The following is a 72,089-nucleotide window of genomic DNA, read 5'->3' on the forward strand; positions in this document are numbered from 1 at the left end:
ATTGTCTATGAGGTGGTATGTAGGTTTGGTAGTTTCTTACTTGGTTAGGTTGTTGATTTGGAGGGTTTTGTGAGTAGCGGTTTTGTGGATTGTTAGTGTTCCATCTTTGGTTGCGTCCATTGTCCATTCCTCCTTGTTGATAATTGTCCCGCCAACCTTGGTTGGAGCTATCCCTCCAACCTTGATTAGAGTTGTTACTCCCTTGGTTATAGTTGCCTTCTTGTTGGGGGTACCCTTGGTTGTAATTACTCCTTTGTGAATGGTATCCTTGATTAGTGCGTTCATAGTAGGAGCGATCATAAAAGTTGTGGGTAGCCGCTAGAGTGTTATCTTCTTGGAGACTTGGACATTCATCCGTGTAGTGGGAGTAGCATGAGCAAATACCACATACTTTTTGGGAGACCAATTGTTGGCTTTGTTGGTGTTGAGGAGGGGGTGGAGGTTGTGGTTGATTCACTTGGAGTTGCTTTAGAAGGCTTGTCATCTCACACAAGGTCTTGGTAAGGGTGGCGGTTTCACCACTAAAAGAGACTTCATTCATGGCCTTTGGGCGGTTGACTCTCCGCCTAGCATGTTGAGTGGATTCGGCTAAGTCGGTAATGAGTTGCCATGCCTCCTCCGCCGTCCTATACTTTGACAAAGAACCGTTGCTTGAGGCATCCAATAGATTCTTATCTTGCTCCCTCATGCCTTGGCACACATAGCTAAGCAATACTTGAGTGTCAATTATGTGGTTGAGACATGAGTCAAGAAGTTTGCGAAACCGTTCCCAATATTCATATAGAGTTTCCATCTCGCCTTGTACAATACATGAGATTTCCTTCTTTAGCTTGTCCGTCATTTCTATGGGCATGAATTTATCAAGGAATTCTCTCCTAAGCAAGTCCCAATCGGAGACAACATCACTAGGTAAGGTATAAAACCACTCCTTGGCTCTTTCCTCAAGAGAGAAAGGAAAGGCAAACAACCATATGGCCACTTCATCGGATCCTTCCCGCCTAGTGGTTGAGTATACACCATGAAAGTCCTTGAGGTGTCTAATTGGATCTTGTGCGGGAAGTCCATGGAACTTTGGTAGAAGATTGATGAGAGCGGTCTTGAGTTCAAAGTTTGCATTCAAGTTTGGATGAAGCACATGAAGAGGTTGGAGAACCAAGTCCAGTGCACCCGCTTCCTTGAGAGTAACTCTCCTTGGAGCGGCCATATTATCAACACCTAGATCAAAAGAAGAACTATTAGTAGTATCAACGGAAGAGTAGTTAGTGCCTTCATTGGATGACGGTGATATGGTTGGTGAATTGGTAAAAACCTTTTCACCTTCTTCAAAGTCTAACTGCCTCCGAGCTTGTCTAATATGAAGCAAAGTTCTTTCAATTTCCGAATCAAATGGTGCTAAGCTCGGATTTGGTTATGAACGCGTCATACAATGAAGGAGATAAGAAGCTCATGACATCAAGTGATAGTTAAGCAAAGATTAATCCTAACTAGCAATCAAATAAATAAACAATCAAAAGAGAAATACAAGTATCCACATATTAACATATTCACAATAACCAATAGAATAGCACACATAAGCGAATCCCTGGCAACGGCACTATTTTGATGAACGGATCTTTGACGGTCTAGAATTTCACTAATGCAAGCTCGTTGCAAGTATAGTTTCTAAACCAATCAATAATCCTTTCATACAAAAATTTGTTTGTCACAAGTACAAACCCCTAAATTTATAAACCGAAGTATTGGAACCTCGGGTCGTTCTCCCTAGGAATTGCAATAAAGTGTCTTGTTATTGGTTATGAAGTATGTTTGGGGTTTTTGAGATTTTAGACAAGAAATATAAATGGCAATGAAAATAAACTAACAACTAGAAAAGCTCTTGGAAAGGTTGCGAGAATTGGAAGTCCTATCCTTGTTATCCTCCTCAATTGTGACCATAAATTGTCCATTGCTACCACTTAGTTAACCTCTAATCATGGAAGAAAGTCAAGTGGATGAATTAACTTGATTCCACAAGTCCTAGCCAACTCCCAAGGGAAAGACTAGCTTTAGTGGTATCCAAATCAATTAGCAACTTCTAATTATCAATCAACAAGGGAATTAGAAAACTCAAGCGTCACTAATTACTCTACCTAGGCCAAGAGGAACAAAATCTACACTAAAATCCAACCAAGCATTTCATCAAACACTTGGAAGGCATAAAAGGAAAGCAAAGTAAATTGGCAACAACAATGAAATCTAACAACAATTATTGCAAGGAATTAATAACAACAAACAAAAGAAACACAATTATCATGAATTACCTCAAATTGAATCGAAAGAAAATAGAATGAACAAGAGTAGATCTACAAACAAAGTAGAAGAAATTATAACAAACAATAGAAGAATGATGAATGTAACAACAAGGAATTAAGAAGAAGAAGTAGAAGAGAGCATGAATTAAAACCTAGATCTAAGATTTAAACCTAATCCTAATCCTAATCTTAGAGAGAAATGAGAGCTTCTCCCTCTAAAACTCAAACTAAACTAGCCTAAAAAGTGTATGTATGTCTACATTGATGCCTTTCCATTCATTCATTGGTCTTTTTTAGCCTTTTCCCGCCAAAAACTCAGCTCAAAATAGGGCCAGAAACCCTCCAAAATCGCCAGGCACATGTTTGACTAAAGGAATCACGTGCGGCCTTCGGCGCGTACGCGCACCTGGGGTTTTTCGCAACCTACGCGCAGGCGTGCAGTGCGCGTGCGCGTCAAAAGAATTATGGCCCAGCCATGCAGACGCGCCGGCTTCTCGTCTCAGCTCCATCTAGCCGGCTCAGGGGGTACACATCCGCGCGTACACGTACGGTGCGCGTGTGCGCCCATGCCCAAATTTTAAAATTCTACTTTATTCCATGCTCCTTCCATTCATGCATGCTTCCTTCACTCCTCTTAGCCATTTTTGCCCTATAATTTCTGAAACCACTTAACAAACGGATCACGGCATGGAATGGTAATAGAGGAGGATTACAATATATCAATTTTGATGCAAAAGAAGTATGTTTTCATCTATGAAGCAAAGTTGGGAAAGGAACACAAAATCATGCAGTTTTATATGAATAAGTGTGGAAGATCATTGATAAAACCTTTAAAGTCTATACATGATAAACCCTGAAAATGGGGTTTATCAGAGAGATCGCGTTTACAAACCCTAACGACTCCAAGAAATTCAATCGTCCATAACTTTAAATCTGGAGCTCCGATTGACAAGCCATCAGTGGCCACGTGTTCATCTTAAAATTTTCTTCAGTTCTATTTGAACAAAGTGATATAAAATTAGCATTTCTCTCCCAGTTCTCCCTCTCCTCAATTTCGTGATTTTAGAGTTTGGGTTTTGAGGAATTGAATGATTTTGGTGGTTTAGGTGAACTCTAGCAACGGATAATCATTGGGTTTTGTCCAATAGATCTATAGGTAAGGTAAGAAACTGTTAAAACCTTGTGAAACATTGAATTAGTGAACTCTATGATGATTATAGTGATATTGTGTGAATTAGATTGTGTTCTTGTTGATTTGGAGTTCAATTGGGCAGTTTGAAATAAAATCTGGGTGATTAAGTTTGAGAAATCGACGTTTGGAAGCTTGGAGCTTGTGAAAAGAGAGGTTTTTGAGGTGTTGTGAGTTTAGGGAGGAATCAGCCAAGGTATGAATTTGGTTTCTCGTAGTTAATGTTTAATGTCACGTGAAAACTTAGGCTAGAAGACCTTAAGATAAGAATGAACTGAATGAATTATTGATGGATTATGTATATGGTATATGATATGTGGTTCGATTTTTGTAAATGATTTTCTAATGGAGTTGGTTGATTTTAGAGAAAGATTTAATATTAGAATTGGTTTGATTTGAAGTAATTTGATACTAGAAATGATTTGAATGACTGAGAGATGTTTGGTTTGGTGGTTGGAACCCTTGAAAGGTGGCAGAAGTTTGAGTTTTAGAGGAGATACTTGATAAACCACTATTTTATGGTTTATCTTGTGCTAATTTGAGTGATTTTTATCAAGTATTTGCACACTTATTCATACAATTTGCATGATTTTACAATTCCTTTCCAATTTTGTTCTATGGTTGAAAACTTGCTTTCTAAGCCTTTAAATTGTGTATTTTAATTCCCCTTTATACCATTCGATGCCGTAATCTGTGTGCTAAGTGTTTTCAGGCTATATAGGGCAGGAATGGCTTAGAGGATGGAGAGGAAGCTTGCAATAATGGAAGGAGCATAAAAAATAAAGGAGATAACCAGCGAGGATCGACACGCACGCATGGCTCACGCGTGCGCGTGATTTGGAGATTTTTCACAGCGACGCGTGCGCGTACCTGACGCGTACGCGTGATAAGCGAGATTGCACAGGGACGCGTGCACGTAACTGACGCGTCCGCGTGACATGCGAAGAGGACCATCGACGCGTACGCGTGACTGATGCGTACGCGTAACGTGCGCTACGTGCAGAAATCACAGAAGACACTGGGGACAATTTTGGGCTGAGTTTAGACCCAGTTTTTGACCCAGAAACACAGACTAGAGCCAGGAGACAAGCAAAGACTCAAGACACATTCACTTTTACACAGTTTTTAGTTTTAGTTTTGAATCTTAGAGAGAAAATACTACTTCCTCTAGGGTTCTTCACATTCATAATTTTAGAGTTTTATGGCTTTGATTTGGATATTGAGAAGAGTTACTACCTCTGTTGACGTTTCTATCATTCTAGTTTGTTTCCTTATTTTCTTACTCTTTTATCACCCATTTACCCTGTTCAGATTTACATATGGATATCTTTGATTTTTGAATTTATTAATGCAAGAATTATTTTTACATTTAATTTCATTATTGGATTGAGTATCATCTTTCCTTAATTTATTACTCCAAAATTAGCTTTTATTAATTTAATTTTAGTTACCATGTCTCTTCTCTTTTCCCTTTACATGTCTGCGACATTGACATCCATGTCAATGGAGTAGGCTCTTAACTTGACCTTGGAGTTGATTAATAGGAGACCCTTGAGTTGGAATACTCAAGTGTTAATTTGCAATTGGAAGTTGTTAGCTAACTCTCTGGTGACTAACGCTAATCCTTCCATAGAGAGGATTAGGACTTGTGAATTAGAGTTGGCTCAATTACTTGACTTTCCTTTATTCGGTAAATGTTAACTAAGTAAAAACAACAACCTTTTACTATTACACTTGGGAGAATTCAACAAGGATAGAACTTCCGATTAATCTTTTCCTGGTCAAGGCTTCTTTATTTCAATTACACAAAACCTCTTGTTAATTTTCATTGCTTTAATTTATAATCATTTATTTTTCTGTTCTCCAACTCTAAAATTTCTCGAAAAAATTCCTGACCAATAAAATAGCACTCTTTTGTCAACTCGTTGGGAGACGACCTGGGAATTCTACTCCCAGTATTTTATTCTTAAATTGTGACAACTCTTTCTAAATTGATAAGCGGAATTTTCGTCGGTTAAGAACTGTACTTGCAACGCTGTTCTTATTTTAAATTCTTAATTGGCAATTTTCTGCACGTCAATTTTTGGTGCTGTTGTCAGGGAGTTGCAACAGTGTGCTAAATTATTGGTTGGTGTAAATATTTTTAAATTTACATATTTGCATATTTTATTTTATTTTATTACCATGAGCTGTATGTTTCTTTCATTGAATGACGCGTTCACTACCTGATCCGAGCGTAGCCACATTTGATCCTGAAATTGAAAGAACTGTTTCACATATTTGGCGAGCTCGGCGTCGGTTAGCCTCTGAGGGTGGTAAAGTGGTTACTACCAATTCACCAGTCTTATCTGAGGGCGAATCTGAAGCGCCATTTGAGGAAGGAACAAGCTCCTTTTCTACTGATTCTATTGAATTACGCGCAGGTAATATGGCAGAGCCCAGAAGAATTACTCTCCAGGAAGCAGGAGATCCAGACTTTACACTGCAACCGTATCAAGCGCGTCATCCAAATTTGTCTGTAGATTTTGAACTGAAGACTGCGGTAATCAACCTAATACCCAAGTTTCATGGCTTACCTGCTCAAGAGCCTTGAAGCACCTTAGAGATTTTCAGACAGCCTGCTCAACTACTAGGCGTCATGGCGCAGATGAGACTACTATTTGGCTATATGCCTTCCCATTTTCTCTTGAGGGGAAGGCAAGGGAGTGGTTCTACACTCAACCTGAAGAAGTTGTTACTAATTGGGATCTGCTTAGAAGGGAATTCCTGGACAAATACTTTCCGGCTGAAGTTACAGATAGATTGAGGAAAGAAATTTCCTGCATTATCCAAGGTGAATCAGAGACTCTTTATGAGTATTGGAAATGCTTCAGGAATCTCTTAGACTTATGTCCCCACCACAGGATTGGCTAGTTGGTGTTGATTAGCTATTTCACAAAAGGCATGAAGCCTCAAGACAAGACTGTATTAGATGCTGCGAGTAATGGCTCTCTGACTAAGTACAAGACGGCGACAGAAGCATGGCAACTGATCGCCGATCTAGCTGAGTCTACTCGGAATGCCAAGAATAGGAACAACCATCCCAAGGCTATTGCGGAGGTTTCCTCTAGAAGTGAGACTGCTGCTCTCACATAGACTCTGGGAGAGATGACCAACATACTGAAGCAGCTACAGCTGAATCAACAACAACCTCTGTCTCCCCCACAACAACAGTGTCAATAGTTGGTTCCTCAGAGAGTGTGCGAAATATGTGCCTGCTATACCCATTACACTGATGAATGTCCCCAACTCCAAAAAGAAGACAACACCTTGGCAGCTACTAGCAAATATTACAACTGTCCAGATCAAGGATACTATCAACAAGGCGGTAATTATAACCAAGGTGGGAACTACAATCAAGGTTGGCAAGACAACTCCAACCAAGGATGGAGGGACAACTACAACCGAGGAGGCAGAGACAACGAAAGAAATCAGAGGTGGAACAATAACAACAGATAGCAGAACCAAAATCAACCTTACCGAGCACCTCACCAAAGGCAGTCCCAAGCGACTCAGAACAACCAACAGCATGCCCCTCAAATCACTTACCCCCTTTCTTCCTCTAATGATGAGATGCTTTGCTCTATTGCGCAAGGACAACAAGACATTCAGAATACTATTAACTCTTTCATAAATGGTCTTAGCTCCACCATACAAGCTCTCATCTCCCGGATGGAATCATTAACTACCCCCAACAATCAATCTTCAAGCTCCAGTGCACTTCCTTCTCAACCCTTACCTAACCCAAAGGGTGGAATCAATGCCATTACTTTGAGGTCTGGAACCACACTGTAAGAAAGGAGTCATGAAGAGCCAAGCTCAAAGGAAGACATTCAAGTTGTAGACATTGTTGAGGTGGAGGATGTTGAAGAGGAGGATGAAGTACAAGACATAGTTGAAGAAAAAGTATCTCAACCAAGGAATGGAGTACCAAAAGAAGATAAAATTACAAGAGAAGCCATTCCCATTCCATTTCTACACCTTGCTAGGAAATCCAGGAAGTAGATGGAGCTAGACCCCAAGATGGTGGAGTCTTCAAAAAGGTTGAGGTAACGATTTCCCTTTTTGATGCCATTCATCAGGTACCTAAGTATGCTAAGTTTCTAAAAGATTTATGCATGAATAAAGATAAAATACATGATTTTGAAACTATCCCTCTAGGTAGCTCTATTTCTGCTTTAATGGGTGCTGTACCAGAAAAATGTAGTGATCCGGGTCCATGCATGGTTACTATTACTATTGAGGGTGTACAACTTTTTTACTGCATGTGTGATCTAGGTGCATGTGTGAGTATTATGCCATTATCTGTATATGATGCTTTAAGGCTCCTGGTGCGCAGAAATCGTGATGGTTCCATTCCTTGGTAACGGTGCTGAAAACTTTATACGCACGTTCATAATCTTAATTCTTTGTCACAACTTCGCACAACTGACCAGCAAGTGCACTGGGTCGTCCAAGTAATACCTTACGTGAGTAAGGGTCGATCCCACGGAGATTGTCGGCTTGAAGCAAGCTATGGTCACCTTGTAAATCTCAGTCAGGCAGATTCAAATGGTTATAGAGTTTTAATAATTAAATAGATAACTATAATGTGAACTAGGATAGAGATACTTATGTAATACATTGGTGAGAATTTCAGATAAGAGTATAGAGATGCTTTCGTTCCTCTGAACCTCTGCTTTCCTGCTGTCTTCATCCAACCATTCCTACTCATTTCCATGGCAAGCTTTATGTTGGGCATCACCGTTGTCAATGGCTACTTCCTGTCCTCTCAGTGAAAATGGTCCAAGATGCTCTGTCACAGCACGGCTATTCATCTGTCGATTCTCGATCATACTGGAATAGGATCCATTGATCCTTTTGCGTCTGTCACTACGCCCAGCACTCGCGAGTTTGAAGCTTGTCACAGCCATCCCTTCCCATGTCCTACTCGGAATACCACAGACAAGGTTTAGACTTTCCAGATCTCAGGAATGGCCATCCATGGGTTCTAACTTATACCACGAAGATTCTAATATCTCGAACTCGGTCCCCTATATTAGATATCCAAGAGATACCCATTCAATCTAAGGTAGAACGGAAGTGGTTATCAGGCACGCATTCATAAGTTGGGAATGATGATGATTGTCACGATCATCACATTCACATTGAAGTACGAATGAATATCTTAGAAGCAGAATAAGTTTGTATTGCATAGAAAAACAGTGGTACTTTGCATTAATCCATGAGGAACAGAAGAGCTCCACACCTTAATCTATGGTGTGTGGAAACTCTACCATTGAAAATACATAAGTGATGAAGGTTCAGGCATGGCCGAGAGGCCAGCCCCCAAACGTGATCTAAAGATGAAACTAAAGATGTAAATACAATAGTAAAAAGTCCTATTTATACTAAACTAGTTACTAGGGTTTACAAAAATGAGTAAATGATGCAGAAATCCACTTCTGGGGCCCATTTGGTGTGTGCTTGGGCTGAGCATTGAGCTTTACACGTGTAGAGGCTTCTCTTGGAGTTGAACGCCAGTTTGTAACCTGTTTCTGGCGTTTAACTCCACTTTGCAACCTGTTTCTGGCGTTTAACTCTAGAATGCAGCATGGAACTGGCGTTGAACGCCAATTTTCGTCATCTAAACTCGGGCAAAGTATGGACTATTATATATTTCTGGAAAGCCCTGGATGTCTACTTTCCAACGCAATTGAAAGCGCGCCATTTGAAGTTTTGTAGCTCCATAAAATCCACTTTGAGTGTAGAGAGGTTAGAATCCAACAGCATCTGCAGTCCATTTTCAGCCTAAATCAGATTTTTGCTCAGGTCCCTCAATTTCAGCCAGAAATTACCTGAAATCACAGAAAAATACACAAACTCATAGTAATGTCCAGAAATGTGAATTTTATTTAAAAACTAATAAAAATATATTAAAAATAACTAAATTATACTGAAAACTATGTAAAAACAATGCCAAAAAGCGTATAAATTATCCGCTCATCACAACACCAAACTGAAATTGTTGCTTGTCCCCAAGCAACTGAAAATCAAATAGGATAAAAAGAAGAGAATATACTATAAATTCTAAAATATCAATGAAACTTAGCTCCAATCAGATGAGCGGGACTTGTAGCTTTTTGCCTCTTGAATAGTTTTGGCATCTCACTTTATCCATTGAAGTTCAGAATGATTGGCATCTATAGGAACTCAGAATTCAGATAGTGTTATTGATTCTCCTAGTTCAGTATGTTGATTCTTGAACACAACTACTTTATGAGTCTTGGCCGTGGCCCTAAGCACTTTGCTTTCCAGTATTACCACCGGATACATAAATGCCACAGACACATAACTGGGTGAACCTTTTCAGATTGTGACTCAGCTTTGCTAAAGTCCCCAATTAGAGGTGTCCAGGGTTCTTAAGCACACTCTGTTTTTGCTTTGGACCTCGACTTTAACCGCTCAGTCTTAAGTTTTCACTTGACACCTTCACGCCACAAGCACATGGTTAGGGACAACTTGGTTTAGTCGCTTAGGCCAGGATTTTATTCCTTTAGGCCCTCCTATCCACTGATGCTCAAAGCCTTGGATCCTTTTTATTACCCTTGCCTTTTGGTTTTAAGGGCTATTGGCTTTTTGCTCTTGCCTTTTGGTTTAAAGAGCTTTTGGCTTTTTCTGCTTGCTTTTTCTTTTTCTTTCTCTTTTTTTTTCGCTATTTTTTTTTCTTCTTTTTTTTTTCTGCAAGCTTTTGTATTCACTACTTTTTCTTGCTTCAAGAATCATTTTTATGATTTTTCAGATTATCAAATAACATTTCTCCTTTTTTCCTTATTCTTCAAGAGCCAACATATTTAACATTCATGAATAACAACTTCAAAAGACATATGCACTGTTCAAGCATTCATTCAGAAAACAAAAAGTATTGTCACCACATCAAAATAATTAAACTAGTTTCAAGGATGAATTCGAAACCATGTACTTCTTGTTATTTTGTAATTAAAATATTTTTCATTCAAGAGAGGTGATGGATTCATATTCATAACTTTAAGGCATAGACACTTAGACACTAGTGATTATGTAATAAGACACAAATATAAATAAACATAAAGCTCAAAAATCAAAAAACAGAAAAATAAATAAACAAGGAGATTAAGGAATGAGTCCACCTTAGTGAGGGTGGCGTCTTCCTCTTCTTGAAGAACCAATGGTGCTTTTGAGCTCCTCTATGTCTCTTCCTTGTCTTTGTTTCTCCTCCCTCATAGCTCTTTGATCTTCTCTAATTTCATGGAGGATGATAGAATGCTCTTGGTGCTCCACCCTTAGTTGTCCCATATTGGAACTTAATTCTCCTAGGGAAGTGTTGATTTGTTCCCAATAATTCTGTGGAGGAAAGTGCATCCCTGAGGCATCTCAGGGATTTCATGGTGAGGAATCTCCTCATGCTCATGTTGAGGTCCATGATCTCTTGTTTGCTCCATCCTTTTCCTAGTGATGGGCTTATCCTCTTCAATGAGGATATCTCCCTCTATGTTAATTCCAGCTGAATTGCAGCGGTGGCATATGAGGTGAGAAAAGGCTAACCTTGCCCAAGTGGAGGACTTGTCAGCCACCTTGTAAAGTTCTTGAGGTATAATCTCATGAACTTCCACCTCCTCTCCAATCATGATACTATGGATCATGATGGCCCGGTCTATAGTAACTTCAGACCGGTTACTAGTAGGAATGATTGAGCGTTGAATGAACTCTAGCCATCCCCTTGCCACTGGTTTGAGGTCCTGCCTTCTTAGTTGAACCGGCTTGCCTCTTGAGTCAATTTTCTATTGAGCTCCTTCCTCACATATGTCTATGAGGACTTGGTCCAACCTTTGATCAAAGTTGACCCTTCTTGTGTAGAGGTGTGCGTTCTCTTCCATCATTGGCAAGTTAAACGCCAGCCTTACATTTTTCGGACTGAAATCTAAGTATTTTCCCCAAACCATAGTAAGCCAATGCTTTGGATTTGGGTTCACACTTTGATCATGGTTCCTTGTGATCCATGCATTTGCATAGAACTCTTGAACCATTAGGATCCCGACTTGTTGAATAGGGTTGGTGAGAACTTCCCAACCTCTTCTTTGAATTTCAAGTCGGATCTCCGAATACTCATTCTTCTTGAGCTTGAAAGGAACCTCAGGGATCACTTTCTTCTTGGCCACAACTTCATAGAAGTGGTCTTGATGGACTTTTAAGATGAATCTCTCCATCTCTCATGACTCAGAGGTGGAAGCAATTGCCTTCCCTTTCCTCTTTCTAGAGGTTTCTCTGGCCTTAGGTGCCATAAATGGTTATGGAAAAACAAAAAGCAATGCTTTTACCACACCAAACTTAAAGTGTTTACTCGTCCCCGAGCAAAAGAAGAAAGAAAGAAGTAGAAGAAGAAGAGAAATGGAGGAGAGGGAGAGAGAGTAGGTTTCGGCCAAGTGGAAGAAGAGAGGCTTGTGTTGTGTGAAATAGAAGAAGGAATGGGGGGTTTATATAGAAGTGGGGAGGGTTTAGGGTTCGGCCATTTAGGGTTGGGTTTGGGAGGGAAAATATTTTGAATTTGAAGGTAGGTGGGGTTCATGGGGAAGAGAAGATGGATGTGAGTGGTGAGGGGGTGATGGGAAAGAGTGATTGAAGTGATTGGTGAAGGACATTTGGGGAAGAGAGTTATGAAAAGGTGTGAAGAGGAGAGAATAGGGTTAGGTGGAGATCCTGTGGGTCCACAGATCCAGAGGTGTCAAGGATTTTTGATCCCTGTACCCTTTAGACGTGTAAAACGCCCTATACATGCAATCCTGGCGTTTAACGCCAGATTACTGCCTGTTTCTGGCGTTAAACGCCACTTCCATGCTCTGTTCTGGCGTTTAATGCCAGGTAGATGCTTGTTTCTGGCGTTAAATGCCAGCTTGGTGCCTGATTCTGGCGTTAAACGCCAGACAGATGCTTGTTTCTGGCGTTTAAACGCCAGACTGCTCTCCTTCAGGGTGTGCTGTTTCTTCTGTTATTTTTCATTTTGTTTTTGATTTTTCAGTAGTTTTTGTGACTTCACATGATCATCAACCTAAAGAAAACAGAAAATAACAATAGAAAATAAATAAATATAATTAGATAACATTGGGTTGCCTCCCAACAAGCGCTTCTTTAATGTCAATAGCTTGACAGTGAGCTCTCATGGAGCCTCACAGATGTTCAGAGCATTGTTGAAACCTCCCAACACCAAACTTAGAGTTTGAATGTGGGGGTTCAACACCAAACTTAGAGTTTGGTTGTGGCCTCCCAACACCAAACTTAGAGTTTGACTGTGGGGGCTTTGGTTGACTCTGCAGTGAGAGAAGCTTTTCATGCTTCCTCTCCATGGTTACAGAAGGAGATCCTTGAGTTTTATACACAAGGTTATCCTTATTCAGTTGAAGGATCAATTCTCCTCTATCCACATCAATCACAGCCCTTGCTGTGGCTAGGAAAGGTCTTCCAAGGATGATGGATTCATCCTCATCCTTCTTAGTATCCAGGATTATGAAATCAGCAGGGATGTAAAGGCCTTCAACCTTTACTAGCACGTCCTCTACTTGTCCATAAGCCTGTTTTCTGGAGTTGTCTGCCATCTCTAATGAGATTCTGGCAGCTTGCACCTCAAAGATTCCCAGTTTCTCCATTACAGAGAGTGGCATGAGGTTTATCCCTGATCCAAGGTCACATAGAGCCTTCTCAAAGGTCATGGTGCCTATGGTACAAGGTATTAAGAACTTTCCAGGATCTTGTTTCTTCTGAGGCAATCTCAGTTGATCCAGATCACTTAGTTTATTGATGAGCAAGAGAGGTTCATCTTCCCAAGTCTCTTTACCAAATAATTTGGCATTCAGCTTCATGATTGCACCAAGGTACTTGGCAACTTGCTCTTCAGTAACATCTTTATTCTCTTCAGAAGAAGAATACTCATCAGAGCTCATGAATGGCATAAGGAGGTTCAAAAGAAATCTCTATGGTCTCTAGATGAGCCTCAGATTCCTTTAGTTCCTCAGAGGAAAACTCCTTATTGATCACTGGACGTCCCAGGAGGTCTTCCTCACTGGGATTCACATCCTCTCCCTCCCTTGTAGGTTCGGCCATGATGGTTAATTCAATGACCTTGCACTCTCTTTTTGGATTCTCTTCTGTATTGCTTGGGAGAGTACTAGGAGGGGTTTCAGTGACCCTTTTACTCAGTTGGCCCACTTGTGCCTCCAAATTTCTAATGGAGGACCTTGTTTCATTCATGAAACTTAAAGTGGCCTTAGATAGATCAGAGACTATATTTGCTAAGCTAGATGGATTCTGCTCAGAATTCTCTGTCTGTTGCTGAGTGGATGATGGAAAAGGCTTGCTGTTGCTAAACCTGTTTCTTCCACTATTATTAAAGCCTTGTTGAGGCTTTTGTTGATCCTTCCATGAGAAATTTGGATGATTTCTCCATGAGGGATTATTGGTGTTTCCATAGGGTTCACCCATGTAATTCACCTCTGCTATTGCAGGGTTCTCAGGATCATAAGCTTCTTCTTCAGAAGATGCCTCTTTAGTACTGTTGGATGATTCCTTCAATCCATTCAGACTCTGAGAGATCATATTGACTTGCTGAGTCAATATTTTATTCTGAGTCAATATGGCATTCAGAGTATCAATTTCAAGAACTCCCTTCCTCATAGGCATCCCATTATTCACAGGATTCCTTTCAGAAGTGTACATGAACTGGTTATTTGCAACCATGTCAATGAGTTCTTGAGCTTCTGCAGGCATTTTCTTTAGGTGAATGGATCCACCTGCAGAATGGTCCAATGACATCTTAGATAGTTCAGACAGATCATCATAGAAGATATCCAGGATGGTCCATTCTGAAAGCATGTCAGAAGGACACTTTTTGGTCAGTTCCTTGTATCTCTCCCAAGCTTCATAGAGGGATTCACCTTCCATTTGTCTGAAGGTTTGAACATCCACTCTAAGCTTGCTAAGCTTTTGAGGAGGAAAGAACTTGGCTAAGAAAGCCGTGACCAACTTATCCTAAGAGTTCAGGCTGTCTTTAGGTTGAGAGTCCAACTAAATTCTAGCTCTGTCTCTTACAGCAAATGGGAAAATCATAAGCCTGTAGACCTCAGGATCAACCCCATTGGTCTTAACAGTATCACAGATTTGCAAGAATTCAGTTAAGAACTGAAAAGGATCTTCTGATGGAAGTCCATGAAACTTGCAATTCTGTTGCATCAGAGAAACTAATTGAGGTTTAAGCTCAAAGTTGTTTGCTTCAATGGCAGGAATTGAGATTCTTCTTCCATGTAAATTGGAATTTGGTGCAGTAAAGTCACCAAGCATCTTCCTTGCATTGTTATTATTTTCGGCCATGTTTTCTTCTTTTTCAAAAATTTCTGTCAGATTTTCTCCTGAGAGTTGTGCTTTGGCTTCCCTTAGCTTCCTCTTCAGAGTCCTTTCAGGTTCAGGATCAGCTTCAACAAGAATGTTCTTATCCTTGTTCCTGCTCATATGAAAAAGAAGAGAACACAAAAGAAAATATGGAATCCTCTATGTCACAGTATAGAAATTCCTTTATGTGAGTCTAAGAAGAGAAGAATGTAAGAAGGAGAAGAGAAAAACTCGAACAAAGAAAGGAAGATGGTGTTCGAATTTTGGGTGGAAGAGAAGTGTTAGTAGATGAATAAATAAATAGAAGGAGATGAAGGAGAAGAATTCGAAAATAATTGAAAAGAAAAGAAAAATAGTTTTGGTTTTAATTTAAAATTAAAATTGAAATTCAAAAATTTAGAAAAAGAAAATTGAAATTAAATTAAAATTTAATTCAATTAGTTAATTAAAAAGGAATTTTGAAAAAGAGGAAGGTGATTTTCGAAAATTAGAGAGAGTTAGTTAGGTAGTTTTGAAAAAGATATGATTGAAACAAAAAGATAAGATTGATTGAAAAAGATTTGAAAATCAAATTAAAAAGATAAGAGGTTAGAAAAGAAGTTAGAAAAGATTTTGAAATTGATTTTGAAAAAGATGTGATTGAAACTTATTTTGAAAAAGATTTGAAAAAGAAATTTAAAAATATTTGATTTTGAAAATTAAAGTTGATTACTTGACTAACAAGAAACTAAAAAGATATGATTTAAAAATTAAAGATTGAACATTTCTTAAGAGGCAAGTAACAAACTTTTGAAATTTTTGAATCAATCACATTAATTGTTAGCATTAACTTTGAAAATATGAAATAGAAATAAGAAAAAGATTTTGAAAATCAAATTGAAATTTTCGAAATTATGAAAGAAAAAGTGAAAAAAGATTTGATTTTTGAAAAAGATTTGAAAAAAGATAGAATTTTTAAATTAAAAATTTGATTTGACTCATAAGAAACAACTAAATTTTAAAAATTTTTGAAAAAGTCAACTCAAATTTTCAAATTTTATGAGTGAAAAAGGGTAAGATATTTTTTTTATTTTTGAATTTTTAATGATGAAAGAGAAAAACATCAAAAAGACTCAATGCATGAAAATTTTGGATCAAAACATGTGATGCATGCAAGAGCACTATGAATGTCAAGATGAACACCAAGAACACTTTGAAGATCAAGATGAACATCAAGACTTATTTTTGAAAAATTTTTAATAAAAGAAAACATGCACGACACCAAACTTAGAAATTTTTAATATTTGGACACTAAGAATTCAAGAATGCATATGAAAAACAAGAAAAGACACAAAACAAGAAAATATGAAGATCAAACAAGAAGACTGGCCAAGAACAACTTGAAGATCATGAAGAATGCAATGCATGAAATTTTCAAAAATAATTTTTAGAAAATTAAAAAGATGCAATTGACACCAAACTTAAAACTTGACTCTAGACTCAAACAAGAAACACAAAATATTTTTAGTTTTATGATTTTGTTAATTTTTTTGGTTTTTTCGAAAATTATTTTGGGAAAAACGAAAAAGAAGAAATATTTTTTTCTTTTTTTTTGAAAAGATTTCGAAAATAAAAAGAATAAAAACAAAGACTTAAAATTAAAATAAAATTACCTAATCTGAGCAACAAGATGAACCGTCAGTTGTCCAAACTCGAACAATCCCCGGCAACGGCGCCAAAAACTTGGTGCGCAGAAATCGTGACGGTTCCATTCCTTGGTAACGGCACTGAAAACTTTATACGCACGTTCATAATCTTAATTCTTTGTCACAACTTCACACAACTGACCAGCAAGTGTACTGGGTCGTCCAAGTAATACCTTACGTGAGTAAGGGTCGATCCCACGGAGATTGTCAGCTTGAAGCAAGCTATGGTCACCTTGTAAATCTCAGTCAGGCGGATTCAAATGGTTATAGAGTTTTAATAATTAAATAGATAATTAAAATATGAACTAGGATAGAGATACTTATGTAATTCATTGGTGAGAATTTCAGATAAGAGTATAGAGATGCTTTCGTTCCTCTGAACCTCTGCTTTCCTGCTGTCTTCATCCAACCATTCCTACTCCTTTCCATGGCAAGCTTTATGTTGGGCATCACCGTTGTCAATGGCTACTTTCCGTTCTCTCAGTGAAAATGGTCCAAGATGCTCTGTCACAGCACGACTATTCATCTGTCGGTTCTCGATCATAATGGAATAGGATCCATTGATCCTTTTGCGTCTGTCACTACGCCCAGCACTCGCGAGTTTGAAGCTCGTCACAGCCATCCCTTCCCAGATCCTACTCGGAATACCACAGACAAGGTTTAGACTTTCCGGATCTCAGGAATGGCCATCCATGGGTTCTAACTTATACCACGAAGATTCTAATATCTCGGACTCGGTCCCCTGTATTAGATATCCAAGAGATACCCATTCAATCTAAGGTAGAACGGAAGTGGTTATCAGGCACGCATTCATAAGTTGGGAATGATGATGATTGTCACGATCATCACATTCACATTGAAGTGCGAATGAATATCTTAGAAGCGGAATAAGTTTGTATTGAATAGAAAAACAGTGGTACTTTACATTAATCCATGAGGAACAGCAGAGCTCCACACCTTAATCTATGGTGTGTAGAAAATCTACCATTAAAAATACATAAGTGATGAAGGTTCAGGCATGGCTGAGAGGCCAGCCCCCAAACATGATCTAAAGATGAAACTAAAGATGTAAATACAATAGTAAAAAGTCCTATTTATACTAAACTAGTTACTAGGGTTTACAGAAATGAGTAAATGATGCAGAAATCCACTTCTGGGGCCCATTTGATGTGTGCTTGGGCTGAGCATTGAGCTTTACACGTGTAGAGGCTTCTCTTGGAGTTGAACGCCAGTTTGTAACCTGTTTCTGGCGTTTAACTCCACTTTGCAACCTGTTTCTGGCGTTTAACTCCAGAATGCAGCATGAAACTGGCGTTGAACGCCAGTTTTTGTCATCTAAACTCAGGCAAAGTATGGACTATTATATATTGCTGGAAAGCCATGGATGTCTACTTTCCAACTCAATTGAGAGCGCGCCATTTGGAGTTCTGTAGCTCCAAAAAATTCACTTTGAGTGCAGAGTGGTCAGAATCCAACAGCATCTGCAGTCCATTTTCAGCTTAAATCAGATTTTTGCTCAAGTCCCTCAATTTCAGACAGAAATTACCTGAAATCAAAGAAAAACACACAAACTCATAGTAAAGTCCAGAAATGTGAATTTTATTTAAAAACTAATAAAAATATATTAAAAACTAACTAAATTATACTGAAAACTATGTAAAAACAATGCCAAAAAGCATATAAATTATCTGCTCATCAGCTCCCTCCCTTAAAAAGGTCGGCAGCACGTTTTATTTTGGCAGATAAGAGCATAATCTCGGTGGTTGGAGTTGCTGAAGATGTGCTAATGAGCATTAAGGGGCTAACATTCCCTATTGACTTCTACATTTTGGAGATGCCCCCTAATGACTCAGGAAGACCATTATCCATCCTGTTTGGAAGGCCATTTCTGAAGACATCAAGGTTCAAATTGGATGCCTTCTCAGGAACTTACTCTTTTGAGATAGATGACAGAGCAGTGAGCTTCAACCTGGATGAAGCTATGAAGCACCCTCCGGAAGATCACTCCATCTTCCAGTGCGACATCATTGATGAAACTGTAGCTGCAGTTCACCAAGAGGAGGTAGAAGAGATGCACATAGAGCAAGGTGCAAGTGTGGGGAAACCCTCTGAACAAGATGAAGACACCTTGCCACCATCACCAGCTCCAGATGATCAAGTGCCTAGCCATGAGTAGAAAATGGAATTGAAGCCCCTTCCAATCCAGCTCAAGTATGCTTATCTTGAGGATAATTAGAAGCTCCCAGTTATTATTGCGAGGGAACTCACTTCCCAACAGGAGGAGCAGCTGCTTAGTGTGCTGAGAAGACACAAGAAAGAAATTGGGTGGAGCTTGGCGGATATAGTAGGCATCAACCCTCAAGTTTGTGAGCACCGGATATTTTTAGAAGAGGGAGCAAGGTCTGTTCATCAACCTCAAAGGCAGCTGAATCCCACCATTCTAGAGGTTGTCAAGAAGGAAGTGACCAGGTTGCTTGAAGCTGACATCATCTACCCCATCTCAGATCGTGAATGGGTTAGCCCAGTACAGGTGGTGCCCAAGAAGTCTGGAGTCACAACAGTGAAAAATGAGCATGGAGAGCTCTTGACAACTAGAGTGTAGAACTCCTGGAGGGTGTGCATTGATTACAGGTGCCTTAACCAGGCTACTCGCAAGGATCACTACCCCCTGCCATTCATTGATCAAATGCTTGATCGCCTTTCAGGTTTCTACCGGAGATTTATTAAGGACTTCAGTAAGATAGCATTGCCTTTATCCCAACTGCTGTAGAAGGATGTCGAGTTTGAGCTGAGTGAGGACTGCATCGAAGCATTTGATAAGCTGAAGATCGCCTTGACTCAAGCTCCGATTGTGAGAGGACCCTACTGGAGCCAGCCATTTGAGATTATGTGTGACGCCTCCAACCATGCAGTAGGAGCGGCGCTGGCTCAGCGTGAAGGTAAGCCTTTATAATTGCTTATGCTTCTAAGACCTTAGACACTGCTCAATCTAATTATACTACCACTGAAAAAGAGCTTCTAGCTATTGTTTTTGCTCTGGATAAATTCCGAGCCTACTTACTTGGTACTAAGGTGGTAGTATACTCGGACCATGCAGATCTAAAATATTTGTTAGCTAAAAAAGAGTCCAAACCAAGGTTAATACGTTGGATATTGTTGCTACAAGAATTCGATTTAGAAATCAGAGATAGGAGTGGTTCCCAGAATATAGTGGCGGACCACTTGAGTTTCCTAGAGCACATTAAGAGTGGCTCCACTCCTATCAATGATGCTTTTCCATTTGATAGCTTGCATGCAATATCTGAGGTAGTTCCTTGGTATGCACCTATAGCTAATTATTTAGGTAGTCATACATTGCCTCCCAATTTTACTAAGCATCAAAAGGACAAGCTGAAAAGTGAGTCCAAATATTATATATGGGATGACCCATATTTTTGGAGGTATGGTACTGACCAGATAATTAGAAGGTGTGTGCTGATGCGTGGCAGAAATTAAACCAATTAAGGGATTATAATATAAGAACAGCGTTGCGAGTATAGCTCTTAACCAGCAAAAATCTGCCTCATCAATTTAGAAAGGTTGTCACAAAAGTTTAGAATAAAAAATACTGGGAGTATGAGTCCCAGGTCGTCTCCCAACGAGTTGCTAGAAAGGGTGCTAAGTTATTAATCAGGAGTTTTCCGAGGATTTTGAGAGTTGAATGACAGAAAATAAATAATTGTAATTTAAAAGAGAAATATATATATATATATATATATATATATATATATATATATATATATATATATATATTCTAATTAAAAAGCCTTGACTAGGGGAATGATTAATTGGAAGTTCTATCCTTGTTGAAATTTTCTCAAGTGTAGTATAAAGAGGTTGTTGTTTTCACTTAGTTAACCCTTACTAAATAATGGAAAGTCAAGTGATTGAGCTAACTCTTATTCGCAAATCCCAGTCCTTTCCCTTGGGAAGGTCTAGCGTTAGTAAATACAGAATTAGCCAACAACTTCCAATTTAACTAATCACTTGAGCATTCCAACTCAAGTGTCTCCTTTTAATCAACCCCCATGTCAAGTTGGGAATCTACTCCATTGACATGAAAATTACTTGCATAGAATTAAAAAGGGAATAAAAGAAAGACATGATAGATAATAACTACAATTTAATTAAAACTAAAAGTAATCCTTTTCATTAATAATCCATGAAAATAATCCAATTGTAACTTTAAACAAGAATTAAGAATATGGAATAAATAAAAGAGTAAGGAAACAAACTAGAATAGTATCTTCAACGGAGGTGATGACTCTTCAATATCCAAAAGCAAAAGCATAAAACTAATAAACTATGAATGTAAAGAAAACCTAGAGGAACAGTAATTTTCTGTCTAGATTTAGATCTAAAAACCTAAAATTATGCTAATGTGAATGTTTGTTGAGTCTCTGCATGTTCCATGGCTCTATTCTGTGTTTCTGGGCCGAAAACTGGGTCAAAACTTGGCCCGAAATTGCCCCCAGCATTTTCTGTTATTTCTGCAAATCGCGCATGTCACACGTACGCATCAGTCATGCGTGCGCGCCATTTGGCGAATTTCCTTGTCACGCGTACGCGTCAAGTACGCACACGCATCATCTTGCAGAACTCCAATCCACGCGTACGCGTTAGGCACGCGCACGCGTTGCTGCCAATTTCTCCATTCCGCGCGCTCGCGTGAGCCATGCGTGCACGTCGATGCTCGCTAGTTATCTCCTTGGTTTCTTGTGTTCCTTCCATTTTTGCAAGCTTCCTCTCTATTCTCTAAGCCATTCCTGCCCTATAAAGCCTGAAACACTTAAAACACGGATCACAGCATCGAATGGTACAAAGGATAATTTAAATTATACTAATTAAAGATCTCTAAGAAGCAAGTTTTCAACCATAAAACAAAACTATGAAGGGATTGTAAAATCATGTAAATCATATGAATAAGTAGGTAAAGACCTGATGAAACCACTCAATTAAACACAAGATAAACCATAAAATGGTGGTTTATCAACCTCCCCACACTTAAACATTAGCATGTCCTCATGCTTAGCTCAAGGAGATTAAAAGACTAAATAAGGGAAAGTAAGACTCATGCAATGCAATGCAACCTATGAATGCAACTATATGCTAAAATGATTTTTGCCTACTTGGTTTAAAAGTAGATAAGTTCTTCAAGATAAATATAAATCAAATATCACTAATTAAAATCATACAGTAAAAACAAGTAAACTTGTAAGAAGACAGCTCATGAAAGCAGGGAACATAGAATCAAGCATTGAACCCCTACTGATAGTATATGTGCACTCTAATCACTCAAGTGTATAGGGTAATCACTCTACTCTTTTCTAGTCATGCTTTCTGACTTTTGTTCTTCACCTAACCAATCAACAAATTTTTAATGTACCAATGCAAACATCATGAGGTCTTCTCAAGGTTGTAATGGGGCCAAGGTAAAGGTAAGGGTATATATATGGCTAAGTGAGCTATAAATTGAGTCCTTGATCAACCTAAGCTTTCACCTATACATACTCTATATACTTTTAAATTCATGCCTAGCTACCCAAAATTCCCACTTTTGCATTACATACTCATGCATCAACACTTCTTTTAATTTGTATCACATATGCATTGATCTTTTCATTAACTTAACATTGCATTGGGGTAATTTTGTCCCCTTATTTATTTACTTATTTATTGAATAATTTTTTTTGAAAGCATAAAAATAAACATAACGTTATCAATGCATATGGATTTTTAATTTTTCTGGTTTTACATGAGTAGGTACCCAAATTCCTAATATTTTATCAATTGTAAAAACATAACATATTCCCTTCTTAACCCATGTTTCTATAGTTTTCCCACACTTAGTTAACACACAATCTCTATCTTAAGCTTACCAAAGATTCAATTTGGGGTATTTAATTTGTTTTTCTGCTTAAGGCTAGGGATGTGATAGAATATAGAACAAATGGAGATGAAAAGGCTCAAAGTGGCTAACAAAGGTGACATAAAAGGGTAGGCTATTTGGGATAAGTGAGCTAATAATCAAATAATGGCCTCAATCATATGCATGCATGTAACACATTAAACATTGGACATATAGGGTGGAACAAAATATAGATTACAATCATAGAGAAGCAAACACACAAGAATAAAATATTATGGTTAAATATTGTAACCATGTAATTAAGCTCAAATCTCACAGGTTGTGTGTTCTTAGCTATCATTTATGTTCCAACTTATAGTCTTCAAATAGGTTTTAACACAAAGGTTTTGATTTAAATTAGTGAAATTTTCAAAATAGAGTCTTGAAAAGAAACATTATTTTTCAACCAAATAGAACATGCATGCAAATACCTATTACTGTGCACTCTATACTATCCTAAACAAAAGAAAAATAAATAATTTATTGGTGTTAAGAAAGAGAAATTACCTCCGGAAGTCCGGTACTGACCGACCTCCCCACACTTAAAGCTTGGCACCGTCCTCGGTGCCATCAGTCAGGAACAAAGGGGGGCTGGTAGCAGGATTTCCACAATCGGGACCGTCATGGGTCCCTGTACTGGTAAATAAAGTAGAGTCCGGGGTGTCTGGGTCTTTGTCAGGTGGGTGGTTACCAACAAGCAGATCCTTGAGGTAGGTAAATCTGCGCTTGTTACGGCGTTCTCTTCGCTTTTCCTGCCGGTCAAGCCGGTCTAACCTCTGAATTATCTGTAGGAGTAGCTGATTTGTTGAAAGTTCTTGTGATGTGGAAGGAGGAGTGACATCTTCGGCTGGTTCTACAGTCCTGCTGGTAGTGGTTGCTGTTGGTCTGATGTACTTCCCGTTAGGGACGATCTGATCATCCCGTGGAATCATGGTCTTGGTGTCCCCAGCTCTGTAGGAGACTCCGGCTGCTGAGATTAGATCTGAAACCAAGGCGGGAAAAGGTAGGTTACCCGTAATCTGTACGTGTCCCATAGCATTCCGGATGTGTCTTGGTAAATTGAGAGGCTGGTCTGTAAGGATACACCAGAGTAGAACAACCATGTCTGCAGTGAAGGAGGACTCGTGAGTGCTCGGAAAAACGTAATGGGACATAATCTGTCCCATACTCGAGCCTCCAAGGTGAGTGCTGAAGCCAATATTCCCTTAGGTCGGGATCGATGGTATCCATAGATCCATCTGCTGCCAGGTTGTACTATAATTCTGAGAACGGTATCCCAGTCAAATTTTTATGTCTGGCGCTTGAAAGAGGCTTTTTGATGCGTCCAATCCTTCTGGAGCAGGGGGAAGATCTAAAGCTTGCTGAATAGCTTCTTCAGTTATGGGGACTTGCTTCTGACGGACATAGACAGACTGCAGGGTTGGCATGTGAAAGTTTGAGTAGAATTCAACTACCCATGAAAGATTGACCTGCCGTGGCTGTCTCCGTAGGAATCCCTATTGTCTTCGTTCAATTCGGGACTCAACAAATTCAACAATGTTTGTTGGGAGGATGAGAAGGTACTCGTTATTATAGTTTTGCTCAGCCAGGATGGGGAACATCTGCTCACAGTAGCGGTTAGTGAACCGCGCAGTGTCCTTTGCTGGAAAGGCTTTCTCTTTTTCATCAACCTTGATGATCTTCTTGATTCGCTTTGTTGAGGGCTTTACTGCTGTTGAAGATGGCTCCGCAACTAGTGCACTTTTTGTTCCTTTCCTTGCCGATGGTTTGGGAGTAGCTTTCACTTTACCTTTTTTGGTGGCCATCCTGAAAAGGGAAAAAGAAAGTAACTTTTAAAGCTAAAGGTTAGAGCAAGGAAGAGGATGGTACAAGTGATAATCAATGCACGGTAAAGAAGGATGTCGTTAACACATGGTCGTGACTACATGTGAAAAGTTCATCAATGGAAATATAGCAAGTGCATGTTATGGAAAGTAGATGCAAGATGTTTATTGGCATGCTGACAAAGGCATGAGTAGCATAGATCAAGCATTAAATGTCCAATTTGATTATCAAGTATTTCAAACTAACAATCTATTTGTATTGACAATTATATTCAATGAATAATATATAAAAAGGGGTTTTGTGAAAAACAGGCATTAGAGTAGAAGAATAGAATAATTTACAAATGCACAATGCCATACGGGCTTTTTCACAAACACTTAGTATGCATGGTAAATATGTTATTGAAAGTATTAGATTTGAATATGCAAACAACCCTTAAGAAGTAATATTAATTGTCAAACAATTCCTTAATAATCCACAAGTAATTATAAAAGTAAACAATCACCCAAATAAATTTCTAACACCAATTAAAAGGATGAAAAAAGAAAAAGAAAGAAAAAGAAATCATAGATAATGAAAGTAAAAAGAAAAACAAGAAGAAAACATGTATAAAAATAATAATGGAAAAGTAAAAAGGGAAGAAGAAAAGAAAAGAACCTGGATGATGATGATAAAGAAGGAGGAAGAAGGTAAAAAGTGAGAAGGAATAAAGAAGAAAGAAGGAGGAAGAAAGAATTAAGAAAGGAAAAGAAAAAATTAGGATTAGGGAAGAAAAGATAGGAATTCTGGCGCAGGTCTAGTTAAACTGTGCGTCGCATGCGACGTGGACGCATGGAGCACGCGTTCACGTGGTTGGCGCTAGTTTCAAGTGACGCGTACGCGTGACCTGATTTATGCTATTGGCGCAAGTGCAGCCTCGCCACGCACAACTCTTTGTTTTATACATACATTGCCAAAATTTAGGGTGACGTGTGCGCGTGAGTGGCCTTACTTTTAAAAATGACGCGTACGCGTGAGGGACGTGTACGCGTGATAGGGCTTGTGCTTCCAGCACCATTCCAGCCCTACTCTATCATAACTCTCTGCCATATACCCCTTTACGTCGATTTTGCAGGGTCACGCGTGCGCGTGGGTGACGCGTACGCTGATGACAAGTCATCTTAGCCTAGTTTCACTAGCCTTTTTCTTTAATTTTAGTAGGTTTTATGCACTTTCTTGCATTCTAAGTAAGTAATTTGGAGTAAAAATGCATGACTTCTTTGAATCAAACAACCACTAATTATTTGATGCTAAATCATGAGGTTGAAGCCAAATTTAATTGAATTTGAATGATTTATAAACCTTGTGAATTTAGTGATACTTTGATTGGTTGATTTGGTTAATTGTAGGTGAAGAAAGAAGAAAAGAAGAAAAGCGTGGCACAAGAAGTGTACCCAAAGGAAAGAAAACGTGCCCAAGGAAGCAAGAAGCGTGCCAAAAGGAAAGAAAAAGCATGATCACATTGAGGAAGAATGGGAAGCTAAGTTGAAAAAGCTAACTGAGCTTCATAAGGAATGGAAGGAGAAGGAAGCTACAAAGCTAAGTTAAAATAGTTAACTTAGCACTAAAGAAAGCAAGGAATGGGTGCAAAGCTAAGTTAACTAAGTTAACTTTATCGGGGACCTCTTCAAATTAATTCAAGATGAAATTCCATGAGTGAAGCCACCAAGATTCGAACCAAGGACCAAGGAGAAGGCAAGGAACGTTCCTCACAAAAGAATTCAAGAAGAAATAGCCAAAATGCATCCTCCATGGTTCGAACTTGGAACCACACGCTACTCCTTGTAAGGGAATTTGAGAATAAATAGCTAGAATGCTTCCTCCAGGACTTGAACTTGGGTATTCTTTGAAACATAAGGAAGGAGTGCCACCAAGCTTGCAAGGAAATACAAGGAAAATAGCTTTATTGCTTCCTCCAAGTTTCGAACTTGGGTATTCTTGGAAACATAAGGAGGAGTGCCCACTCATCCAAGGAAATTAGCTCCAAAGGTGTCCTCCACTTGCTCCCACCAGGATTTGAACCTGGGACCTTGAGGCCAAAAGCAAAGGCGCTACAAGGGAAGCTAAGTTGGAAATTCCAACTGAGCATTGCTTCTCCCATTCTTCCCCACACTTTGGCGCACAAGTTTGCACACCAAGGGGGCTGTCATGCGCATCATGACACGGGCAGCACCAAATTGGCGCAACAAAGCTCAACACAAGGAAAGCTCAGTTGGTTTTTCCAACTGAGCATTGAACTTCCACACTTTGGCGCACCAAGGCTGGGACGCACGCGCACCTTGACACGGCCAGATGCCATGAAGCGCACCAAGGAAGGCTTGCACACCACACTTGACACGGATGGAGCATGCTTGAAAGCTAAGTTGGATTTTCCAACTGAGCTTTCCCCTGGAGGTGTAATTTGGGCTAGGAATTGGATTAAAAATCCAATTTAATTCATTTCTTCACCAAATCAAAAGCCCATCCAAATTCCAAAATCCAAGAATAGAAAGTGTATAAATAGGAGTTAGTTTGATGTAATTGGAGAGCTAGATTTTACTTTGAATTTTTCCTTTTGAATGATTTTTCATTTTTGAGCTTTTGAACTTTTGAATTTAGATTTCTGAGAACTTGGAAGGAGAATTGCTCTCTCTTCTTCTTGGTTCTTGCTTGAGCACTCTTTTATTTTCTTGCTTTGGATCTTGGGTGAAGAATTGAAGAACTTCTGTTTCAATCTCACCTTGAGATCTCTTGTTTACTTTCTCTGCATAATTGAATTTCACTTTCTGTTTACTGCTTCATCTTCTCTTTAATTCTGCAATTTACTCTTCTTCACTTCTTTTGCAATTGTTCTTGTTCGATCAAGGAAGGATTTAAGATCTAGACTTGTTATCTAGTCTCTTCCACCCTGAGATCTTCAACCTCTTTTACTTTGCTGCAAATTAAGCACTGCTTTCACTGTCTTTTAAATTCTCAAAGCACTTTTACTCTTCTGTTTGAGATCCATTCCAATTTAATTCATCTTTTACCTTGCTGTTTGATGCAATTTAATTCTGCTTGTTTAATTTCTGTAATTCCAACTCCCAATCCCTTTTACAATTCAAGCAATTTACATTTCTTGCACTTTAAGATTCAGTCAATTACATTTATTGCAATCTAAGTTTCTGTAATTTACTTTACTTGTTCTTTAAGATTCAACACATTTACTTTCCTGCTCTTTCATTTACTGCAATTCACCCTTCCCCTTTTACAATTCATGCAATTTAGTTTCTGCAAAGCACAAACCACTCAACCAATACTTGATTCGCTTGACTAAATCAACCACTAAACTAAAATTGCTCAATCCTTCAATCCCTGTGGGATCGACCTCACTCATGTGACTTATTATTACTTGATGCGACCCGGTACACTTGCCGGTGAGTTTTGTGTTGGATCGTTTTCCACACATCATACGCGTGGGAAGCTGATTTTTTAGGTGACGCGGATGCGTCAGGGACGCGTTCGCGTGGGCGTGTTTGTGCCTAAGGCATGCTTCCAGCCACGCTCCCGCATAACTCTCTTCTTCTTTTCTTCTTTGTTTCGAATGCACATATGACGCGTACGCGTCAGCGACATTCGCGCGTCGCGTGCATTTTTTTATGCAGAATGCAAATACAAATGCAGACTATATGCAGAGATTATGAGAAGAATCACTAAGAGAAATAAAGTAGAATAAAATAAAACAAAACTAAGACTGAAACGGAGCGATCATACCATGGTGGGTTGTCTCCCACCTAGCACTTTGCTTTTACGTCCTTAAGTTGGACGTTCTTCAAGCTCATTCTGCTTTTGTTGGTGGGTCTTCCAAGAGGAAGACCTCTAGCTCTTTGTGTTCCTTCATCTTCTCACCATGATAAAGCTTTAAGCGATGTCCATTGACCTTGATGAATTTGGAGCTAGAAGGATGATGCAGGTGAAAAACTCCGTATGACTCTTCCATTTCTACTCTGTAGGGACCTTCCCATCTTGATCTCAGTTTGCCTGGCATGAGCATCAATCTGGAGTTATAAAGAAGAACTAACTCCCCTGGTCTGAACTCTCTCCTTTTTATGTGCTTGTCATGGACAACCTTCATCTTCTCTTTGTATCGGTTGGAGTTGTCATATGCTTCTAGGCGAAGGTTCTCCAATTCTGCCAGTTGCAGCTTCCTTTCAGTACCAGCTTCCTCAAATTCATGTTGCACTCCCTCACAGCCCAGAAAGCCTTGTGTTCCACCTCTACTGGAAGGTGGCAAGCCTTTCCGTATACTAAGCGGAAAGGGCTCATCCCAATGGGTGTCTTATATGCTGTTCGATATGCCCAGAGTGCATCTTGTAGCCTGGCACTTCAGTCCTTCCTATGAGGCTTTATTATCTTCTCCAGAATGCACTTTATTTCTCTATGAGATACTTCTGCTTGCCCATTAGTCTGGGGATGATAAGATGTTGCTACTTTGTGAACAATTCCATGCTTCTTCAGTAATCCTGTTAATCTCCAGTTACAAAAGTGAGTGCCTTGATCACTCACGATTGCTCGTGGTGATCTAAAGCGACAAATAATATGATTTCTAACAAAGGAAACAACAGTGTTAGCATCATCAGTGCAGGTAGGAATCGCTTCCACCCATTTAGAGACATAATCTATAGCTAACAGTATATAAAGGTAACCACTAGAGTTTGGAAATGGACCCATGAAGTCAATGCCCCATACATAAAAAATTTTACAGAAAAGCATAATCTGTTAAGGCATCTCATCCCTCTTAGATATATTACCAAATCTTTGGCATGGAGAACAAGATTTACAAAAAGCAGCAGCATCTTTAAAAAGAGTAGGCCACCAGAATCCACAGTCTAAGATTTTTCTAGCTGTTCTTTGAGGGCCAAAATGTCCTCCACTCTCAGAAGAGTGGCAGGCCTCTAAAATGGACTGGAATTCTGATTGGGACACACACCTTCTAATTACCTGGTCAGCACCACACCTCCATAAATATGGGTCATCCCATATATAATATTTAGACTCGCTTTTCAGCTTGTCTCTCTGATACTTAGTAAAATTGGGAGGGAAAGTATGGCTAACTAGATAATTAGCTACAGGTGAATACCAAGGAATTACTTCAGATACTGCATGCAAGCTATCAAATGGAAAAGTATCATTGATAGGAGTGGAGTCATCCTTAATGTGCTCAAGGCGACTCTAGTGGTCTGCCACTAAATTCTGGTTACCACTCCTATTCTTAATTTCTAAATCAAATTCTTGCAGCAGCAGTATCCAACGTATCAGCCTTGGTTTGGACTCTTTTTAGCTAATAAATATTTTAGAGCTGTATGGTCTGAGTACACTACTACCTTAGTACCAAGTAAATAGGCTCGGAATTTATCCAAAGCTAAAATAATAGCCAGAAGCTCTTTTTCAGTAGTAGTATAGTTAGACTGAGCAGCGTCTAAGGTCTTAGACGCATAAGCAATTACGAAAGGATCCTTACCTTCGCGCTGGGCCAGCGCCGCTCCTACTGCATGGTTGGAGGCGTCAGACATAATCTCAAATGGCTGGCTCCAGTCTGGTCCTCTCACGATTGAAGCTTGAGTCAGGGCGATCTTTATCTTATCAAATGCTTGCATGCAATCCTCACTGAACTCGAACTCAATATCTTTCTGCAGCAGTCTGGATAAAGGTAATGCTACCTTACTGAAGTCCTTAATGAATCTCCTGTAGAAACCTGCATGGCCAAGGAACGAACGGACTTCCCTCACAGAGGAGGGGTAAGGTAAACTAGAAATGACATCTACCTTTGCTGGATCTACAGAAATACCAGTATTAGAAACAACATGTCTTAGAACAATCCCTTGTTTTACCATAAAGTGACATTTTTTAAAATTCAATACATGATTTGAACTAACACACCTGTCTAATACTCTAGCTAAACTATCCAAGCAAAGGTTAAAGGAATCACCATAAATGCTAAAATCATCCATGAATACTTCCATACAGTTCTCAGTAAGATCTGAAAAGATACTCATCATGCATCTTTGGAAAGTAGCCGGTGCATTACATAAGCCAAAAGGCATCCTCTTATATGCATACGTTCCAAAGGGACATGTAAAAGTAGTCTTCTCCTGATCTTCAGGAGCTATATGAATTTGAAAGTAGCCTATATAACCATCTAAAAAGCAGTAATGGAATTTACCTGACAGGCGATCAAGCATCTGATCAATAAATGGCAACGGGTAGTGATCCTTGCGAGTAGCTTGGTTGAGATGCCTATAGTCAATGCAAACTCTCCATGAATTCTGCACTCTAGTTGTCAGGAGCTCTCCATACTCATTCTTGACTGTTGTGACTCCAGACTTCTTGGGCACCACTTATACCGGACTTACCCATTCACTGTCTGAGATGGGGGTAAATGATATCTGCTTTAAGTAGCCTGGTCACTTCTTTCTTGACAACTTCTAAGATGGTGGGATTCAAACTTCTTTGGGGTTGACGGACAGGCTTTGCTCCCTCTTCTAAGTATATTCTGTGCTCACAAACTTGAGGGCTGATGCCTTCTATATCCGCCAAGCTCCACCCAATTACTTTCTTATGTTTTCTCAGCACACTAAGCAACTGCTCCTCTTGTTGGGAAGTGAGTTCCCTTACAATGATAACTGGAAATTTCTGATTATCCTCAAGGTAAGCATACTTGAGGTGGGGAGGAAGTGGCTTTAATTCCAATTTCTGCTCATGGCTAGGTTCTGGATTATCTGGAACTAGTGATAATGGCAAGGTGTCTTCATTATGTTCAGAGGGTGTCCCCACACTTGGACCTTGTTCTATGTGCTTCTCTTCTACTTCTTCCTGGTGAACTTCAGCTACAGTTTCATCAATGATGTCGCACTGGAAGATAGAATGATCTTCCAGAGGGTGCTTTATAGCTTCATTTAAACTGAAACTCACTGCTCAGCTATCTATCTCAAAGGAGTAAGTTCCTGAGAATGCATCCAGCTTGAACTTCGAAGTCTTCAGGAATGGTCTTCCAAGCAGGATTGATGATGGTCTTCCTGAGTCATTAGGGGGCATTTCCAGGATATAGAAGTCAATGGAAAATGTGAGCCCCTTAATGCTCACTAATACATCTTCAGCAATTCTAACTACTGTAATAATGCTCTTATCTGCTAACACAAAATGAGCTGCCGACCTTTTTAAGGGAGGGAGCATCAAAGCATCATATATAGACAATGGCATTATACTAACATACACTCCTAAATCACACATGCAGTCAGAAAATATTACACTTCCAATGGTACAGTTAACCATGCATGGACCTGGGTTACTACATTTTTCAAGTATACCCCTAATTAAAGTAGATATAGAACAACCTAAATGAATAGTTTCTAGTTCATTAATTTTGTCTTTATGTATGCATAAATCTTTCAGAAACTTTGCATATTTAGGTACTTGTTGAATAACATCAAAAAGGGGAACAGTTACCTCAACCTTTTTGAACATTTCTACCATTTTGGGATCAAGTTCCATCTGCTTCCTGGGTTTCCGTGCAAGGTGTGGAAATGGAATAGGGATGGCGGCACTTGCAGCCTCTGCATCCTTTGGTGCTCTATTCCCTTGCTGAGCTACTTCTTCTTCAACCTTGTCTTGTACTTCTTCTTCCTCTTCAGCATCTTCCACTTCAACTATATCTTCAACTGGGGCGTGTTCTAGCGGTCTTGGCTCCTCCTGATTCCTCTCTGGAAGTGTGGTTTCGGATCTCAGAGTGATGGCATTGATGCCACCCTTGGGGTTAGGTAAGGGTTGAGAAGGAATTTCACTAGAGCTTGAAGGCTGGTTGGTGGGAGCAGGTAATGAATCTATTCGGGAGACGAGAGCTTGTAAAGTGGCATTCAGACCATTTAGAGTAGAGTTCAGTGTAGTCTGCATGTCTTGTTGTCCTTGTGCAAGAGAACGAAGCATCTCATCATTTGATGAGGAAGTAGGATAAGTAATCTGAAGGGGCCTGTTGTTGATTGTGCTGGGGTCCTTGGGATTGCCTAAGGTGAGGTGCTCTGTAAGGCTGGTTCTGATTTGCTGTCTGTTATTGTTATTCCACCTCTGATTTCCATTGTTGTCTCTGCCTCCTCTGTTATAGTTGTCCCTCCAGCCATGGTTGGAATTATCTCTCCAACCCTGGTTGGAGTTGTCCTGCCATTCTTGGTTATAGTTCCCACCTTGGTTGTAGTTGCTGCCTTGTTGATCGTATCCTTGATTCGGGCGATCATAGAAGTTATGAGTGGCTGCCACAGTGTTGTGTTCTTGTTTGAGCTGCGGGCACTCATCAGTGTAATGACTATAATCAGTACAGATTCTGCATACTCTTTGGGGGACTAATTTTTGGCTTTGTTGTGGTGGGGAAGGCTAAGTGTGTTGTTGATTTAACTGCATCTGCTACAATAGGTTGGTCATTTCACATATACTCTGTGTAAGAGTAATAGTATCACTGCTAGAGGGAACCTCTGTAACAGTCTTTGAGTGGCTGTTCCTATGCCTGTGATTCCTAGTGGACTCAGCTAAGTCGCTGATCAGTTGTCATGCTTCATCTGCGGTCTTGTACTTTTTCAGAGAACTATTACTAGCACCATCCAGTGTAGTTTTATCCCGAGACTTCATGCCTTGAGTGAAGTAGCTGATCAATACTAACCTGTCAATCATGTGATGGGGGCATGCGTCCAGAAGGTTCTTAAAACGCTCCCAGTACTCATAAAGAGTCTCTGATTCTCCTTGAACAATGCAGGAGATCTCTTTTCTCAATCTATCTATAACTTCAGCTGGAAAGTATTTTTTTCAAGAATTCTCTCCTAAGCGTATCCTAGTTAGTGACAGTTGCTTCAGGTTGGGAGTAGTACCACTCCCTCTCCTTTCCCTCAAGAGAAAACGGGAAGGCAGTTAACCGAATAGAAGTTTCATTTGCACCATGACGCCTTACAGTAGAACAGGCTGTCTGAAAATCCCTTAGGTGCTTGATAGGCTCCTGAGCAGGTAAGCCATGAAACTTGGGCATCAAGTTGATTAGTGCAGTCTTCAGCTCAAATCTGTAGCCAGAGTTGGATGATGCACTTGATACGGCTGCAGTGTAAAATCTGGAGTTCCAGCTTCCTGGAGAGTAATCCTTCTAGGTGCTGCCATTCTATCTGCACGTGAATCAACTGAATCAGTAGTAAAAGAGCTTGTTTCCTCCTCAGATGGCAGTTCAGATTCGCCCTCAGATGAGACTGGTGAATCGATAACAATCACTTCACCACCTTCTGAGGCTAACCTGTGCCGAGCTCGCCTAATACGTGAAAGAGTTCTTTCAATTTCAGGATCAAATACAGCTAAGCTCGGATCAGGCAGTGAACGCGTCATTCAATGAAAGAAACATACAGCTCATGGTAATAAAATAAAATACGCAAATAAAATAAAAATATGTACACTAATTAATAATTCAGTACACAATTACAACTCCCCGGCAACGGTGCCAAAAATTGATGCGTGGCAGAAATTAGATCAATTAAGAGATTATAATATAAGAACAGCGTTGCGAGTATAGCTCTTAACCAGCAAAAATCCGCCTCATCAATTTAGAAAGGTTGTCACAAAAGTTTAAAATAAAAAAATACTGGGAGTATGAGTCCCAGGTCGTCTCCCAACGAGTTGCTAGAAAGGGTGCTAAGTTATTAATTAGGAGTTTTCCGAGGATTTTGAGAGTTGAATGACAGAAAATAAATAATTGTAATTTAAAAGAGAAATATATATATATTCTAATTAAAAAGCCTTGACTGGGGGGAATGATTAATTGGAAGTTCTATCCTTATTGGAATTTTCTCAAGTGTAGTATAAAGAGGTTGTTGTTTTCACTTACTTAACCCTTACTAAATAAAGGAAAGTCAAGTGATTGAGCTAACTCTTATTCGTAAATCCTAGTCCTCTCCCTTGGGAAGGTCTAGCGTTAGTAAATACAGAATTAGCCAACAACTTCCAATTTAACTAATCACTTGATCATTCCAACTCAAGTGTCTCCTTTTAATCAACCCCCATGTCAAGTTGGGAATCTACTCCATTGACATGAAAATTACTTGCATAGAATTAAAAAGGGAATAAAAGAAAGACATGATAGACAATAACTGCAATTTAATTAAAACTAAAAGTAATCCTTTTCATTAACAATCCATGAAAATAATCCAATTATAACTTTAAACAAGAATTAAGAATATGGAATAAATAAAAGAGTAAGGAAACAAACTAGAATAGTATCTTCAACGGAGGTGATGACTCTTGAATATCCAAAAGCAAAAGCATAAAACTAATAAATTATGAATGTAAAGAAAACCTAGAGGAAGAGTAATTTTCTGTCTAGATTTAGATCTAAAAACCTAAAACTATGCTAATGTGAATGTCTGTTGAGTCTCTGCATGTTCCCTGGCTCTATTCTGTGTTTCTGGGCCGAAAACTGGGTCAAAACTCGGCCTGAAATTGCCCACAGCATTTTCTATTATTTCTGCAGATTGCGCATGTCACGCGTACACGTCAGTCACGCGTGCGCGTCATTTGGCAAATTTCCTTGTCACGCGTACGCGTCAGGTACGCGCACGCGTCATCTTGCAGAACTCCAATACACGCGTACGCGTTAGGCACGCGCACACGTCGCTGCCAAATTCCCCATTCCGCGAGCTCGTGTGAGCCATGCGTGCGCGTCGATGCTCGCTGGTTATCTCCTTGGTTTCTTGTGTTTCTTCAATTTTTGCAAGCTTCCTCTCCATTCTCTAAGCCGTTCCTGCCCTATAAAGTCTGAAACACTTAAAACACGGATCACGGCATCGAATGATATAAAGGAGAATTTAAAATATACTAATTAAAGATCTTTAGGAAGCAAGTTTTCAACCATAAAACAAAACTAGGTAGGGATTGTAAAATCATGCAAATCATATGAATAAGTAGGTAAAGACCTGATGAAACCACTCAATTAAACACAAGATAAACCATAAAATAGTGGTTTATCATGTGCCTCAATCAGAATTCCAGTCAATTTTAGAGGCCTGCCACTCCTCTGAGAGTGGTGGACATTTTGGTCCTAAACGAACGGCTAGATAAATTTTAGACTATGGATTCTGGTGGTCCACTCTTTTTAAGGATGCTACTGCCTTCTGTAAATCTTGCCCCCCATGCCAAAGGTTTGGGAATATATCCAAGAGGGATGAGATGCCCCAACAACTTATGTTGTTATGTGAAATTTGTTATGTTTGGGGCATTGACTTCATGGGTCCATTTCCAAACTCTAGTGGTTTCTTATACATATTGTTAGCTGTTGGTTATATTTCTAAATGGGTGGAATCAATTTCTACCCGTATTGATGATGCTAACGTTGTTGTCTCCTTTGTTAGAAATCATATTATCTGTCGCTTTAGATCACCACGAGCAATCGTGAGTGATCAAGGCACTCATTTTTGTAACAGGAGATTGACAGGTCTACTGAAGAAACATGGCATTGTGCACAAGGTAGCAACAGCTTACCACCTTCAGACCAATGGGCAAGCCGAGGTGTCTAACAGAGAGATAAAGCACATATTGGAGAAGATTGTCAAGCCTCATAGGAAGGACTGGTGCACCAGACTTGTAGATGCACTCTGGGCTTATCGGACAGCATACAAGACACCCATCAGAATGAGTCCCTTCCACCTAGTATACGGAAAGGCTTGTCACCTCCCAGTGGAGGTGGAACATAAAGCTTTCTGGGCTGTAAGGGAATATAACATGGGATTTGAGATAGTCGGTGCTGAAAGGAAGCTACAACTAGCAGAACTGGAGAACCTTCGACTCGAAGCATATGACAACTCCAGACTATACAAAGAGAGGGTGAAGGCTGTGCATGACAAGCATATCAAGTGAAGAGAGTTCAGACCTGGGGAACTAGTTCTCTTTTACAACTCCAGGTTGAGGCTCATGTCAGGCAAGCTAAGATCAAGGTGAGAAGGCCCCTATAGAGTAGAGAAGGCAGAGCCATACAGAGTCTTCCACCTGAGTCATCCTGCAAGCTCCAAATTCATCAAAGTCAATGGCCACCGCTTGAAGCTATATCATCGTGAGAAAATGAAGGACAATAAAGATCTAGAGGTCTTCCTCTTGGAGGATCCACCAACAGAAGAAGATTGAGCTTGTGGACCGTCCAACTTAAGGACGTAAAAGCAAAGTTCTAGGTGGGAGACAACCCACCATGGTATGATCGTCCCTTTTCATTTCTAGTTTTATTTTATTTTATTTTTATCAGTGTTCATTCATAATTTCTGCATAATCACCTGCATTCTGCATAAAAAAAATGCATTTGACACGCAAGTGTCTAGGACGCGCACGCATCGCTTGTGAATCCGAAAAGAATAGGAATTGAATAGAGAGTTACGCGGGATTGGTGCTGGAACCATGTTCTGCGTGCAAACAAGCCCACGCATACGCGTACTTCACGCATGTGCGTCGCTTGCGTTGTTAGCCACCCACGCGTAAGCGTCCATGATGCGTACGCGTAACCCTAGAATTCGGTGTAAATGAGTGTTTGAATAGAGAGTTGTGATGACCTCGCGCTGGAACTGTGCTATAGGCACAAATTTACCCACGCGTACGCGCCACTGACGCGTCCGCGTCAGTTTCACTATGTGGCTATCCACGCGTGCGCGTACCTCACGCGCACGCGTCATATGTCTTTTTGGCTCCAGTGCAGTTCAACCCGAGAGTTGTGCGTGCGCGGGGCTGCTCTCGCGCGATTCGCACGACCAAGGGCACGCGTACGCGTGCCGAACGCTTACGCGTCACTATCCATTCTGCGCAACGCACGCGTACGTGTGCTGTACGCATACGCGTCGCATGCGCCGTCTCACCTACACAGTATGCCGCCCAGATTTTATCTTTCCCCCTCCCAAATCCTACTTCTTTTGCATTCCTAATTCTTTCTTCTTTCTTCTTTCTTCTTCCTTCTTTCTTCATTATTCCTTCTTACTATCTACTACTTTCTTCCTCCCTTTTTCATCTTCTACCTCAGGTTCTTTTCTTCCTCCCATATACTCTTTCATTCATCTTTCAATTACTGCATTTAATTATTTTTCTTTCTTCTCAAATTACCTTGGTTATTTATGGTTTCTTTTTCATATATTTTTATGTTGGTGTTAGAGCTTTATTTGGGTATTACCTTATTATGATTGAGCTTGTGGATATTATGAGGAGTGATTTGACAATTGACATTTAATTTTGGTTCTCATATACACTTGGATTCATTATTCTACTCCCTATTTTAACTTGCACACCAAGTGTTTGTGAAAAAGATTTTATGGCATTTTGAATTCTATTTTGTTTTACTCTCACACTTTCGTGCCTTTCTTTTTCATAACACTTGCAATCCACATGTATTGAGATTATCATCTACAATTGTCATCATACAAATGCTCTTTAATTTGGCTCATTTAATAATTCATGCTTGAGTTATGTTTCTCATGCCTATTACTTGCATGCTTTTACCCTTTTGCATCTAATTCTTATGAATTGCCTTTTTGCTCCTAATTGATGTCTTACCTACATGTTGTAGCTACCATGTATTTAAGCTATTATCTTTTCTTTGGAATTCATTATCACTTGGAATTTTCTCCCTCCGGTTTTTAGTTATATATATTTCACATCCTTCCTCTTTCTTTCTTCCTTAGGAATGGGTACCAAGAAAGGAAAAGAGAAGGCCACTGACAAGACACCAGCAAGGAGAGGAACCAAGAGAGCTCCGGCTAAGGCACCACCATCTACCAGTGTCAAGCCGCCAACAAAGCGGGTTAGAGGATCATTAACATTGATAAAGCAGAGAAAGCCTTTCCCGCACGGGACTCCACACGGTTCACCAACCGTTATTGCGAGCAGATGTTCCCCATCCTATCTGAGAAGAACTACAATACTGAATATCTACTCATTATCCCAACCCATTTTGTTGATTTTGTGGAGCCCCGCATCGAGAGGAGACATTGGAGATTTTTGAGGAGGCAGCCGCGGGAGTCCAACTTATCATGGGTAGTTGAATTCTACTCCAACTTCTACTCGCCTATCCTGCAGACTATTTATATTCGTCAGCAATAAGTCCCTGTCTCCGAGAGTGCCATACAGAGAATACTGGATCTTTCACCTACCCAGAGGGATTGGATGCATATCAAGAGGCCTCTCTTAAGCGCCAGATGTATCAGTTCGACTGGGATAGCGTCCTTGGAGTTATAGCCCAACCTGGCAGCACCTGGATCTATGGGCAGCATCGGTCAAAATCCAAGAGCATCTCAGCCCAATCACTTATCTTGGAGGCTCGCGTGTGGGCACAGATTATGTCCCACTATATTTTTCTGAGCACTCACGAGTCCACCTTCACAGCGGACATGGCTGCTCTCCTCTGGTGCATCCTGACAGAGCAACCCCTCAACCTGCCCCGACACATCCGGCAAGCCATGGGACACGTGCAGATAGCGGGTAACCTGCCTTTCTCCACATTGGTTTCAGATTTAGTCTCTGCAACAGGTGTGTCCTATCGGGAAGGAGACACAAAGGTCATGAACCCTAGGGCCAGTCAGTATATCCCGAATGGGAAATACATCAGACCACCAGTTCCTTTTGTGAGACGGCCTCCATGCCCATCTTTGGATACTCCTCCTTCTTCTACTCCACCTTCATCCACACCACAAGTACCATCCACCCATCAGATGTTCCTTCAGATCCTTGAGCGGTTCGACCGGCAAGCCCGACGGATGGAGCAAATGGAGTGCTGTAACAACCACTGATACAACTATCTGAAGGAACTCATCGTTGGTACTCACCCACCTCCGGAATAAAAGGACACTCCGGACTCCCCTTCACCTAGTAGCACAGGGAGCCATGGCAAGTCAGACAGCAGAGGTGATGCTTCCAGCCCTACCTTGCTCCTTACTGATGGAATGGAGGACGGTGCCAAGACTTAAGTGTGGAGAAGTCAGTCCCTGACTTCCGGAGGTAATCTCTCTCTTTTAGCACCAACATTTGACTTTTTCGTTTGTTAGATAGGATAGATTGCATGGTAATAACTGCTTGCATGTATGTTATGCTTGGTTAAAGCAATGAGTTTCTTTTCAAGACCCTATTTTATAGTATTTTACTAATTTAAATTGAAAATTTGTGTTAAACTTGTCTGAAGATTGTAATTTGGAACATGGTTTATAGCTAAGAACACACAACCTGTGAGATTTTGAGCTTAATTATATGGTTACATTATTTAACCATGATTCCTATTCTTGTGTATTTTCTTATCTATGATTGCAATCTATAGTTTGTTCCATTCTATATGTCCATTGTTTAGTGTATTTGCATCCATACATATGATTGAGGCCATTAATTGTTATTAGCTCACTTATCCCAAATAGCCTACCATTTCAATTACCTTTATTTGCCACTTTGAGCCTTTTAATCCCCATTTATTCTTTATATTACCACATTACTAGCCTTAAGCAGAAAAATAATTAATTACCTGATTTGAATCTTTGGTTAGCTTAAGATAGTGTGTTAACTAAGTGTGGGAAATTATGGGAAACCTGGAATAATGGGAATGTGTTATGTTTCTACTTTATCTGAATATTGGAAATTTGGATGCCTACTCATGTGAAACCAGAGAAACCATATGCATCGATATGTTATGTTTTCATTCTTGTTTAAAAAAAAATAGAAAAGAAAAGAAAAGTACAGAAAAAAAAAATAAATGAATAGGGGATAAAACCACCCCCATGCTAAAGTTCAATAAAAGATCAATGCATATATGATGGAATTATAAATTGATACATGAGTATGTGATGAAAAAGAGAGATTTTGGGTAGCTAGGCATGATTTTAGAGTTATATAGAGTGTGTGTGTTAGGTGAGAACTTAGATTAGTCAAAGATTCATATTATAGCTCACTTGGCCATACATATATCCTCACCTTTACCTTAACCCCATTACAACCTTGAAAAGACCTCATGATGTTTGCATTGGTACACTAAATATTTGTTGATTGGTTAGATGAAGAACAAAGTTTTAGAAAGCATGACTAGAGAAGAGTAGAGTGGATTAACCCTAGACACTTGAGCGATTAGAGTGCATATACACTACCAGTGAGGGTTCGATGCTTGATTCTATGTTCCCTGCTTTCATGAGCTATCTTCTTACAAGTTTACTTGTCTTTTATTGTGTGATTTGAATTAGTAGAATCTGAATTATGTTTGTCTTGGAGAACTTGTTTACTTTTAACCAAGTAGATAGAAATATCTTAGCATATAGTTGCATTCACATACATAAGTTACATCTCATAAGTCTTACTTCCCCCATTCATTCCTTTTGTCTCCTTGAGCTTAGCATGAGGACATGCTAATGTTTAAGTGTGGGGAGTTTGATAAACCATTATTTTATGGTTTATCTTGTGCTAATTTGAGTGGTTTTTATCAAGTCTTTGCACACTTATTCATACAATTTGCATGATTTTACAATTCCTTCCTAATTTTGTTCTATTGTTGAAAACTTGCTTCATAAGCCTTTAAATTATGTATTTTAATTCCCCTTTATACCATTCGATGCTGTGATCTGTGTGTTAAGTGTTTTCAGGCTATATAGGGCAGGAATGGCTTAGAGGATGGAGAGGAAGCTTGCAAAAATAGAAGGAGCACAAGAAATAAAGGAGATAACCAGCGAGGATCGACGCACACGCATGGCTCACGCGTGCGTGTGATTTGGAGATTTTCACAGCGACGCGTGTGCGTACCTGATGCGTACGTGTGATAAGCGAGATTGCACAGCGATGCGTGCGCGTAACTGACGTGTCCGCATGACATGCGAAGAGGACTATCGACGCGTACGCGTGACTGACGCGTATGCGTGACATGCGCCACATGCAGAAATCGCAGAAGTCACTGAGGGCGATTTTGGGCTGATTTTGGACCCAGTTTTCGGCCCAGAAACACAGACTAGAGCCAGGGGACAAGCAGAGACTCAAGACACATTCACTTTTACACAGTTTTTAGTTTTAGTTTTGAATCTTAGAGAAAAAATACTACTTCCTCTAGGGTTCTTCACATTCATAATTTTAGAGTTTTATGCTTTTGATTTGGATATTGAGAAGAGTTACTTCCTCTATTGAAGTTTCTATCATTCTAGTTTGTTTCCTTATTTCTTTACTCTTTTATCACCCATTTACCCTGTTCAGATTTACATATGGATATCTTTGATTTTTGAATTTATTAATGCAAGAATTATTTTTACATTTAATTTCATTATTGGTTTAAGTATCATCTTTCCTTAATTTATTACTCCAAAATTAGCTTTTATTAATTTAATTTTAGTTACCATGTCTCTTCTCTTTTCCCTTTACATGTCTGTGACATTGGCATCCATGTCAATGGAGTAGGCTCTTAACTTGACCTTGGAGTTGATTAATAGGAGACCCTTGATGAGATGAAATACTCAAGTGTTAATTTGCAATTGGAAGTTGTTGGCTAACTCTCTAGTCACTAACGCTAATCCTTCCATAGGACAGGATTAGGACTTGTGGATTAGAGTTGGCTCAATTACTTGACTTTCCTTTATTCGGTAAAGGTTAACTAAGTAAAAACAACAACCTCTTACTATTACACTTGGGAGAATTCAACAAGGATATAACTTCCGATTAATCTTCTCCTGGTCAAGGCTTCTTTATTTCAATTACACAAAACCTCTTGTTAATTTTCATTGCTTTAATTTATAATCATTTATTTTTCTGTTCTCCAACTCTAAAATTTCTCAGAAAAATTTCTGACCAATAAAATAGCACTCTTTTGTCAACTCGTTGGGAGACGACCTGGGAATTCTACTCCCAGTATTTTATTCTTAAATTGTGACAACTCTTTCTAAGTTGATAAGCAGAATTTTCGTCGGTTAAGAACTGTACTTGCAACGCTGTTCTTATTATAAATTCTTAATTGGCAATTTTCCGCACGTCAATTTTTGGCGCCGTTGCCGGAGAGTTGCAACAGTGTGCTAAATTATTGGTTGGTGTAGAAATTTTAAATTTACATATTTGCATATTTTTTTTTATTTTATTACCATGAATTGTATGTTTCTTTCATTGAATGACGCGTTCACTACCTTATCCGAGTTTAGCCGCGTTTGATCCTGAAATCGAAAGAACTATTTCACATATTAGGCGAGCTCGGCGTCGGTTAGCCTTTGAGGGTGGTGAAGTGGTTACTACCAATTCACCAGTCTTATCTGAGGGCGAATCTGAAGTGCCATTTGAGGAAGAAACAAGCTCCTCTTCTATTGATTCTGTTGAATTAAGTGCAGGTAATATGGCAGAGCCCAGAAGGATTACTCTCTAGGAAGCAGGAGCTCCAGACTTTATACTGCAACCGTATCAAGCGCATCATTCAAATCTGTCTGTAGATTTTGAACTGAAAACTGTGCTAATCAACCTAATACCCAAGTTTCATGGCTTACCTGCTCAAGAGCCTATCAAGCACCTTATAGATTTTCAGACAGCCTGCTCAACTACTAGGCGTCATGGCACATATGAGACTACTATTTGGCTATATGCCTTCCCATTTTCTCTTGAGGGGAAGGCAAGGGAGTGGTTCTACACTCAACCTGAAGAAGTTGTTACTAATTGGGATCTACTCAGAAGTGAATTCCTGGACAAATACTTTCCGGCTGAAGTTACAGATAGATTGAGGAAAGAAATTTCCTGCATTATCCAAGGTGAATCAGAGACTCTTTATGAGTATTGGAAATGCTTCAGGAATCTCTTAGACTCATGTCCCCACCACAGGATTGGCTAGTTGGTGTTGATTAGCTATTTCACAAAAGGCATGAAGCCTCAAGACAAGACTATATTAGATGTTACGAGTAATGGCTCTCTGACTATGTACAAAACGGCGACAGAAGCGTGGCAACTGATCGCCGATCTAGCTGAGTCTACCCGGAATGCCAGGCATAGGAATAACCATCCTAAGGCTATTGCGGAGGTTTCCTCTAGAAGTGAGACTGCTGCTCTCACACAGATTTTTGGAGAGATGACCAACATACTGAAGCAGCTACAACTGAATCAACAATAACCTCAGCCTCCCCCACAACAAAAATGTCAATAGTTGGTTCCTTAGAGAGTGTGCGGAATATGTGCTTGCTATACCTATTACACTGATGAGTGTCCCCAACTCCAACAAGAAGACAACACCTTGGCAGCTACTCATAATTTCTATGACCGCCCAAATCAAGGATACTATCAACAAGGCGGCAATTATAACCAAGGTGGGAACTACAATCAAGGTTGGCAAGACAACTCCAACCAGGGATGGAGAGATAATTTCAACCTGGGATGGAGAGACAACTACAAGTGAGGAGGCAGAGACAACAGTGGGAATCAGAGGTGGAACAACAACAACAATAATCAGCATAACCCTCCTTACCAACAGCAAAACCAAAACCAGCCTTACAGAGCACCTCACCAAAGGCAGTCCCAAGCGCCTCAGAACAACCAACAGCAGGCCCCTCAAATTACTTATCCCCCTTTATCTACCAATGATGAGATGCTTCACTCTATTGTACAAGGACAGAAAGACCTTCAAAATTCACTTACCTCTAGCATCACTGGTCTTACCTCCACTTAACAAGCTCTTATCTCCCGACTGGAACCACCTTCTACCCCCAACAATCAACCTGCAAGCTCCAGTGCACTGCCCTCTCAACCCTACCCAACCGTAAAGGTGGAATCAATGCCATTACTTTGAGGTCCGGAACCACATTGAAAGAGAGGAATAATGAGGAGCCAAACTCAAAGGAAGATATCCAAGCTGAAGACATTGTTGAGGTGGAGGATGTTGAAGAGGAAGAGGAAGTACAGGACATGGTTGAAGAAGAAGTAGCTCAACCAGGGAATGGAGTACCAAAAGAAGCTGAAGTTACAAGAGAAGCCATTCCCATCCCATTTCCACACCTTGCTAGGAAGTCCAGAAAGCAGATGGAGCTAGACCCCAAGATGGTGGAGATTTTCAAAAAGGTTGAGGTAACGATTCCACTTTTTGATGCATTCGCCAGGTACCTAAGTATGCTAAGTTTCTAAAAGATTTATTTATGAATAAAGATAAAATACAGGATTTAGAAACTATTCCTCTAGGTAGCTCTATTTCTGCCTTAATGGGTGATATACCTGAAAAATGTAGTGATCTAGGTCCATGCATGGTTACTATTACTATAGAAGGGGTAAAATTTTCTGACTGCGTGTGTGATTTAGGCGCGTGTGTGAGTATTATGCCATTATATGTATATGATGCTCTAAGGCTCTCTCCCTTAAAAAGGTCGACAACACATTTTGTTTTGGCAGATAAAAGTATAATCTTGATGGTAGGAATTGCTGAGAACGTGTTGGTGAGCATTAAGGGGCTCACATTCCCTATTGATTTCTACATATTGGAGATGCCCCCTAATGACTCAGGAAGACCATCGTCTATCCTCCTTGGAAGGCCATTTCTGAAAACCTCAAAGTTCAAGTTGGATGCATTCTCAGGAAGTTACTCCTTTGAGATAGATGGCAGAGCAGTGAGCTTTAACCTGGATGAAGCTATGAAGCATCCTCCGGAAGATCATTCCATCTTCTAGTGCAACATCATTAATGAGACTGTAGCTACAGTTCACCAGGAGGAAGTAGAAGAGAGGCACATGGAGCAAGGTGTAAGTGTGGAGAATCCCCTTGAACAAGATGAAGACACATTGCCACTCTCACTAGCTCTAGATGATCAAGTGCCTAGCCATGAGCAGAAAATGGAGTTGAAGTCCCTTCCACCCCACCTCAATTATGCTTACCTTGAGGATCATCAGAAGCTCCCAGTTATCATTGCAAGGGAACTCACTTCCCAACAGGAGGAGCAGCTGCTTAGTGTGCTGAGAAGACATAAGAAAGTAATTGGGTGGAGCTTGGCGGATATAGTAGGCATCATCCCTCAAGTTTGTGAGCACAGAATATTTTTAGAAGAGGGAGCAAGGCCTGTCCGTCAACCTCAAAGGCGGCTGAATCCCACCATCTTAGAAGTTGTCAAGAAGGAAGTGACCAGATTGCTCGAAGCTGATATCATCTATCCCATCTCAGACAGTGAATATGTCAGCCCAGTACAAGTGGTGCCCAAGAAGTCTGGAGTCACAACAGTAAAGAATGAGCATGGAGAGCTCCTGACAACTAGAGTGCAGAATTCCTGGAGGGTGTGCATTGATTATAGGCGCCTCAACCAGGCTACTCGCAAGGATCACTACCCCCTGCCCTTTATTGATCAGATGCTTGATCGCCTGTCAGGTAAATCATACTACTACTTTTTAGATGGTTACATTGGCTATTTTCAGATTCATATAGCTCCTGAGGATCAGGAGAAAACTACTTTTACATGTCCCTTTGGAACGTATGCATATAAGAGGATGCCTTTTGGCTTATGTAATGCATCGGCTACTTTCCAAAGATGCATGATGAGTATTTTCTCAGATCTTATTGAGAACTGTATGGAAATTTTCAAGGATGACTTTAGTGTGTATGGTGATTCATTTAGCCTTTGCTTGGATATCTTAGCTAGAGTATTAGACAGGTGTGTTAGTTCAAACTTTGTATTAAATTTTGAAAAATGTCATTTTATGGTAAAACAAGGTATTGTTCTAGGAAATGTTGTTTCTAGTACTGGTATTTCTGTTGATCCAGCAAAGGTAGATGTGATTTCTAGTTTACCTTACCCCTCCTCCGTGAGGAAAGTCCGTTCGTTCCTTAGTCATGCAGGTTTCTACCGGAGATTTATTAAGGACTTCAGTAAGGTAGCATTGCCTTTATCCAGACTGCTGCAGAAAGATGTTGAGTTCGAGCTGAGTGAGGACTGTATGAAAGTGTTCGATAAGCTGAAGATCGCCTTGACTCAAGCTCCGATTGTGAGAGGACCAAACTGGAGCCAGCCTTTTGAGATTATGTGTGATGCCTCCAACCATGCAGTGGGAGCGGTGCTGGCTCAGCGCGAAGGTAAGGACCCTTTCATAATTGCTTATGCTTTTAAGACCTTAGATGCTGCTCAGTCTAATTATACTACCACTGAAAAAGAGCTTCTAGCTATTGTTTTTGATCTGGATAAATTCCGAGCCTATTTACTTGGTACTAAGGTGGTAGTATACTCAGATCATGCAGCTCTAAAATATTTATTAGCTAAAAAAGAGTCCAAACCAAGGTTAATACGTCGGATACTGTTGCTGCAAGAATATGATTTAGAAATCAAAGATAGGAGTGGTTCTTAGAATTTAGTGGCGGACCACTTGAGTCGCCTAGAGCACCTTAAGAATGACTCCACTCCTATCAATGATGTTTTTCCATTTGATAGCTTGCACGCAATATCTGAAGTAGTTCCTTGGTATGCACCTATAGCTAATTATGTAGTTAGTCATACCTTCCCTCCTAATTTTACTAAGCACCAGAGGGATAAGCTGAAAAGTGAGTCCAAATATTATATATGGGATCACCCATATTTATTGAGGTATGATGCTGACTAGATAATTAGAAGGTGTGTGCCTCAATCAGAATTCCAGTCAATTTTAAAGGCCTGCCACTCTTCTGAGAGTGGTGGACATTTTGGTCCTCAAAGAATAGCTACAAAAATTTTAGACTGTGGATTCTGGTGGCCCACTCTTTTTAAAGATGCTACTGCCTTCTGTAAATCTTGTTTCCCATGCCGAAGGTTTGGTAATATATCCAAGAGGGATGAGATGCCCCAACAGCTTATGCTATTTTATGAAATTTTTGATGTTTGGGGCATTGACTTCATGGGTCCGTTCCCAAACTCTAGTGGTTTATTATATATATTGTTAGCTGTAGATTATGTTTCTAAATGGGTGGAAGCAATTCCTACCCGTACTGATGACGCTAACATTGTTGTCTCTTTTGTTAGAAGTCATATTATCTGTCGCTTTGGATCACCACGAGCAATCGTGAGTGATCAAGGCACTCACTTTTGTAACAGGAGATTAGCAGGTCTACTAAAGAAGCATGAGATTGTTTACAAGGTAGCAACAGCTTACCATCCTCAGACCAATGGGCAAGTCAAGGTGTCTAATAGAGAGATAAAGCACATATTGGAGAAGATAGTCAAGCCTCATAGGAAGGACTGGAGCACCAGACTTGTAGATGCGCTTTGGGCTTATCGGACAGCATACAAGACACCCATCGGAATGAGTCCCTTCCGCCTAGTCTATGGAAAGGCTTGTCACCTCCCAGTGGAGGTGGAACATAAGGATTTCTAGGCGGTAAGGAAATGCAACATGGGATTTGAGAAGGCTGGTGCTGAAAGGAAGCTGCAATTGGCAGAACTGGAGACCCTTCGACTCGAAGCATATGACAACTCCAGACTATATAAAGAGAAGGTGAAGGCTGTGCGTGACAAGCATATCAAGAGAAGACATTTCAGACCTGGGGAGCTAGTTCTCCTTTACAACTCAAGGCTGAGGCTCATGTCAGGCAAGCTGAGATCAAGGTGGGAAGGCCCCTATAGAGTATAGAAGGTAGAGCCATACAGAGTCTTCCACCTGAGTCATCCTTCAAGTTCCAAATTCATCAAGGTCAATGGACATTGCTTAAAGCTGTATCGTGGTGAGAAGATAAAGGACAGTAAAGAGCTAAAGGTCTTCCTCTTGGAGGATCCACCAACAGAAGCAGACTGAGCTTGTGAACCATCCAACTTAAGGACGTAAAAGCAAAGTGCTAGGTGGGAGACAACCCACCATGGTATGATCGTTCCGATTCATTCCTAGTTTATTTTCTTTTGTTTTTCATAGTAGTCATTCATAATTTCTGCATAATCATCTGCATTCTGCATTCTGAAAAAAAGGCACACGACGCGCGGGGATCCACGACGCGTACGCGTCCTATGTGCTTGCGAGAATAAGAAGAATTGAACAGAGAGTTGTGCGGGAGTGGCGTAGGAAGTGTGCGTTACGCACAAACAAGATCACGTGTACGCATCCATGACGCGTGTGCGTCATTTGCAAACTTAGCACTCCACGCGTACGCGTCAGGCACGTGCACGTGTGGATAAGGAAATCGGCATCAATGGGTGTTTGGCCAGAGAGTTATGTTGGTGTGGGGCTGGACCTGTGCTGGGAGCACAATCCCCATCACGCGTACGCGTCCCTGACACGTGCCCGTCATTTTCACTAAATGGCCATCCACGCATGCGCTTGCCTGACGCGCACGCGTCGTATGCGATTTTGGCCCCACGCGCAGAACGGACAGAGAGTTGTGCGTGCGCATTGATGCCTTCGCGCCATTCGCACAACCCATATCACGCGTACGCGTCCCTGATGCTTATGCATCTGATAAACCACTATTTTATGGTTTATCTTATGCTTAATTGAGTGGTTTTTATCAACTCTTTATCCATTTATTCATACTAATCGCATGCTTTATGATTTCCTTCCTGATTTTGTGCTATGATTGAAAACATGCTTCTTTGGCCTTTATATTGCTAATATTAATCCTCTCTTATCACCATTAGATGCCTTGATATGTGTGTTCAGTGTTTTCAGAGATTACAGGGCAAGAATGGCTTAGAGAATGGAAAGGAAGCATGCAAAAGTGGAAGGAATACAAGAAACTGAAGGAACTACTAAAGCTGTCCAGCTTGTCCTCTCTGCACTCAAACGGTCATAACTTGAGCTACAGAGGTCCAAATGATGCGGTTCTAGTTGCGTTGGAAAGCTACGTCCGGGGCATCGATTTGATATATAATTTGCCATAGCTTCCCCGACGTTAGGCGACGCGAACGCATGAATGACGCGCCCGTATCGTATCTGCGAATTGTAATCCGCGCGAACGCGTGGACGACGCCTCCGCGTCACTTTCCCGTGACCTGAGCGTAACAAAAACCACTGGGAGTGATTTCTAGGCTGTTTTTGACCCAGTTTTTAGCCCAGAACAAACAGATTAGAGGCTATAAAGTGGGAGAATGCATCCATTCATAATCATGCTTTTCATAATTCACTTTTCATAATTTAGATGTAGTTTTTAGAGAGAGAGGTTCTCTCCTCTCTCTTAGGTTTTAGGATTAGAATTCCTCTTAAAGGATTTAGGATTCAACTCTTCATCAGATTCAATATTTCTTTTACTTTATATTTAACTCTTATTTTCAGATACTTTAATACTTGTATTAGTTATGTTGCCTAATTGGCTTATGAACTTTTCCATGTTAAGATTTGAATATTTTATTTAATATAATTGAGGTATTTTAGATTTATCACTTCTTCTATGGTTTGTTATTAATTAATGTTCTAAGTTGGATCCTAACTTGATTTTAGAGTTGATTAATATTCGGAGACCCTTAAGTTGAATTACACAAGAGTTCAATTGTAATTGGGTTTATCGTTGGCTGGCTCTCTAGTCACTAACGCTAATCCTTCCCAAGGGAGAGGATTAGAACTTGTGAATAGAAGTAGACTTCCAACTTACTTGACTTTCTTTTACTTTACTTGGTAAAGGATAACTAAGTAGAAGCAACCTTCAATTATCAATTGATCTTGAGAAAAATCCAACAAGGATAGAACTTCCGATTAATCTTCTCCGGGTCAAGGTTTTTAATTTAATTACAATAAAATTTCTTATTTATTTTTATTGCTTTAATTTATAAATATACCTGTGCCCATTGCCCAAATTCCAAAACCCCAATTTACAAACTCAGAACCAATAATAAGAACATACTTTCCTGCAGTTCCTTGAGAAGACGACCCGAGGTTTAAATACTCGGTTATCAATTTAAAAAGGGATTTGTTACTTATGACAACCAAAACGTTTGTAAGAAAGGACTTTTGTTGGTTTAGAAGCTATACCTGCAACGAGGATTTATCTGCAAATTTCTAGACCACGCAAAAGTTCTCTCTTCAAAATGGCACCGTTGCCGGAGAATTGCAAACGTGTGCCTTATTATTGGTTATTGTAAATTTTTTATTTTGCTTGTTTATTTATTTTTATTTATTGTTTTTAATTTTTATTAGTTGCTATGAGTTCTCACCCCTCTCGCTTTGAGTTTGGTTTCAATGTTGTTGTAAGGAATGGAAATTATAACAGGAACATGCATCAAGGTCAAAACAATCAGAGATGGAAGGAGCCACGAGGATCTAATCAACCCTTTCGGCAACATCACCTTCCAGGATACCATGGACAACGACCATCCTACAATGCATGCCAAGACAATAGATATGGTGGACCCCCTTGTAGTTACCAGCAAGCTCCATCATATGCCAATGAACCACCTCCTCAAAATAGCTTTGGACCACCATACTCACAAGCCCTTTTCTACCATTCACCTCCATATGACCCTAACCCGTATCCACCATACCAACCACCTTATGAGCCAAATGAACCATACATAGAACCACCCCCATTACAACACAATTACTCTCATGAACCACCACCTCAATATACACCATCTCCTTATCATTGTCAAGATGAACCACCTTCCTACCATGAACCCTTTCTCCCAACAAATGAACCGTCCTATCCACCCCAAACCTCCATGGAGAAAGCACTTGCCGATCTAAACTCTACTATACAAGCTCTCTTCACCCAAATCGGACCACCAAATACCTTCAACAATCAACCCTCAAGCTCTAGTACACTTCCTTGTCAATCACAGAATGATCTCTCCATCCCATCACCACCATCTATGGAAGAGCACCCACATCCATCAATCCAAGAGCAACATGATCTCAATGATGCTATTGACATGGCACAAGAGAGAAGGGATCATCTTCGCGAATCCATACTTCATAAGGAGCTAGAGGAGGCCCTAAAGGTGAAGGTAGTAAAAACCCTTGAAGTCGAAGGAGTGGTTGAAGAATTAGTGAAGGAAGAATCAAGGGATCATCTCAAGGAAGCAGCGGATCGATTTCATGCAACTCTATATCAACTAAATCAAGTGATAAGTCGATTAGCTTCCCAATGCTCGGACACTCAAAGTGCTCCCATGGCTACATGTGGAGAATCAACAAAAGAGCGTAGCATAAAGGAGATACTAGAAACTCCAATGGACAGTACGGAGCATGACTTTGTACTGAAACAAGTGGAGAAAGCTGTAATTATTGAAAAGGAAGAAATGGTTGCAGACTTAGGGGATGCAGAACCTCAATGGGAAAGTCAGGTTATAGAACCTCCGTCCAAGGCGATTGAAATTGATGCTGAGGAGGGTGTACAACCTCCAAGGCATATCATGATTAAAGACTTGGAAGAGGTCGATCAAGAGATGGAGATTAAAGAAGAAGAAGCACAGCCTCCCATGCCCTCGGTAAGCAATGAAGAAGAGATTGAATTGGAAGAAAGCTACCAAGAGGAAGAGGTTGAAATTGAAGAAGCTTGCAAATAGGTGGAAGTTGTCAAAGAGCACAAGGGAGTGGAGCTTGGAATCACCTTGCCAAAGTTATTGGAGACCCCTCCCCCTAAGTTGCCATCATCCTTCACAACATTCAAGTGGGTAAAATTCATATCCCTTAGCTTTCTAATAACACTTGAATATGGGATACTGGAGACGGATGGTCAACTTAGAGCTCTTTGTGACATTAAGAGTAAGAGGAAGATGGTCAGTGGTAAGAATTGTCCTGCAAGGTTCATTATGGTTGGAAGCTTTAAGTTTAAATGCAAAGGTTGGTGCAGAGCTCAATTGAATAGGTCTAGGAAGCTGTTTGGATGCTTCAATGAGAATTCTAAAGCTGAACCACCCGGATGGAACAATATTGCTCAACAAGATGACGGGTGCAAAAGCAAGATTTGGGACCCCGGAATTCATTCTGGCAATCAACACTCTTGGGGCCTTGTCACTTGCTTTAACTTACTTGAAGGCTTTCTACGCCTAGTTTGGGATCCCGGAGGTTACTGGAAGTACAAACACTGGTGGGGATTCCTGGATGAATACAAGCATAAGCCACCATAACAGGGAGCTTACCAAATGTCCAACTTAAGGACTCTAACTAAAAGTGCTAGGTGGGAGACAACCCACCATGGTATAATCGTTCCTTTCTCAATTTTAATTTTATTTCGTTTTGTTTGTTTTTCGTTTTATTTTATTCTATTTTTATTGAACCTGGATTTATTCATACCATTCACATCTGCATTTTACATTCTGCATACTGCATATTGCAGATTTAAAAAAAAAAGCACGCACGTGACGCGACAGCATCGCTGACGCGTCCGCGTCACCAGTGCATTGGGAAGAAAAGAAAACGAACAGAAAGTCACGCGAGAGCGTGGCTGGAGGCGTGCCTTTAGCATAATTTGACCCCCATGCGACCGCGTCGCTGACGCGACCGCGTCATGTGGCAAAAGAGCCTCCCACGCGACCGCGTGGCTTTGTGGAATCGACGTAAATAAGTGTATGGCAGTAAGTTGGGCTGGAATTGTGCTAGACGCACAAGCCCTATGACGCGACCGCGTGCCCCACGCGTCCGCATCGCCCTCCGATCTTGGCCATCTACGCGATCACGTCAACCACGCGACCGCGTCACCCAATATTTTGGTCAAAAGAGTTTCAAACAGAGAGTTGTGCGAGCGCGAGGCTGCCCTCGCGCTACTCGCACGGATCATGTCACGCGTCCGGGTGACCGACGCGACCGCGTTGAATCATTTAAGCACTGCTCGCGCGAACGCGTACCCCACGCGTCCGCGTCGCTCGCGCCGCACAGCTCATCCAACTCTGCCAAAAATATCTTATCTTTTTCCTTCCCAAATCCTAATTTTTCTTTTTTCTTTCTTACTTTATCTTTTTCACTTCTCATTCTTTTTCACCTTCATTCTATTTTTACTTAATTTATTTGCATACTTTCATTCATTGCATTTTAATTTTGTGCATATTTTTACTTTCTTTTCTAAATTTATTACTTTTCTGTTGGTGTTGAAATTTCTTATTTAACTGTTGCATCTTCTCTTGAATTATTTTGGGTGCTTAGTGACTTATTTTATTCTGGTTAGGTAATATTATTTAAATCAATGCCAATCTTTCATACCTTTATTACTTTTGCATTGACATGAATTTATATTATCTCTCCTTACCCACACTCTCTTCCCTATTGTTGCAAATTTTTGCACTTTTGATTTGCCATGTACTTCTATTGTTTTCTCACATACATGTTGAAGCTTCCATGTAAATGAAACCCTTATCAAGTGGCATTAACCCACCTATACTTCATTTATTTTCTTATCTTTACTTCTGGCTTACTTTTCTTCCCTTTTTCTTTCAGGATGGCCACCCGGAAGGGAACCGAAGACGTTTACATGGGGAGACAAACAAGTCCATCTGCACAATCCTTGAAGAAAAGCATCAGTTGGAACAACCCGTCCACCTGCACATCTCAGCATGCACCGAGGACGGTACAATCTTTAAGTGTGGAGAGGTCGATACCGACTTTCGTGGGTTAGTATTTCCTTCTCAAACACCAATGTTTTATTTTCCTTGTTAGTTGTTGCATTTGCATGTTTGATTGCATGATTATTTGATTTTGTGCATATTTTACCACTTGATTGAAGTAATATTTTCTTTTTCAAGAAACTTTTTAAGAGCATTTCACTAATTTGAATAAAATTTAATGTTACACTTGTTTGAAGAAATATTGTACTGGAACATGGTTTAGAGCTCGAACACGCAAAACCTGTGAGATTTTTGAGCCTATTTGAATTGGTTGCATTTTACCAACCACTATTTTATTTTTTGTGTGTGTTTTTCTCTCTAAAATTGTGATCTTTATCTTGCTTAATTCTATATTTCCATGGTTTGATGTATGCATACACTTACATGATTGAGGCCTTTATTTCACTGAGCTTACATACCCATATGGCCATACCTTTTCATTATTCTTTGCAAACCAATGTTGAGCCTATTATACCCCTTTATTCTTTACTTTAGCACATCATTAACTCTAAGCGGAAAACAATAATGTCCTTAATTTGAATCCTTGGTTAGCTTAGACCAATAAGAGTGCTCATGAATTAAGTGTGGGGAAGAGAATTTGTAAACATTTGGTTTGAGAATTGAGTATGTTAGAATTTTCTGAAAATGTGAAAGAAATGTTTAGGACATGATTCATGCATCCAATAATTTAATCATATGCATTGAGAAAAATAAAAGAAAAAATATATATATATATATATATATATATATATAAATTAAATAAAAAAATAAAGAAAAAAGAGAGAAGTGAGAAAAAGAAAAGAAAAAAGAGCAATTAAGCAAAAAGGGGACAAAATGCCCCAAAGTAAGTGGTGAAAGCAATGCATATGTACTGTACTTGAAATTAGAATGCATGAATATGTGAAAAACATAGTTAATGGATAGTTAGGTTTCGTATTTTGATTACATGGATTGTCTTAAGTTAGGTGGGAAAAGTTTAAGTTAATTAAGGATTCGGATTTTAGTCCACTTGGCCAAATACAATCCTATCTTGACCCTAACCCCATTACAACCCTTAAAAGACCTCTTGATATGTGTATCTGTGCATTAAATTTATGTTGATTGTTAGATGAAGAGCAAGCCTTAGAAAGCAAGGTTAGTAGAGAATTGAGAGAGTCAGACCTTAAACACTTGAGTGACTAGAGTGTATACACTTCCGGTGAGGGTTCGACGCTCGATTCCTTGTTCCCGGCTTTCATGAGCTATTTTCTTCTTGCAAGTATATTTGTACTCTATTTTGTAATTTGAATTAGTGAAATCCAATTCATATTCGTTCTTGGAAGATTTATTTACTTTTAACCAAGTAGGTAGAAACATTTTGTATGTAGTTGCATTCATATAAGATAGGTTGCATTTCATACATTCTACAATTCCTCTTTACTTCTTTTATAGCTTCTCTTGAGCTTAGCATGAGGACATGCTAATGTTTAAGTGTGGGGAGGTTGATAAACCACTATTTTATGGTTTATCTTATGCTTAATTGAGTGGTTTTTATCAACTCTTTACCCATTTATTCATACTAATCGCATATTTTATGTTTTCCTTCCTGATTTTGTGCTATAATTGAAAACATGCTTCTTTGGTCTTTAAATTGCTAATATTAATCCTCTCTTATCACCATTAGATGCCTTGATATGTGTGTTAAGTGTTTTCAGAGATTACAGGGCAAGAATGGCTTAGAGGATGGAAAGGAAGCATGCAAAAGTAGAAGGAATACAAGAAACTAAAGGAACTACTAAAGCTGTCCAGCCTAACCTCTCTGCACTCAAACGGTCATAACTTGAGCTAAAGAGGTCCAAATGATGCGGTTTCAGTTGCGTTGGAAAGCTAACGTCCGGGGCTTCGATTTGTTATATAATTTTCCATATCTGCCCGCGTCGTATCTGCGAATTGCAATCCGCGCGAACGTGTGGACGACGCCTCCGCGTCACTTTTTCGCGACCTGAACATAACAGAAATCGCTGGGAGTGATTTCTGAGCTGTTTTTGACCCATTTTTCAGCCCAGAACACACAGATTAGAGGCTATAAAGTGGGGGAATGCATCCATTCATAATCATGCTTTTCATAATTCACTTTTCATAATTTAGATGTAGTTTTTAGAGAGAGAGGTTCTCTCCTCTCTCTTAGGTTTTAGGATTAGGATTCCTCTTAAAGGATTTAGGATTCAACTCTTCATCAGGTTCAATATTTCTTTTACTTTATATTTAACTCTTATTTTCAGATACTTTAATGCTTGTATTAGTTATGTTGCCTAATTAGCTTATGAACTTTTTCATGTTAAGATTTGAATATTTTATTTAATATAATTGAGGTATTTTAGATTTATCACTTCTTCTATTGTTTGTTATTAATTAATGTTCTAAGTTGTATCCTAACTTGATTTTAGAGTTGATTAATATTCGGAGACCCTTGAGTTGAATTACTCAAGAGTTAAATTGTAATTGGGTTTATCGTTGGCTGGCTCTCTAGTCACTAACACTACTCCTTCCCAAGGGAGAGGATTAGAACTTGTGAATAGAAGTAGACTTCCAACTTACTTGACTTTCTTTTACTTTACTTGGTAAAGGATAACTAAGTAGAAGCAACCTTCAATTATCAATTGATCTTGAGAAAAATCCAACAAGGATAGAACTTCCGATTAATCTTCTCCGGGTCAAGGTTTTTAATTTAATTACAATAAAATTTCTTATTTATTTTTATCGCTTTAATTTATAAATATATCTGTGCTCATTGCCCAAATTCCAAAACTCCAATTTACAAACTCATAACCAATAATAAGAACATACTTCCCTGCAGTTTCTTGAGAAGACGACCCGAGGTTTAAATACTCGGTTATCAATTTAAAAAGGGGTTTGTTACTTGTGACAACCAAAACATTTGTAAGAAAGGACTTTTGTTGGTTTAGAAGCTATACCTGCAACGAGGATTTATCTGCAAATTTCTAGACCACGCAAAAGTTCTCTCTTCAGCGTCGCTTAGAATTAGCGCAAACCACGCGTACGCATCGCATGCGACGCCCAATTAAACCCATTCACTGCCTGATTTCAATTCTCCCCTCTCCCAATCCTAATTCTTTTCCAATCCTACTTATTTCTTCTCTCTTCTTCCTCCTTTCTACCTTATTCTTTCTTATTATCCACTCCTTTCTTCTTTCCTTCTTCATCTTTCCCATCAGGTTTCTTTTTTTCCTCCCATCTACTCTTTCATTATTGCATTTAATTATTTTTCTTTTTTCTCAATTTTTTTAGCTTAATTATCCATGGTTTCTTTTTCTTTCTTTTTCATGCATTCTTATGTTGTTATTGGAGTTTTATTTGGGTATTACCTGATTATTCTTGAGCTTGTGAATATTATGAGGAGTGATTTGACAATTGATATTTAATTTTGGCTCTCATATACATTTGGATTATATTATTTTCATTCCTATTTTGACTTGCACACCAAGTGTTTGTGAAAAGGCTATTATGGCATTTTGAATTCTATTTTGTTTTACTCTTATACTTTAATGCCCCTTTTTCACAACACTTGTACTCCACATGTATTGGGATTATCATTCACAATTGTCATCATCTAAGTGCTCTTTTATTTGGTACGTTTAATTATTGATGCTTGAGTTATGCTTCTCATGCCTATTACTTGCATGCTTTTACTCTCTTGCATCTGATTAGTATGAATTGCCTATTTACTCTTAATTGATGTCTTACCTACATGTTGTAGCTACCATGTATTTAAGCTATTATCTTCTCTTTGGCATTCATTATCACTTGAAATTTTCTCCCTTCCGATTTTAGTTATCTATATTTCACATTCTTCTTCTTTCTTTCTTCCTTAGGCATGGGTACCAAGAAATGAAAAGAGAAGGCCACTGACAAGACACCAGCAAGGAGAGAAACCAAGCGAACACCGGCTAAAGCACTACTATCTACCAGTGTCAAGCCACCAACAAAGCGGGTAAAGAGGATCATTATGGTTGATGAAGCAGAAAAAGTCTTTCCCGCACGAGACTCCACACAGTTCACAAACAGTTCACGAGACTCCATCCTAGCCGAGAGAAACTACAACAATGAGTATCTACTCATTGTTCCAACACACTTTGTTGATTTTGTGGAGTCCCACATAGAGAGGAGACAATGCGGATTTTTGAGGAGGCAGTCGCGAGAGGCCAACTTATCATGGGTAGTTGAATTCTACTCCAACTTTTACTCGCCTACTCTGTAGACTATCTACGTTCATCAGCAGCAAGTCCCTGTCTCCGAAAGTGCCATACAGAGAGCACTAGATCTTTTACCTAGCCTAGAGGGATGGGATACATATCAAAAAGCATCTCGTAAGTGCCAGATGTATCAGTTCGACTGGGATAGCATCCTTAGAGTTATAGCCCAACCTGGCAGCACCTGGATCTACGGGCAGCATTGTTCAAAACCCAAGAGCATCTCAGCCTAGTCACTCACCCTGGAGGCTCACGTGTGGGCACAGATTATGTCCTACTATATCTTTCTGAGCACTCACGAGTCGGCCTTCACAGCAAACATGGCCGTTCTCATCTGATGCATCCTGACAGAGCAACCCCTCAACCAGCCCCGACACATCCGGTAGGCCATGGGACACGTACGGATTGTGGGTAACCTGCCTTTCCCCACCTTGGTTTTAGATTTAGTCTCTGCAGCAGGAGTGTCCTATCGGGCAGGAGACACGAAGGTCATGATCCCCAGGGCCGGCCAGTCTGTCTCGAATGGGAAGTACATCAGGCCACCAGTTCTCTCTGCGAGCCGGCCTGACGGCCCATCCTTGGATACTCCTCCGTCTTTCACTCCACCATCATCCACACCACAAGCACCATCCATCCATCAGATGTTCCTTCAGATCCTTGAGAGGTTCGACCGGCAGGACCGGCAGAATGGAGCAAATGGAGCGCCATAACAAGCGCCGATACACCTATCTGAAGGAACTCATAGTTGGTACATACCCACCTCTAGAATAGTAGGACACTCCGGACTCTCCTTCATCCAGTACCGCAGGGAGCCATGGTGAACCAGACAGTGGGGGTGATGCTCCCAGCCCTACCTTGCTCCTTACTGATGGCACGGAGGACCGTGCCAAGCCTTAAGTGTGGGAGGTCAGTCTTTGACTTCCGGAGGTAGTTTCTCTCTTTTAACACCAACATTTGGCTTTTTCTTTTGTTAGATAGGATAGATTGCATGATAATAATTGTTTACATGTATGTTTTGCTTGGTTAAAGTACTAAGTTTCTTTTCAAGACCCTTTTTATAATATTTCACTAATTTAAATTAAAAAAAAATTTAGTGTTAAACTTGTTTGAGGATTGTAATTTGGAACATGAATTATAGCTAAGAACACACAACCTGTGAGATTTGAGCTTAATTACATGGTTACACTATTTAACCATAATATTTCATTCTTGTGTGTTTCCTTCTCTATGATTGTAATCTATAGTTTGTTCCACTCTATATGTCCATTGTTTAGTGTATTTACATGCATACATATGATTGAGGCCATCAATTGTTATTAGCTTACTTATCCCAAATAGCCTACAATTCCATTTACCTTTGTTAGCCACTTTGAGCCTTTTAATTCCCATTTGTTCTATATCTTACCACATCACTAGTCTTAAGTAGAAAGATAATTAATTACCTGATTTGAATCTTTGGTTAGCTTAAGATAGAGATTGTGTATCAATTAAGTGCGGGGAATTATGGGAACTTGGGTTAATGGGAATGTGTTATGTTTCTACTTTATCTGAATATTGGGAATTCGGGTACCTACTCATGTGAGACCAGAAAAAAAAGAATTAAAAATCTATGTGCATTGATATATTATGTTTGCTCTCAAAAAAAAAATAATAATAATAAAAATAAAAATGATAAATTACAAAAGGGACGAAACAATCTGTTCATGTAATCCATGAAAACAGCAGGTGCATTCGTTAACCCAAAAGACATTACCGCAAACTCGTAGTGTCCATAGCGTGTCCTAAACGCCGTCTTAGGGATATCATCTTCCTTCACCCTGATTTGGTGGTAACCGGATCTTAAATCTATCTTGGAAAACACTCCAGCTCCTTGTAATTGATTCATCAAGTCATCTATCCTTAGCAGCGGGTACTTGTTCTTCACAGTCACCTTGTTCAACTGTCGGTAATCCACGCACAAGCGCATTCCTCCATCTTTCTTCTTCACCAATAAAACTGGCGCTCCCCACGGTGACACACTCGGTCGAATGAACCTCTTATTCAGAAGCTCTTCCAACTGAGTCTTTATCTCTGCCAGCTCTATCGGAGCCATTCTATATGGCGCAATCGACACTGGTCCGGCTCCTGGCACCAATTCGATCGCAAACTCAATTTCCCTTTGAGGTGAGAACTCAGGGATATCTTCTGGGAACACTTCTGGAAAATCTTTAACCACCGGTATCTGATCTAAGTTCTGGGCATCACCCAATGCATTAGCAGCCAACAGAATATAACCCTGACACTCCTCCTCCCTACAGTGCACTATTACAGAGTTCAGGTAATACCCCGTAGCTATCACGGCTCCATTCTCTCCTTCTGGCATAAACCGAATTGTCCGTTCAAAGCAATCCAAAAAAACCTGATTTTTCGACAACCAATCAAACCCCAAAATCATTTCAAGCCCCACCATTGGTAAACAAATCAAATCATGCACAAAATCTCTACTCTCAAGCTTGAAACCTATTTGTCTACAACCTGACCTAGTCATAACTGTCTGATGCGGAGTATGTACATGCAGATCAAAAGGTAATTCTGACACTTTCAAACCTAATTCCTCAACTTTAGCAAATGAAATAAACGAATGCGAAGCTCCAGTATCATATAACGCAACTAAGGACTTATCACCAATTAAACATATACCTCTCATCAACGGATCCGCCTTGGAAGCATCCTTGGCATTCACAGCAAATACTCGACCTTGATGCTGACTCTGGCCCGCATTCTGATTCCTCCCACGAGGGCAATCCTTCGCAATGTGGCTAGGCAAGCCACAGTTGAAGCACCCACCTATACCAATCTTGCAAAAGTCATATGGATGAAAATGTCCACAATGATTACAAGCTAAATCTGGAGAACTCTTACTCTGATTTCCTCTTCCCCTAGCATACTGAAACTGATTCTGATTGTTCTTTCTGAAGCCTCCTTAACCTTGAGGCATATATCTTCCTCTCTTGAAGCTTTGTCCTCTCGGATGAAAATACTTGCCATGCCGATGACTAGAACTCCCTCCATGAGTGTCTTTAGATGCCGCCACGGTCTTGGCATACTCCTTCACTACTCTAGCGTTATTCACCAAGTCGGAGAAGACACGGATCTCCATAGGAGCCACAGCAGTCATAATGTTGTCCTTCAAACCCCTCTAGTACTTAACGCATCTCTAGCTCTCATAAGTCTCTGGGTCACCCTGACACACCCAAGAAAACCTACAAAGCTCTTCGAACTTGTTAGTGTATTCTGCCACAGACATGGAACCTTGCTTCAGCTGCATTAGCTCCATCTCCTTTGCTTCCCTTGCAGACTCAGGGAAATACTTCTTATAGAAAGCCGTTTGGAACACCTCCCATGGAATGTCGGCATTCTGAAGCTGTAGCAAACAACACTCAGCTTGCCACCAGGGCTGGGCCTCTCCCTCTAGCTGATAAGCGGCAAACTCTACATATTGATTGAGAGGAACATGCTGCGCCTGTAAAGCACGCTCCATAGCCTGGAACCAGTGGTCCGCTTCAAAAGGATTTGTGGACCCTCAGAAAGTTGGCGGATGAACCTTGAGGAACGTCGCCAAGGTCATCGGACCTACTCCCGTGTTATCGCCATTTCCCTCAGCATTATCATTGGCATTTCCTTCTTCGTTCCCATTGCCATTCTCCGCCGGTTGGCCTAACCTCTGCACAGCTTGCAGAGTCGCAGCAGCATTAGCTTCCATGGTATTAGCAAGATTTGCCATTGCTGCCATGAATTCGGCATGATTGTCAGTTGGTTGATCATTCCTACTCTCTCGCGTACGTGTTTAACCTCGCCCGCGAGTGGCCATTAGGGTCCCTGTCTACACCAAACAATCGATATCAAGGTGATCAGTCTCAATATCAAAAGCCTAGTGTTTCAATTATCCCAAACAGGCACTCACAAACAAGTATACTATGCATATATCAAGTAGATAACCTAATAGCATCAAAGAAAAGACACACAGAGTATGTAATGAAGCACAATCGGTCCATCCCTCAGGCTCACGAGGACGAACCACTCTGATACCACTAAATGTAACACCCTAATTATCCTAAGCCTTACCTCACATCATAAAGCAAAAGTTAATCAGAGGTTACGATAGTTCTAAGCTCATACATATAATATATAGAAGAATAATATAATATCTAGAAGCCTGATGAAAGATATAGCTCAAATTTTGGATTTGAAAAGCGTAAAACCTACTAACGAAGCTACTAGCTCGAGACACAAGAAACAGATAAGATATATCAAAATATAAGTACATAATATCAAAGGAAACTAGCCACGACTCGCGGAGTTTAAGCCGGCTAGCCATATACAAGTATACAGAATCATATAGAAACCTAACAATTAAAAATAGCTTAGACAAGTTTTTCTCTCATAAAACAAGCCTCTAGGCTAAACAAAATACAAAAGAGAGATGTATTAATAGATAAACCAAAAGACTCCAAAATAATCCAGGATCCTCTGCTTCTGTCACCATCCCAAACAACTCACCGAGGTGGGTTGCGACCTGCATCTGAAAAACACAACAAAGGTATGGTATGAGAACCGGAGGTTCTCAGTATGGTAACAGTGCCCGGTGATGTAGGATATAAGACCCCGGGACGCCAAAGGCAATCCTAAACTCCATATCCATCACAAGATTCAAGCTTAAAGCATTCTAAAAAATAATAAGCATAATAATAACCTCATCATAAATAAACCAGGTGATCTATCTTAAGGATTTCTACTCTAACCATACACTGCTGTCCCACAGCCTTCAACAACCTATCCTCCATGCGATCCCATCGCCACCGCCTTCCGAACCTCCTCAATCCCAGTAGAAAGTACAATTAATAACAATGCAAGTAATTCACAAGTAAAAGCATACAAGGCAAGTAGATCAAGTAAGCAAATAGACATGTTATTCAACTAGGCATACAAGTATAAGTCGGCAAAGCAAACAAACAGATAGGAAGTGTATATGATGAATGCCTGCCCTATTGGCTGTGATATCACATTGTTGGTTCAACTGCCAACCCGACACATCTCCATGGAGACGTCGCCCTTCGGATTTCTCATATGGGAACCCTCGAGATATAGTGCCCAGATCACTGTCCAGGTACCGGCACCTACTCGCCTATAGATCCAAAGGGATCCGAGCGGGATACTCTTGCCACAGACCTCACATCTCAACGTAAGCGGGTCGAACCACTGCCCTTACACCGCCGCCGCTACCTCGACAGGCGGGATCCAACCGCCGTCCCTGCCGAGTGCATAGCGTCTCATATTCTCAGTAAAAACAATATTTTAGTGGTTTTTAGAAAACATTTTCAGTATACATGGATCCATCGTCTCAATCCGAGTCCTCGACTCATCTCAACCACTGTCCATTCATAACTCAGTTTCCAATGTCAAAAGTTCATCATTCCTTATCTCATATATCACTCATCCTCCACCCAACGTCAAATCATTCTCAGCACGCCAGAAACCTAGGCCTCCGTTTTCTAATTTATTATGAAATCATGTTCTAGCAACCTTAAGATACATCCCATGTCCTAATACTCAAAAATAAGCCCATACGTCTTAAAATAGTGTTTTAAAAGCTTACAACCTTGTTGGGAAGGTAAAATAGTTGAAAAACAAGAAAAATTTAAGAAACAGGACGTGTGCGGCCGCACAGGGGTGTGTGCGTGCGCACGCCCAGGAAGTTTTAAGATGTGTACGTACGCACAGGTGACAAAATTTCTAAAATCTGTTCCCTCGCACAACCTGTGCCAGCGCCCCCAACAGATTGACCTTCCCGACGTGTGCGTCCGCACAGGTTGAAGTTTTTCCTTGAATATGTGCGCGCACAAGCCGTGCTGGCGCTGCGAACAGAACGCACTTTCCTACCTGTGCGTACACACAGGTGTGTGCGTCTGCATAGGACAAAATATTTGCAAGGTGTGCGTCCGCACGAGGGTGTGCACCCGCACATATTAGAAATCATGAAATTTTGCAACTTTGCAGAATTTCAGATTTTTAACACAAACTTTGAAGGATCATAACTTCCTCTATAGAATTCTAATTTTCACAAATTTTATATTGATTTAAAGAGTTTTTAAAAATCTTCAATTATAAATAAATTTCAATAAATTTTGAAAACCGAGGCAAAAGTTATGATCGTACAAAGTTCATTAAAAACCTAATTTTACCAAACTTCACAATTTCAAAAATTTATTAGCATACCAATACCAAATCACATCAAGCCATTCAAAACTCAACTTTTCATCAAAATGCACTAGTTATACCATCAGACACCAACCTTACCACATTCTCCTTCTCATTTCATTACTCCCAATTCCAACATCAACTATATAATACTTAAGATCAAAATCACCATCAAACCCACCATTTCACAAATCACAACACTACAATTATCATAAGGAACCCACTTCCAATCCATACAATCATTCAACAACATCATATCATTAAAATTCATCACAAATCAACCCAACATTCATCAATTCATCAACATTTAACACACCAACCATCATTTTAGTTCAACCTATCTTATTGGTCACTAGTCTATGTGTCCATGAATATTATATACTACATAGAGGAAACTGAAACCATACGTTGGCCGATTCCCTTTATGCACCAAAACTTCAATTTAGCCCAAACAAGCTCCCAACCACAAACCAAGCTTTCACTTCCACTCCAATAAGCACAAATAAGTTCCAAGAGCTCCCAAAGCCACAATAATCAAACTATATACATATAAATCACCTCAAATTAACCTAGGGTTTCAATTAAACATAAATTCACAAGGGTTTATTGGCTCTTACCTCCTCCCACTGATTTACTAGCAAGAATCCAAGGCTAAGCAAGGATTAGAGCAAACCTAAACACCAAGAATCACAAAAACTCATTTAATTAAAAACCCTATATACCCAAAATTTTGAGGAGAGAAACTGAGAGAGATTCGAGCTTTTCTTACCAGTTTCTTATATGGGTTTTGTAGAGCTCTTCACAAGGAACGCGTAGCCACAAATAGTGTGGCGATCGGAGCTATCTAGCTCAAGATATGAGCTTTGGAAGAAGATGATGAATAGTACCCAAAAGGGTTTCTTCTTCCTCTCTTCAATTCAGCATGAGTGTGGGTGTGTTTAGTGTTGTGGCTGACTTAGTTCATTTAATGAGCCTTTTATATGTTGGGCTTGGGCCCAACTTGGGCCCGGTCCAACCAGTTAGCGTTTTTAGCCCGTTTGGCCCAACTTTGGGCCAAACCTTTAAAATTAATGCCCGGTTTTTTCATTTCTAATATTTTTCTAAGGTTTTCGCCGGTTTTCACTTTTCCTCATGCGGTACCGGGCAAACTTGAACCGGTTCAACTGTCGATTCGTAGTTTTTCATGGTTTTTTGCAGAAGACACATTTTCTGACTCAGAAAAACCCACTGAGTCCAAAAATCACCTTTAAATCCTCAAATTCTCTCTTTAACTTTTTGGAATCTAATTTGGGCAATTAATCACTTAATTAACCGGTTGATTAGTTGCGGTTCTTACAGTATCTCATGAGTCTTACTTTCCCCCATTCATTCCTTTTGTCTCCTTGAGCTTAGCATGAGGACATGCTAATGTTTAAGTGTGGGGAGATTGATAAACCACTATTTTATGGTTTATCTTGTGCTAATTTGAGTGGTTTTTATCAACTCTCTGCTCACTTATTCATATAATTTGCATGGTTTTACAAATCCTTCCTAATTCTGTGATATAGTTGAAAACATGTTTCCTGAGCCTTTAAACTGTCAAATTTTATTATCCTTTATTACCATTCGATGCCGTGATCTGTGCGTTAAGTGTTTTCAGGCTTTATATGGCAAGAATGGCTTAGAGGATGGAAAGGAAACATGCAAAAATGGAAGGAGTACAAGAAATAAAGAAGATAACCAGCGAGAAGAGACGCGCACGCCTAGCTCACGCGTGCGTGTGAATTGGAGTTTGCACGGAGACCCATGCACGTACCTGAAGCGTACGCGTTACACGCGAAGATGACCAGCGACGCACACGCATGACGTGCGCAACCTGCAGAAATCGCAGAAAAAGCTGGGGGCATTTTTGGGCTGAGTTTGGACCCTGTTTTCGGCCCAGAAATACCGACTAGAGCCAGGGGACAAGCAGAGACTCAACACACATTCTCATTTGCATAGTCTTTAGTTTTTAGCTTGAATCTTAGAGAGAAATCACGACTTCCTCTAGGGTTCTTCACATTCATAGATTTTTATTTTTTATGCTTTTTGATGCTTTTGATTTGGATATTGAGAAGAGTCGCTACCTCCGTTGAAGTTGCCATTATTCTAGTTTGTTTTCTTATTCCTTTACTCTTTTGATTACCTATTAACCCTGTTCAGATAAGGATGTTTATGATTTTGGGATTTATTAATGCAAAAAACTACTTTTACCTTTAATTATTTTTTAGTTATTATTCTATTTAATTTATCATGTATTCCTCTTATTCCCTTTATATATCTGTGAAAGTAGTATCCATGTCAATGGAGTAGACTCCCAACTTGACTTGAGGGTTAATTAAAAGGATACCCTTGAGTTGGAATACTCAAGTGTCAATTTCAATTGGAAGTTGTTGGCTAACTCTCTATTGACTAACGCTAATCCTTCCGTAGGAGAGGATTAGGACTTGTGAGTGAGAGTTAGCTCAATCACTTGACTTTCCTTTATTCGGTAAGGGTTAACTAAGTGAAAACAACAACCTCTTGCTATTACGCTTGGGAAGATTCAACAAGGATATAACTTCCAATTAATCTTCCCCCAGTCAAGGCTTTTATTTTGGTTATATAAATTCTCTTGTTAATTTTCATTGCTTTAACTTACAATCATTTATTTTTTCGTTCTCCAACTCTTAAAACTTCTCGGAAAATCCCTGACTAATAAAATAGCACTCTTTTGCCAACTCATTGGGAGACAACCTGGGATCTCTACTCCCAGTATTTTTACTCTAAAATTGTGACAACCCTTTTAAATTTATAAGCGAAATTTTCATCAGTTAAGAACTGTACTTACAATGCTGTTCTTATTATAAATTCTTAATTGGCAATTTTCTGCCCGTTCAGGGAGCAAGGCCTATTCGTCAACCTCAAAGGCGGCTGAATCCCACCATTCTAGAGGTTGTCAAGAAGGAAGTGACCAGGTTGCTTGATGCTGACATCATCTACCCCATCTCAGATAGTGAATGGGTTAGCCCAGTACAGGTGGTACCCAAGAAGTCTGGAATCACAACAGTAAAAAATGAGCATGGAGAGCTCCTGATAACCAGCGTACAGAACTCCTGGAGGGTGTGCAATGATTACAGGTGCCTCAACCAGGCTACTCGCAAGGATCACTACCCCCTTCCATTCATTGATCAAATGCTTGATCGCCTGTCAGGTTTCTACTGGAGATTTATTAAGGACTTCAGTATGGTAGCATTGCCTTTACCCCGACTGCTGCAGAAGGATGTCGAGTTCAAGCTGAGTGAGGACTGCATCGAAGCGTTTGATAAGCTGAAGACCGCCTTGACTCAAGCTCCGATTGTGAGAGAACCCGACTGGAGCCAGCCATTTGAGATTATCTGTGGCACCTCCAACCATGCAGTAAGAGCGGTGCTGGCTCAGTGCGAAGGTAGGGACCCTTTTATAATTGCTTATGCTTCTAAGACCTTAGACGCTGCTCAGTCTAATTATACTACCACTGAAAAAGAGTTTCTAGCTATTATTTTTGCTCTGGATAAATTCTGAGCCTACTTATTTAGTACTAAGGTGGTAGTATACTCGGACCATGCAACTTTAAAATATTTGTTAGCTAAAAAAGAGTCCAAACCAAGGTTAATACGTTGGATATTGTTGCTGCAAGAATTCGATTTAGAAATCAAAGATAGGAGTAGTTCCCAAAATTTAGTGGCGGACTACTTGAGTCACCTAGAGCACATTAAGAGTGACTCCACTCCTATCAATGATGCTTTTCCATTTGATAGCTTGCATGCAATATCTGAGGTAGTTCCTTGGTATGCACCTATAGCTAATTATTTAGTTAGTCATACCTTGCCTCCCAATTTTACTAAGCATCAAAAGGACAAGCTGAAAAGCGAGTCCAAATATTATATATGGGATGACCCATATTTATGGAGGTATGGTGCTGACTAGATAATTAGAAAGTGTGTGCCTCAATCAGAATTCCAATTAATTTTAGAGGCCTACCACTCCTCTGAGAGTGGTGGACATTTTGGTCCTAACGAACAGCTAGAAAAATTATAGACTGTGGATTCTGGTGGCCCACTCTTTTTAAGGATGCTACTGCCTTCTATAAATTTTGCCCCCATGCCAAAGGTTTGGGAATATATCCAAGAGAGATGAGATAGCCCAACAACATATGTTGTTCTGTGAAATTTTTTATGTTTGGGGCATTGACTTCATGGGTCCATTTCCAAACTCTAGTGGTTTCTTATACATATTGTTAGCTATTGATTATGTTTCTAAATGGGTGGAAGCAATTCCTACCTGTACTGATGATGCTAACGTTGTTCTCTCCTTTGTTAGAAATCATATTATCTGTCGCTTTGGATCACCACGAGCAATCGTAAGTGATCAAGGCACCCATTTTTGTAACAGGAGATTGATAAGTCTATTGAAGAAACATGGCATTGTGCACAAGGTAGCAACAGCTTACCACCCTCAGACCAATGGGCAAGTCGAGGTGTCTAACAGAGAGATAAAGTGCATATTGGAGAAGATTGTCAAGCCTCATAGGAAGGACTGGAGCACCAGACTTGTAGATGCACTATGGGCTTATCGGACAGCATACAAGACACCCATCGGAATGAGTCTCTTCCACCTAGTATACGGAAAGGCTTGTCACCTCCTAGTCGAGGTGGAACATAAGGCTTTCTGGGCTGTAAGGGAATGCAACATCGGATTTGAGAAAGCCGGTGCTGAAAGGAAGCTACAACTAGCAAAACTGGAGAACCTTCGACTCGAAGCATATGACAACTCCAGACTATACAAAGAGAGGGTGAAGGTTGTGCCTGACAAGCATATAAAGCGAAGAGAGCTCAGACCTGGGGAACTAGTTCTCCTTTACAACTCCAGGTTGAGGCTCATGTCAGGCAAGCTGAGATCAAGGTGGGAAGGCCCCTATAGAGTAGAGAAGGCAGAGTCATACGGAGTCTTCCACCTGAGTCATCATGCAAGCTCCAAATTCATCAAAGTCAATGGCCACTGCTTGAAGCTGTATCATGGTGAGAAAATAAAGGACAATAAAGAGCTAGAGGTCTTCCTCTTGGAGGATCAACCAACAGAAGAAGATTGAGCTTGTGGACCATCCAACTTAAGGACGTAAAAGCAAAGTGCTAGGTGGGAGACAACCCACCACGGTATGATCGTCCCTTTTTATTCCTAGTTTTATTTTATTTTGTTTTTATCAGTGTTCATTCATAATTTCTGCATAATCACCTGCATTCTGCATAAAAAAATGCATTCGATGCGCAAGCGTCTAAGACGCGCACGCGTCACTTGTGAATGCGAAAAGAATAGGAATTGAACAGAGAGTTATGCGGATTGGCGCTGGAACCATGTTCTTCACGCAAACAAGCCCACGCGTACGCGTGACCCTAGAATTCGATGTAAATGAGTGTTTGAACAGAGAGTTGTGATGACCTCACGCTGGAACTGTGCTATAGGCACAAATTTACCCACGCGTACGTGCCACTGACGCGTCCGCGTCAGTTTCACTATGTGGCTATCCACGCGTGCGCGTACCTCATGCGCACGCGTCATTTGTCTTTTTGGCTCCAGTGCAGTTCAACCCGAGAGTTGTGCGTGCGCGGGGCTGCTCTCGCGCGATTCGCACGACCAAGGGCACGCGTACGCGTGCCAGGTTATTTATGGTTCTTTTCATCGGCTACCTCAGGTTATTTTCTTCCTCCCATCTACTCTTTCATTCATCTTTCAATTACTGCATTTAATTATTTTTCTTTCTTCTCAAATTACCTTGGTTATTTATGGTTTCTTTTTCATACATTTTTATGTTGGTGTTAGAGCTTTATTTAGGTATTACCTTATTATAATTGAGCTTGTGGATATTATGAGGAGTAATTTGACAATTGACATTTAATTTTGGCTCTCATATACACTTGGATTCATTATTCTACTCCTATTTTGAATTGCACACTAAGTGTTTGTGAAAAAGCTTTTATGGCATTTTGAATTCTATTTTGTTTCACTCTCACACTTTCGTGCCTCTCTTTTTCATAACACTAGCAATCCACATGTATTGAGATTATTATTCACAATTGTCATCATACAAATGCTCTTTAATTTGGCACATTTAATAATTGATGCTTGAGTTATGCTTCCATGCCTATTACTTGCATGCTTTTACCCTCTTGCATCTAATTCTTATGAATTGCCTTTTTGCTCCTAATTGATGTCTTACCTACATGTTGCAGCTACCATGTATTTAAGCTATTATCTTTTCTTTGGCATTTATTATCACTTGGAATTTTCTCCCTCCAGTTTTTAGTTATATATATTTCACATCCTTCTTCTTTCTTTCTTCCTTAGGAATGGGTACCAAGAAAGGAAAAGAGAAGGCCACTGACAAGACACCAGCAAGGAGAGGAACCAAGAGAGCTCCGGCTAAAGCACCACCATCTACCAGTGTCAAGCCACCAACAAAGCGGGTGAAGAGGATCATTAAAGTTGATGAAGCAGAGAAAGCCTTTCCCGCACGGGACTCCACATGGTTCACCAACCGTTATTGCGAGCAGATGTTCCCCATCCTATCTGAGAGGAACTACAATACTGAACATCTACTCATTGTCCCAACCCATTTTGTTGATTTTGTGGAACCCGCATCAAGAGGAGACAGTGGAGATTTTTGAGGAGGCAGCCGCGGGAGGCCAACTTATCATGGGTAGTTGAATTTTACTCTAACTTCTACTCGCCTACCCTGCAAACTATCTATGTTCATCAGCAGCAAGTCCCTATCTCTGAGAGTGCCATACAAAGAATACTGGATCTTCCACCTAGCCCAGAGGGATTGGATGCATATCAAGAGGCCTTGACGTAAGAGTTTGTGTTGGTTAGGAATTTCTCTTATAGAAGGAAGAATTTTGTTGTAAGCATAGCTCCAAACCAACAAACATCTCTCGCATCAAATTAAATTTCGTTTGTCACAAATAACAAACCCCAAATAAGAATTAACCAAAGTATTTAAACTCCGGGTCGTCTCACAAGGAATTGCAATAAAGTGTTTATTTATTGGCTTTGAAGACGCAGGGGGTTTGATTTTATAAAAGAGCAAGAAATTAAATGGGCAAGAAAATATAAAAGCAAGAGAGTAAATGACAATTAACTAATAAAGAAAGGAAAAGAACTCTTGACTAAGACATGGAAAATTGAGATTACCATCCTTGTCAACAAACCAAATATTGATAATTATGAGGGACCAACCCATTAAGTCTACTTCTAAAAACCTTAAGTACATAATGTCTACTCCTAAGCTTGAAGTACGTCAAATAGGCTTGATCAACATCAACCAATAAGTCCCAACCTATCTACTAATTAACTTAGTAGTGGGTTAGTGTCAATGGTTATCAAATTGACCACATAGGGTTCTCAAATCACCAATTCAATGAGACCCAATGACTCAAGGGGACTCAATCCCCGTAGCCTAGGTCAAGAGTAAAGAGAACTACTCAAAAACTAAAGGAAACATTCTATCAAACACCTAAAGTGCATAAAAGGAAAGCATAATAAATTGCAAGAAATAGTAAAATCTACCAACTACCAATTGCAAGGAAAGTAAATCAACAACTCAAATCATCAATAAAAGAACATCAAACATCAAATTTCATTAAATGTAAACCAAATCCAACATGAGCATTCTTAAACTTAAAAGAGGCATAAAAGTAAAATTAACATCATAAACTAAGGGAATC

The 72,089-nt window shown here is 40.0% G+C and overlaps 1 protein-coding gene and 2 non-coding genes across 3 annotated transcripts in view; 2 read left to right on the plus strand and 1 right to left on the minus strand.

The window, feature by feature from the left end:
- Positions 1-841, minus strand: part of LOC112734042 (uncharacterized) — a 1,584-nt gene extending 743 nt beyond the window's left edge. The window contains exon 1 of the mRNA XM_025783224.1: positions 1-841. This exon is cut by the window's left edge and continues 743 nt beyond it. Coding sequence (XP_025639009.1) covers positions 1-841 — 841 coding nt within the window.
- Positions 842-14,394: 13,553 nt separating this feature from the next.
- On the plus strand, positions 14,395-14,502 carry LOC112738769 (small nucleolar RNA R71). The gene has a single exon (XR_003169714.1). It is a non-coding gene; the product is annotated as a small nucleolar RNA R71 (small nucleolar RNA).
- An 18,580-nt stretch (positions 14,503-33,082) lies between these two features.
- Positions 33,083-33,186, plus strand: LOC112739377 (small nucleolar RNA R71). Its single transcript, XR_003170316.1, has one exon. It is a non-coding gene; the product is annotated as a small nucleolar RNA R71 (small nucleolar RNA).
- The last annotated feature ends 38,903 nt before the right edge of the window (positions 33,187-72,089 follow it).

This window comes from Arachis hypogaea, chromosome 13, assembly GCF_003086295.3.
Source record: "Arachis hypogaea cultivar Tifrunner chromosome 13, arahy.Tifrunner.gnm2.J5K5, whole genome shotgun sequence".
NCBI lineage: Eukaryota > Viridiplantae > Streptophyta > Magnoliopsida > Fabales > Fabaceae > Arachis > Arachis hypogaea.